Below are 54,996 nucleotides of genomic sequence, written 5' to 3' on the forward strand. Positions count from 1 at the left end.
ACCATATAGCATATTTTAGGCAACATCCTCACCATCTCTCTTCAAATAAACTACACTAGACCAAAGATTCTGAGCTTCAGTACCACTGACTGACAGTTGAGGCCGGATAATTATTTGGAAGGCTGTCGGATGAACTGCAGCACTTTTAGCAGCATCCTTGGCCTCTCCTTCCCCAGTTGTGACAAATAAAAATGTCTCCAGACATTAGCAAACGTTCACAGTCAGGCATAATCACTCCAGCTGAGTACAACTACATTGGATAAATGCAGCCAAACATCTCCAGTTAAGTAACTTCCACATTTTTATGTTCCATTTTCTATTTATCTGAAACCTAATTAAAATATAGGTTCCTCTCTGGGGAAAACAGTTGGTTACTATTACCATTACCCATCTACTTCACTAAATTTTGTACAAATAAGAAACTTAGTTGTTATGTACATCTACTACTGTGGAATAACATGGCAAAATACACTTAACAAAATAAAGGAATAGTTCACAGAACCAAATGCATAAAAGATTTAGCAGTTGAAATCAATCATCAGAAAGGAAATATTAAATACTTTGTGCAAGTAAAACTATGCTGTTAGCACTCACCTAATTCTGACTTTATCATTTTGATCAGGCTTTCCTTCCCTGAGACAGATTTTTTTTTCTTGTCCTTATAAAAGCAAGTTAAATTATTAATGCTAATGAAGGAAAGTGTAAACATGGTCAATAGCAGATAATCCAAATAGTTTGATCTGGGAGGACATATAGTTTTTATTTTTTTTGCAATCATCTGGATATGAATCCAGATGCTAAAATTAATTTAAAGTACCTGAATCTCTAGAAGATGGAGGTAAGAGAGACGAGTATAAAATTACTTGAAGAATTTGGGCCAAGGTTAAATACTCATTACGGACAACTTAATGTGGACTATAATTTTTTCCAAACATTTTTATGTGATGTAATTGTTTATATCCAGACACAATAACCAAATACAAAATAGAATGCAAGACTCAATTTATGGTTTGTAGTTTAAAAAGAATCTCTTTATTAAACCTGTTACAGTAGGATCCACGTTTTAAAATATAAATACAAAAAAGATCTAGGATTGTCACCAAAAATGTAATCAATGAGCGATGGTATTAGAAGTTATTTTCCTTTACATCTGCTTCTCTGAATTCTCTAATTTTTTTTTTAGAATGAATGTGCATTTTTTATTCAAGTCGCAAGCATATTTTTTGCACTTCCCTTTTCCAACAATTTTATCACAGTTTATCTCCTATCGACTAGGATTCTGCCCGTATTCTTGTTTCTTGGGTTTTATTTCAAACTGTCTTGAACTTTTCCTACACTAACTTTTGTTACCCAAGGCATTTCCTATTAACTAAAGTTAAAAGGTGACCTTTGAGAAACAATTTCAGATAGAAATTATGCATAAAAAGCCAGCTATCTTATAATTAGATCGAGTTAGAAAGTGAATACTCTATGCAACATAAGACAAACCATAGCTCTTACCCTTCTATTTCCTGGTTTAATGAGAACGTCAAATTCCTTTTTAAAAGAGTACACATATACATTTTCAACTTGGCATTCCATATTCAGTAAAAAACTGTTCAGATTTTAATTACTGTGGAATTTTGACAATTTTACCAATGGCGAAGCTGAATTTTACCTCACTGTTACCTGGCAAAAAGCAAATAACATTTTATGATTCCAAATGTTTAATCTGGTAAAAATGAGAATATACTTCAATCAAGAACTTACCATCCAAAAAAATAGTATTGTTATCCTGTCATATGAGTTTCTCATTACATTTTTGCAGTCCCTACATGTTTAGAACGTAGCATTCACATAATACTATAGTCCATGAAAAGTGTATATTCTTTTATTGTTTTTGTTCATACATGTCGTTTCAACTTTCAATAGTAAAATTCAATAAATTTGATTCCTTAATCATAAAAACTTGCTTTACACATTATTTACATGTTGCCAAAGTCTACAGCCATACAAAACATCACAAGGATTTGACTCTATGCATGGTACCATCACACAGAAAGAGGGAACTAATCAAGTAACATACATTCAAAGATTAAATTGTAGATGTGTACAGTGTATTTGGCACTGTTCATTAACATTATAACACATTCTTAAGACAGCCATTATTAAGCCTTAGTCACAATATACCAGAATTTGCTATTCACATCAAAACCAGCTTTCAAACTTTCTAACAGTAATCAGTGTTAAGAAACAAAACACAACCAGAATTTGGGAATGGAATTCAAACCCTCCAACCTCTTGCTAAGCTCCAAGCTGCCATCCATAAGGTAGGTTTAATTTGATAATTTTTCCATTGTGGGCAGTGTCAAGAAGAAACAATTTAAAGACAATATTCTTCAAAACACATCAAGACTAACAACACGTTTCTTTAAAGTTTTTATCAGTTCTTCTTGGGAGTGCAAAGGGACCGCTGATAATGCATAACTAGTAGCTGATTTGGGCAGGAATTACAGAATGACTGATGTCATTCAAATTGTGGAGACTGTACTAACAGTTAAACTCATGGGAAGGATCTGGAACGCCTATATCTGAAATCAGAATCCTCAGCAACTTGTTTTAAGGGTCTCTTCCTACTTAGGACTATAACAGACTCAGGTCACAGGTTACAGATTTACTGTAATGTGTAACACTACACTGCTGTGAAATATAAGGAGAAATAAAAATACAAAGACTCAACTATTAAACCTTTAGTGGCTTTGGCTATATCGCAGTGGATAATTTATTTGACTAACTTCATTTTAACAAATATTATTAAATCCCTTCACTTCAATCGGGCCCATTAAATTTAATTCATTAAAACCATATATATTCCAGAATGTTTAAAAAAGACACGTTTATAAAAGGCATAAATTCAGTCTTCAACTAAGGCCAAAAAGCCTCAATAGAACATGCCTGACAGTACAGGGGAACAGAAATAAAAAATTCTCTGGTAAAATTTAGAGATATGCTGTAGCATCACACAAAGCTTTTAGCAATAAATTAAGACTTAAAAAAAAAAGTCTCACAATGTACAAAAGAACTACAATGTGCAAAGTAATGTCACTGAACCAAAATTTAGTTTATAATCATTTTATTTCAAGTGTTTTTTAAAATCATAAATGGGGTTTTGGAATCCAAAGTCAAAACATTTATTCTTCATAGCCTCAGAATTTGGCAAGCAATTCCAGACCTTGCTTTCCAAATCCAGTCTTCTTTGCTATTTTTCAGACTCTGAGACCTAGTTTTTAAACTACTCCATTCTAAACATACAATTTTGGATAACTATTGTGCACTTGTTAATAAGATTCTTCTGAAAACAGCCCATCAAATATAAAGAATAATGGTTTCTGTCCGAGTATCAGCAGTGAGGGAAGAAAAACTAAACACCTATCAAAAAATCATTTCTTCATTTAAAAAGGAACAGAACCAGTGCTGTTCTCTGCCATGAAAGAGAACATGCAAAATTAAATTACTTTTGTAGACTTTGGTAATGTTTTATTACCTACACAGGCCTCAATCTTACTTAAAGATCATATTTTTACGCAAAGTCACCGTCAGGATTTATTAAGTAAAAATCCTGGGTACTGACATGGTCCTAAACGTGCTATTCCAAAAAGGAACAGGTTACTTTTGAGGAAAAGAGCTGCCTCGGTAATTTCCCTCAAATGCTTATTTAAATAAACACAGTTAATGGAAATTTTTTAAACCAGCTTTGGGTACTATCTAGCCCACTGCCCACCAAACAGAAAAGGAGATCAAAACTTTCTTTCCTTATTCAGGAAAGTTTCACCTTTACTTTTAAGATTACAACCTTTTCACCTTTTATGACTGCCTCATACAATATTTAAAAATTTTTTAATTCTGCATTTCAATGTTGTAAGAGATTTTTTTCAAGTGATCTTCACAACCCAGAACACAGACAACAGAGCGACATTTTCAAGTCACACTGACAATAACGAAGAGATGAAAATGGACGGATGTCTGAAAATAGGTATTCCCTCTGCTCCAAAGGTGAGCAAACTTTTAACATGTGAACAACACAGAACTCCATTCCTCTGGAGATGCCTCAAACTCAGAATGCTTCCATTTAATACGTCAATATACTATTCTTAAAAATTAAAGTTTGGTCACTTGGAAAGAATGAACAAAAGTTATTCCCCTCCCCCCCCCAAAACAACAACAAAACAGCTTTAACCACCCCTTTCTCTCCCCACAAAAAAGGGAAGTAGTTGGGGCTGAAGCCTGTAAATCTGAAATTTCAGCTCCTAAAACATCGCTGCTATTTGCTCAAAGGTGCAAGTCCACATATTTCCTCCTCCAATACTTCCCCCATTTATAAGTTTATTTCCACACACGCACACACACACACACACTCACACTCACACACACACTCACTCACTCACTCACATGTACTCTTACTCTCAAGTAAGACACTTTTTTGTGTTTGTTGATAAATTATGAGGATTATGAACTAGGTGTGTACAGGGTTTCATAGGTGCTTTGTAAACATCAGAGTCACTTGAGTCCTTTTCTCCAAAAGCCTGAAATCAAATTACACAACCAGGGATCACTATTTTCCCAGACGCTGTTCACAGGCTGCATATTGACAAAGGGCAGAGAAAAAGTCCTCATAACTGATGTTCAGGTGGGAAGGCAAAGAGCTGAAAAAAAAATAAAAGGAGAAAAAAAGCAATTAGATGATATGCTGTAATTTGGAGGCGGAACCAGACGGGTAATGACGAAAAAGATTAAGGACAGAAGAAAGTAAATTATAAGCCTAGAGTACGTCAAACTATTTCTACTAAATGATTGTTAAACTCACTGTGAAACAGTTCAAATAAAATATAATCCCTCCTTCCACAGGAAGAGAAAAGCAAATTGTAGAGAGATGGAGATCCAGAACGTTTTTTTATTTCCAAGTTTCTAATTTTTATTTTTGAGGCTCCATAACAATCTTGCACCACCAGGCATCTAAGATATAAATGTCATCTGATAGATCTCATCTCCCTCCTCTGAAAAACCTTGTGTCTAAACCATGAATTTCTATACTACTTTTAAAGAACACAAGGCAAGATTCTGCTGATAAAATTTATTTAAATTTATTAAAACTGGTAGGTGAGTCTACAAAAGATTAAAGCAAGAACGAAAGTGGCAAAGTACCATGAACGCTGCACTGGACTTCAGCCTTTCTGAAGGCAATCTACTTAGGATGATAAGACTTACCCTTTGCTCACACAGATCTATGGACCATTTGAACGAAAAATTTATACATTATGTTTTCTTTTATTTTTTTTTGAGATTTTAAAGGGATTTTTAAAAAGTATTTTAATTTTATTGGAGTATAGTTCATTTACAGTGTTGTGTTAGTTTCAGGTATATAGCAACGTGATTCAGTTAAACATATACATATAATCTTTTTTTGGTGTGTGTGTGTGTGTGTGTGTGTGTGTGTGTGTGTTATGCGGGCCTCTCACTGTTGTGGCCTCTCCCGTTGTGGAGCACAGGCTCCGGACGCGCAGGCTCAGCGGCCATGGCTCACGGGCCCAGCCGCTCTGCGGCATGTGGGATCTTCCCGGACCGGGGCACGAACCCGTGTCCCCTGCATCGGCAGGCGGACTCTCAACCACTGCGCCACCAGGGAAGCCCAGTCATTCTTTTTTAGATACTTTTCTCATATAGGTTATCACAGAATATCAGGTAGAGTCCCCTGTGCTATATATACAGTAGGTCCTTGTTGGTTTACATTATATTTCTAATTCTAAGGATAAAGTGAAAATTACTAAGAGACATAACTTACAATGAATTCATTGGAATGTTAGCCCATTTTCAATTCTGACACTTTTATACTTTGGAATATTCTTTTATCCTCCAAGATGAAGGCACAGTGTAGTGCTAGAGAGATTCAGAACCTATTAAAGCATAAGTCCAGATTAATGCAAAACTGGAGAGCTATTTATAAAAGATCTCACTCAAATTTACTTCAAGAACTCGGCTTCGCCAGAGTAAAGCCAGTGTTACTTGAACAGTTTACAGAAGTCAGGCTGAATGCTGGCAGAGCAACACAGCATCCCCCCATGATGATTACTGAAGCCATGTGGTGAGCAACCAATAAATGAACAACATTTATCTCCACAATTTTCCATTGCTCAAGGGGGCAACTACAATGTGAAGACAAGCACTTTTAAGACAAAGTGAATATACAGCCAGAGGGTTTCCCCTTAAGTATTTTAAAGACTTAAAATAATTTTCAATAATTAACATTTAAAAAAATCTCGAATTTATACAGCTTTACTTTGATGTTTTGGACATTTCAAACAGTATCAGAGCCAAAATCTAGTCAGATTACAAGACTCACATTAAGAATTCTACAGTCACATGAACATAAGAAAAGGACTAAACAAACCTACCATAATGAACTCCTGCCTGACCCTGTTGTTCTCCTTCAGCTATGTTTTCATTATCCTTCCTTTTCTTCCCTTGCCAGGTTTATTGAGATATAACTGACATATAATCTTTATCTTTCCTCTTACTGCTAAGAATTCTGAAATAAGCCTCCGGTTTCCCTCCATTTCCTTATCTCTTAATAATCTCTGCTATCAATCTTTTACCTTATTCACTCTACTGAAATGATATTCTCAAGGACAAATGTAACGACTTTCTTTTTGCTAAAAGCTTGCTTCCAATGTCTTCAAACTACCCACTTTCCTAGGTTGTCTTCATTTTACGCCCTTTATCAACAGCCTCATCTCCTATCACTCCTCAAGAAGCACTTAGTGTCACTACCCTTCAGTGACTCAGAAGCAGTCTTGTTATTTCCTGGTCTGTCCCATCAGGGCTCCAGTCTTCTTCTCTACATTGTGATCAAGACACTTTTCCTGTCATCACGGTGCTTACAGTCTAGTGGACGGTAGACAAATATAGAGCAAACCTCAAAGTAACATTATACAGCTATAAGAGACATATGTACAAAGATCTGTGGGAAAGCCTGTTAGGTGCCAGGATCTGACGCCCATGATCAGATTTAAGTCCTCAACTCTGGATTAAAATGCCCATTTTACAAATATAGAGAAGTTTCAATAGCTTTCCAAAGTCATGTTACCAAGCTGCATAGCCAAGATTCAAACCAAGATCTATGTTCTAAGACATACTCTTCCTACCAAACCACTCCCAACCTCACAAAATATCACTGCTACCTTTCTTAAAGCCCACCTGAAAGGCACCTGAAATGACTTGGAAAACCCCCTGGGATGGGGGGAGGAAGAGATAAGAGAAACACATATCACCATAAAGAAACCCAGAGTTTGGAGATTTGGGTTCTAATTCCACTTTATTACAAGCTTGAGTAGTGTCTCTTCCCCATTTTCCTGGCCTATGAAATGAGGAGGCAGTACCGGATGACCTACAGCCCTTTCTGACCCTAACATGCTACGTGTTCTTTTCATCTCCCTCCTGCCCCCAGCTTGAAGCATTTCATACAGGACCCCTTGGTACTGTTCTCTTCTATGAACACATTAGCGAAGTCCTCTGTTCTCACAGGTTCAACTACTTCTACTTCCTAGGTACTGACAACTCCCAAAGATTCATCCTTAGCCTTGACTTCTCATCCAAGCATCAATTCGACATCTTCATCTGCTCTCTTAAGTGTTTCCATCTAAACAGACTCTGGCCTCAAAATTTTCTTATTCCTGAATTCAACATCTTCCCTTCAAAATCAATGGTCCCTTGACTTTCCCATTTGTCTCAATAACACCATAATTCACCCAGTCACTTAGGCTTGAGAACTTAGGAATCATTTCATTTCTACTCCAGTTTTTACTGCAATTATTGATAGTAAAGTGCTAGGCCTGCAAGTATACTTGGTAATTAGTTCTCATGAGAAAGAAAATTTGTAGTATATTCCTCCTAAGACCCAGAATTTAAATATATTCTAAGGCTCCTAAGTCTCTCCTTTATTTTAAATCAGGGGTCTGCAATTACAGCCCAGGAGCCTGCCACCTGTTTTTTGTAAACAAGGTTTTATTAGAACACAGTCACACACATTTGTTGACATACTGTCCATGCTTGTTTAGCTATACTAGCAAGTGTTTAGTGGCAACAGAGAAGAGCAGTTCCAAGAGACTAAATAGCCCACAAGGCCTAAAATATTTACCCTCTGGCCCTTTATACAAAAAGTTTGCCAAATAAGCAGTTACATTCTCATCAGTGTATTCTCCCATAAATTATAGGCATGGCCTCATCACTTGTCTTTTTACCTCACCCTTGCCCAAACCCAATCCACTCTAATACATAGTTGCCCAACAAATCTTCCAGAATCACCATTCCCACATTACCCACAGGCTCATCAATTTCCTACTGCCTCTCTAAACAATTATACACATTCCTTATGCTGATATTTAAAGCATTCCCAATGTCAACACCCCCAAACAATTTGATTTCACCTTATACTGCTATCTAACACTAACTCTCTGCGCTGGTGTGGCCCGTTCCCTATTTCTTTCAAAGGCGATGTTCACGCCCTGCCCCTCCCCCCCAGCTTTTCTTTTTTTTTTTTCCTTGCTCACCCCCTACACGTCCCACCTTTTCTTTAATTACAAAAATTCTACCCATTTTATATACCCTGGATCAAGTCACGTTTTTTCTGCGGAATCAACAACTCTGGCCCACAGCTTTCTCTCACTCCTGATCTCCTACAATGATTAGTTTCAATACCAAACATTTGCACAACCACATGCTCTCTTGTGTCTGAGTCATTGATACAGGTTTTTATTTCCCACTGATACTGTCAAATACCTGAGGGAAAGGAGCCAGTATTATAATTCTTTGGGAATTCCCACCACATCTAGCACGGTGCTGGGTTCAAGAAACTCTTGCTGGATTGAACCCAAGTCAGTACACTTTTAATTACTTACACAATCTCAGTCAACCTGATGTGCCAGGGAAGAAAGCCTAGTGTGCTGTCCACAGGACCAAACTTCAATACTAAATCAGGATCAGGGAAACCATTTGAACCTTGGAAAGATAAAAAGACACATGAACTTAATACACACTGCTTACCAAAAAACGACCAACGGCAAAATCTGTTCATCAAACTGGTTTCTTATGCTTTACGTATCTGTTCTCTTCAGAAGCTTTATTTGTATGTTTCCATACCCCTATTCCATGGCCCAACATCTACTTTTATATCTATGTTATTTCCAAATGTGGAAGTTTTCTCTAAAGGCCATTTAACTGGATCGATTACCTGATAAGGAGAGGTAACACAACTCCCATCCTAAACCCTACAAGTAGCCCCCAAATCCCATCTATCTTTCAAGACTCAACTTAAGTGTTCTCTTCGCATCCTGGGACCCTCACTGCTTTAAGGACTTAATACTTATTCTGGCCACAGAACTAAATAACTTCAGAGATGAAAAGCAACTTAAAAAGTTATCTACTCTCCTTCCTTCCCCATGCTCTGATTTTACAGAGCAAGACCAACTCCAGAAAGACCAACTTCTAGCTATATAGTACAAATGTTCTCAGTATTCCCCAGAGCCCAAGCTCCCTGGGAGGGGAAAAGGAGACTGTACACCTGCATCAACCAAGTTCTGGCCATTTTTTGCTTCACAGACTGGTTTCCATATGAGATCTGGCTTGAGAGAAAAATGGGATAGAAATATTTCAACTGCTTAAAAATAAAGTAAAATAAATCTTAAAATAAAGAATCACTGGTATAACAGAAAAGATGCCTTAATCCAAGAGACCCAGGTTTCAACAGCTTCTAATAACCTCAGTTCAGCCACTAACTTTCTGGTCACACAGTCTCTCCAGGGCTTAGTTCCTCATTTGTTAAATAAGGAGACTGGATTAGACAGGTCCCTTCAGCAGTAATAAAGAATTATTTCCATAACAAAGTCTCTTTAAAAGTGTATGTTGGCAGAGTGAATAGACTAAGTAGAACACATATTCTTCTTCCTGCTAAAAAAGCAAATCCTCTTTAGTACACACACACAAAAAGAAAAGGCAAGAAGGTACTTCTGGCTAATAGTGGTGTGAAGAGGGTGACGAATCCTCTCCAAAAATAACATGTATTAAACTGGACAAAACCAGTCACTTAAGAGCACTGGATATTAACCAGAGCAGATGACTATTCTTTTAAAAAACAAAACACCAGCTAGAGCCTCAGGTAAGAACTGTAGGTCTTTTGGTCTTTCTGCCTGGGAATGCCCCCAACTCCCATGTCTCTATCTCCATCAACTGAAGGAAACAGTAGTTTTACCAGCAGGGGACTGACAGCAAAAGCTAGCAGATTTGCTGCTTGTAGCCAAAATATATGGACTCAATTTGGAGGTTGTGGGCAGGAGGGAGGGAGCAATGGTGAAAACCTATGGACTCAAAAGGAAAACCCACAGCTTTGTTACCCCGAGGTTGCAGCCCCCATTAGGACAAGCAGAACAATGGATAGAAATTTAACAGGGAGATGCTGGAAACACTGGTTCATTTAAGCTCTCCATATATCCAGGCTGACTAGGAAAATACCACATGCAAGGGAAGAAGGAGGGCAAGCAGGACAGGGTGGCAAGAAAGTCCAGTGAAAGGTAACAGCCAAGGAGACCTGAGAACTGACTTGAATGCACCCTCCAACATCACACAAAGATCTTGGAAGCCTTACAAATTTAAGGTGTTTGAGCACAACCAGTGTGCAAACCACTGTCTGACACATTAAACTATGCAGACACAGAATGCCAGACTAAAGAATAAAATTAAAAATAGAAAAACTGAGCAGAGACAGCAGTAGTCATCTGTATTTATAGACAATATGATCCTGTATTTAGAAAATTCTAAGACTCTACAAAAACAACTACTAGAACTACTAAGTGAAATTTCAGCAAAGCAGGATACAAAATCAGTATTAAAAAAAAACCAACCTGTATTTCCATATATTATCAACAAACAATCTGAAAATAAAGTTAAGAAAAAATCTCATTAACAGTAGCATCAAAAAGAATAAAAGTCTTAGGAATAAACTGAAAAAAGTAGAACTCTATACCCTGAAATTATAAAACATTGTTATGAGGAAAATTAGGACCCAAATAAATGGAGAGATATACTATGTTCATGGATCAGAAGATGAACATAGTGAAGATTGTGAAGATGGCAATTCTCCCCAAATTGAGCTACAGTTTCAACTCAATCCCTATTAAAACAGAGTTTGTTTTTTTAAATTGACAAACTCATCTTAAAACGTATATGAAGATGTAAAGGACCCTGAATACCTAAAACTTTGAAAAAGAAAATCAAAGTTGAAAGATTTACACTACTTGAATTTCAAAGTTTATTACGGTAGGCTATAGTAATCAAGACACTGCAGCATTTTAAGGACAGACATATAGACCAATGGAATAGAATAGAAAGTCCAGGAAAAAACTCACAGATTCATGAAAAACTGATTTTCAATGAAGGAGCCACAGTAATTAAAGGGGGAGAACACAGTCTTTTCAACAAGTGGTGGTGGATAAATAACTGGTATCCCTTACCTCACATCATTCACAAAAATTAAGTTAAAATGGATTAGACTTAAATATAATAGCTAAAGCTATAAAAATTCTAGAAGAAAACAAAGCAGTTGCTTCATATTGGCAATAAGAGTGGAGATTAACTGCAGTCACAAGGGAACTCTTGGGGGCGACAATATTCAGAGGGTTTGCTTCTGTCAGATTAATGAGTTAACTTAAGGATTATGTACATTTTCGTTTATCGTGGGTCTAAAACCCCTGCAGTCAATACATGGTCTCCAAAGGCTATTTGAAAGATTACCTTTGGTCCCTGCATCACTTTTAGGACATCCTCAAAACTACTCTCTGGTTGGGGACTTACAGGATCCAGGAAACAGTCAACACCCCAGTAACCTCTGCCTCGAGAACTCCTACAATGGTTTACTTGAAGCCTATTCATTCAGCCTCAATAGTTAGGCAATGACAGAGCAGAGAATAGGAAAGCAGGGTAAGAAGTGAATAGTCAATGAAAGTAGGGAGTTAGTGAGACCAAGAGCCCAGAGAGGGACTGTGCTCTGTAACGGACATGTCAAAGCAGAAGAAACAAAGAACTGAGGGTTAAATAAATGACTGAGAATTAGAAAATGGATGATTAATAAGTAAGGTAAATGGAGAACCTATGTGAATGAATAAAAAATATGTCTGAAATTGTATGGCTATAGAAGCTATCAACAGACATGAATTTGTTAGAAATATTGCCTTTCTTCAAAAGGATCAAGGATCATGCTAATAAGCAAAAAAGACCATAAAGTTAAGGCAAAAAGTTGCTAGGGAACTTTAGAGAGAATAAGCAAACTAAAGGCTTTTATAAACAATTGAAGAAAAACAGATAAAATATGTTACACTTGGTATAACGTGACAAATATAGTGGTAAAGTTGGTATAACATAAGAGAAGGAATACTATAAAAGGAGTCACGGATGATAGCAGTATAATATTCTTGGGATTGTTTCCTAAATAGCTATTAAGTTCAAACTTAATATTCAAGAGAGTTCAAACTAAAAAGAATGAGGAACACTGTATGTCAATTATATCTCAATAAAACTGGAAAAAAATAAATCAAAATAAATTTTAAAAGAGGGAGGCAGAAGCAGAAGACCTATTTTTAAGAATATTCATCACTTCCCCCCAAATCCTTTTAGATCAATCCTCTCCTTTACCAATAATTCCTCATGCAAGTCAGGGGAATACAATTTCATTATCTCAAAACTATTTTCACATGTGTGTCTCTAAACTTCAGAAACATAACAAGTATAATGACAACAACAATAAAATGGAACTTAGATAGTCTCCTTCATACTGTATCCTTGTGGGACAAAACTAAGAACAAACATATATGACTTACTAAGTAAACTGTCTAACATATCTACATCCAAATCTGTGCATTTCTTTTGCTGCTGAGCTACTAACTGGCAGAAGTCTTGAGCAGCTCTCACAATATCTGCTTTTCCATCTTCTGGGGACAGCACCTTCACTGCCGATTGGCAATTTAAAACTGGAGAAAAAAAAACAAGATATTTAAAAAAATACTCTCTTCCAGATATATTTCAAAATAACTTAAGGACTATGTACATTTTCGTTTATCATGGGTCTACAACCTATGATATTAAGAAATATTAAGTTCAGACTAAAATAAAAGTACCGTTCTTATAGTAAACAAGAATCTTTTAAGCCCTTCAATTTCAATATTAAAACATACCTGGCTACTCTCCTCTGAAAGAACCAATATATAACATTTGTGTATATATTTACATACAGCCTTCTTTTCAAAGTGCTCAGAATGACCTTGTATCTGTGAATAAACCCTCTAGAAAACAGAAATTTTAATTATAGGGTAACTTACAATTTCCTACTCAAAATGCCACCTACAATTCTAGTACAGTCAGCAATAACACAGAAGACAAAAATGAAGACTATAGGAAAAAAATGTGCTTCAATAGAATATGAATTGTCTGTAGCACACACATCCACCTTATCAAATTCTGATTCTGTGGAGCTGTTTTACAATTGATAGGATTCTAGGTAACTGACAGCAATGCCCAATTCTTTTTTTCTTTTTTAAATTAATTAATTAATTTATTTATTTTTGGCTGTGTTGGGTCTTCGTTGCTGTGCGTGGGCTTTCTCCAGTTGCGGCGAGCGGGGGCTACTCCTCATTGCACTAGGTGGGCTTCTCATTGCGGTGGCTTCTCTTGTTGTGGAGCATGGGCTCTAGCCGCAGGGGCTTCAGTAGCTGTAGCGCATGGGCTTAGCTGCTCCGCAGCACATGCGATCTTCCCGGACCAGGGCTCGAACCCGTGTCCCCCTGCGTTGGCAGGCAGATTCTTAACCACTGCACCACCAGTGAAGTCCCAATGCCCAATTCTTGTTTATGCAATTCTTTGCCTGGTAGAGGTTCAATTATGTTCATTCTAATCCCATTGAAAAACAAGTTTTGCCTCTATTCACATATTTATTTCAATATTTCTGATCTATAAATATCTCCATTCTTTGGATTCTCTTTGAATTGGCTGTAAAATCTACCTGGTTCCTGGTTGTTTGAGTTAAATAAAATCTTTAACATGTGTTTATTTTTTAATATCCATGAGTCATGATTTTATCTTTTTCTGAATATTATCTTTTAACCAGATGAAGAATGAAAAATCTAACTCTGATGATTAAAGATGGTGATAATAAAGACTAACAGGGCAAAATTAATAAGTAAATGAATGAGTAACAGAATCTGCCTTGAAACACAAAACATATCTGCATATGTTAGATATTCAATTTTACACTCACACTTACCTTGATCATCTTTGTCATTACTATTTGCAAACTCTGGTGAGTATTTGGAACAATCTAAGCCCAGGAGTTCCTGCTGTTGTTTTAAAATTTCATCCATCAATCTGGAATTATTTCTTTTGAAAATACCTTAAAAAGAAAAAAAAGGGAATCTCAACTAGGTTAATTTATCCTCTTCAGTGATTAACGGATGCTTGTTGTGAAAACAACACTGGATCCAGAACTGAACAATTTCCAAGTGAATCACTGATGACTAATCCTGAACTAGAATCTAAAAGGAAAACATGACAACAAAACTCTGTTATTACAAGAGTCTGGCTTTGGGCGAAAGTCAAAAAAAAGGACAGGGGTAACAACTCTGTGTCAATATGAATATGAGAGAAATTTAGACCTAGAAAGAAATTTTAAGAGACCATTTACTTGACACCTTTATTTACAGATTAAGAAACTGATGCCCAGGTCTCAGTAAGACCATTAAGAGACTTGTCAGAGAACTTATCAACTGCAGCAGTGATCCAAAGCTTCTATCTTCCTCTCTACCAGCCTAATGTAATTCCCCTACAGATTTACTCTGTGCACACAATACTATCACCTCAATTTGATTCATTTGTTTTTATGGTAAGAAGAAATAATATGAATTATGTAAAAAGTAGAGAATAGACAAAAGTACAGAAAGCAAAATTTAGTAAATTCAAACAAAGCATGAAAATATATTACATAAAATTGTTTCTGATCCTCCAACCATGCACAGAAAAATTGAAACTATAATTACTATCATATCACTGAGAAAGATGAAGGAACTATGTGACATATATTTAGTGTAAAACTAATACAGAGAGCTCTAATTAAAAACAATTTGGCTATTTTCAGAGAGGCCAGCTTTCTAGTGGCCATTGCCTTTTTGATCTTTAAAAGTGTTCCTTCTCTGTATTCTCAGTCCTGTCTTTAAAACAGTTCAAAGATTAACTGTGAGAGAGAACATAATAAGTATATATATAAAATAGCACAGAATCTGCTGAATACGCTGTATAGTGGCAACTTGGTTGAATATGTGTAATAGCAGTTCAAGGATGAAAGCAGTCTCCTTCGGTAGGGAAACACTTTGTAAACAAACAAGCAAGACTTCAGCTGAGCTGACCTCAGAAAGTTAAAGTGAAGAAAATGGAGAGGATAGTTAGATGGGGAAGATGCTTAAGAAAAAAAGCACTGAATGCTCAAAAGGCAGACAAATGCTGCTGGTACAAATGATTTGAGAAAAGGGGCAAGGGAATAGGCCTAATTTTTATTCATTTTGCCTACCCAATGGGTAACCACTCATTTCCTGTGGAAATGTGTGGAAATCTTTATCTTTAGTAAAACCAACCTGGTGACAGTTTGGTTTTTGGGGATAGAGAAAGCCTGGCAGCAGACTACTGCAATATTCCACACATAATTTGATAAAGCTGTGGAAAAGGATTCACTACAAAAGACGAGTTGAGAGAATAAAGAATATGACTTGATTAGAGGTGCACAGAGAAAATTCTGTGACTTTATTCCTGGATAACAGAAAATGATAACATTTTTAAAAAGAAGGGAAATTCTACAAAGAGAACTGGTTTGAAGGAAAAGACAAGTTTAGTTTTAGACAGGTGATGACAGAATATTTAAGTGGGGTTATTGTAAAAGTGATTAAGAGACATGAGGAAAGGGTGTTCAAAAGAGGTCATATAAGCACCACGTGGGTAGGGCTCTTACTGTTTTGCTTACAAACACAGGGCCCTGAGGCTAGCACAGGGCCAAGCACAGAACAGACACTCAACAAATAAATGTTGGTAGCAAGACCATGACAGGTCAGAGACCTGTTTCCTTCTCAAAATCCTATCCTCATCCCAGCTCGTGTGAGTATCTTCCCTTGGATCAACTCCCAATCTGCTCCTTGAATGGCCGCTTCTCACTCTGCACTGAATCCTTTTCCTCTTTCCCTCTAAATGGAGATTACTCCTCAGAGTTCCTACTTCAGCCCTCTTCGTGTCCATGTGCTCCTCCCTCTCTGGTTCTAGTCACTCACGGGACTTTAATACCACTCAGCGTCAGGACCAGGGTAATATGAATAAGACAAAACTGGGGGGACGGGGTGGAGGGTAGTTTACAAAAAAGCCCAGTAATTAAGATTAATAATAACTTGGTATAAAGTTATGTACATAACTGTCTTTAAAAATTAAAATTAATACAAAACATCCATGATGAACAAAATATTAAAATTTTAAGTAAAAACAGGATCAGCATTTTGTTCCTAACATTTTCAGTTCATTCAAACATCTAATCTTACCTTGAAGTTCTGTAAGCATCTGAAAATGAACAAATCTAAAACTTGGCAGCTTATCTTTTAAAGCTAGCTCTCAAACACTTATATTACATCAGGTTAAAAAAAAAAGAAAAAAGAAAAAGTACTGTAAGTGTGAAACTTATACGCACTTAGGGATAAGGCCTAAAAGAGAACAGGCAATATGAGAACAGTAAATATGTAAGGCTGATGGGACAATAGGTGATTTAAAATCATAACTGCTGTAAAGCTGTTTATATTTTTGTTTAAAAACAAAAAACTTGGGCTTCCCTGGTGGCGCAGTGGTTGAGAGTCCTCCTGCCGATGCAGGGGATACAGGTTCGTGCCCAGGTCCGGAAAGATCCCATATGCCGCAAAGCGGCTGGGCCCGTGAGCCATGGCCGCTGAGCCTGCGTGTCCGGAGCCTGTGCTCCGCAACGGGAGAGGCCACAACAGTGAGAGGCCCGCGTACCGCAAAAAAAAAAAACAAAAAAAAACTTAGCCCTTATTCTTGTTGTTCTATTTATAATAAAGACATCACTACCTGCTCAGTCAACCAGGCATCCTCCTTACTCTCTAGCATTATCACCACCACCCCCAATGCCCTATTAAGATGCTAAGCCCTTGACTCTTCTACAGCAATGTTTCCCTGTACCCATTTCCTTTTGTCCATTGTCCCCACTGTTTCAAGCAATAGTCTCCTTTGTAATATTAGAACCACCTTCCAATGGGCCTTCCTTCCCCTTCTAGCATGGATCACTAGACTAAGTACCAGATTGATCTTCCTAGGCTACATCTGTAATCCTCGCACATTCCAACTTTATTATCTTCAATGGCTCCCAAAATGCTTAATGTATCAAGAACAAACTGCTCAGATCAGCATTAACATTCCATCCTACGCTTCCATACTCGGTAGGTAGAAATAATGTATGTTTATAAAATAATTGAAGCTTCCAATTTCTCTACAGTACTCTACCCCCAGTATAAGGCAATTAGATTGCCTTATACTGCCCCCCCAAACACCTGGAGTGACTCCAACCTTCATCCTTTGTTACCTCCCCAGCCCCACACCTATAAAATTCTAATTCTTCACAGGCCAGCTGAAATGTCATTTACCCTCAAGAAAACTTTGAGTCCCCCAGCCAATTGAGCCAGGCTCAATTTCTCTTCTGACTTACCTCACTCCCTCCAAATACCCACATTTTGCTCAAACTCCTTAACAAACCAATATTCTACTTTTTATGAGTTACAGCTTAACTCTCCCCCACCCCACTGTACTGTAGTCTTACTTGTGCACTTGGGTCTTACCCATTTCTTTCCCCCTAAGGCACCTTCCACATAGCAGGAGTTCAACGTTTACTTAATAAACTGAATTATCAGTGCACAGAGTGCCACCTAACAACAACAAAACCTAAAAGGACATGTCACTGAATGGAATTTTTAAGAAATTTCCAGGAAACTCTCACAATAAAAGGAGACACTTCCTTATTGCATACAGGCAGAAATTCTGTTAAAAAGAAAAAATCTTAGAGGCACAAAGTACCTTCTATAAAGAAGACCTCCATGAAGTTATTTTAAACTGAACCTTTGTCTTGGCTGCTTTGGATGAAGACATGAAATTAAAAAGTATAGCTTCTGAGAAGTGCTAAATGCATAAATAAGAAAGATTGCCAGCAAAATAATTCCTGATACCTCACAGCTTGACCCCCATCCAGAAATCTGATTATACTCTATGGTACTTATCTTATTTCCCATAAGCAATATTCTCAGCTTATAATTTTCTTCGGGATTCAAAGTCTACACATACACACTTCACATCACAAGAAATGCAACAAGTTATAAGAATGCCTTTGACTGAGACAGGCAACTCCTCTGGCGATATCATAATAAATTGATATGTGGAAGAGTCTTTTTCTCATATCATAATTCATCTTGTTTGCCTTCACAGAATCTAAACTAAAGCCAAAATGATGTAATATCAATAAAAGTAAAGAAACTATAACAAAAGTCATTTCATGCAAAAGGAAGTTGAGACTGTATTCATTTAGAAATAACTAATCTAAGGGAAAAACATTAGCAAATACTCAAATTTTTCAGAAACCTGTATTTTACAGAGTTATATAATAATGAACTGCAAGAATTATTTTATCCCATCCTTTTACAGATGAGGAAATAGACCCAGAAAGGTCAAGCAATTGTCCTTGGTCAAGAGTCTAAGACTTTGGACTGAAATCCAGGTCTCCTGGCTTCTAATTATTCAGTTCAGTAACTATTTCTAATGCTGATAACCAATGCTAAATCCATCTTACTATTAAATTTTGAATTTCCCTCCCCCAAAAGTTAAACTTCATAAAATAAATAAAGCTGACCCCTTTACAAATGAGCAGAATGTTTTGAAAAAAACTAAGACTAGAGCTCTTTTTAAAAAGGCTTTTAAGAAGTCACAAGGTAACAGATATTTGAATTCTTTAAGAATGCCTTGGGAATATAAAATAAGTTTTTGCAATAATGACTTAAAGAATTTTACATTATGCTTGTTGCTCTACAACTATATCTCATGCACTCTCAATTTCCCACATGTAAGCTAACTGGAAACATATATAGAAAAGCTACATGAAAGAGCCGAAATTTTTAAAAACACACACATGCACACACCCAGAAAAACCTACAATTTCCATGAAAGCATAAAATATTATGTTAGGAAAGGTGGACCTAAGAAAGACAACAATGTTTTTGGTGTTTCTGATAAACACTAACTATACCAAATGTAGATTTCCTTTTATATCCTAAGAAATATCCTTTTCTAATTCTAGTATGATGTTCAAAGTTTAGACAATAAGGATATGTCCCCTAATCATCCTTCCTAATAAACTGAATGTCCCTTAATCTTACCATCATAATACAATTATTTCTGGTTTTAACATTTCCTAGCCTTTGTCCACATGCATGTGTAATCTTGGCATATATGACCATGCAATTTTGTATCCTGTTTTTTTCACTTGTATAACATGTATCCTTCTTTGGTGGTAGTCTCATGATTGTTTTAACAATTGCATTATTTAACAATAAAGGTCTGAATTCAGAAAACATTCCAAGTACAATGGGAGGCCGTTGGAAGGTTTTATTCAGAGTTTGAATAGTATTACCAAAAAAGATCACTTTGCTGGTGGGTGAAGAATGGATTATACAGGGGTCAGAACAGAACTGAAGATAAATTAAGAGGCTACTACAGCATTAATCCAGGTGAAAAATAATGAAAACTCAAACTTGGACGACTACAATGAAGAACCAAAACAAGTGGCAAATTTGGGATATATTCTAGAAGATCAAGATTAGAGGTAGAAAATGATGTAGAAGACTCACATCTAAATTTTTAGCTTGAGCAGTTGGTTGGAAGGTAGTAGTATTTTCTGAGATTGGAAAAAAGCTGAGCAAGGCAGGTTTAGGGGGGAAATTCAAGAGTACTGTTTTGGACATGTTAAGCATTTGAGATGCCTAAAGAAATCAAAGTGGAGATGTTAGGTAGGGTGAGATAAAGGAGCCTGGAATTATAGGAGATAAGGACTGGAGATTCAAACCTGAGTGTGAGCATTGGAACAGAGTCACACCATTCGTTTATGGCCACTTTCTGACTATATTGGCAAAGTTGAGTATTTGTGACAGGGACCATACAGCCCACTAAGTCTAAAATATTTACTAGCTGGCCCTTTAAGAAAAAGTTTTCTGACCCCTGATCTAGGAGATAGGGTGAACATCAGAAAGACAAGGGCACATATACAGCACAAAATTCTAGGACATCTCAACTTTTACAAGTGGAGAAAACAAGCCAGACATAAGGCTCAGAAGGAACAGTCAGCAAGACAGGAAGAAATCCAACCACACATGATGTCATGGAAGCCAGGAGAGAAAATATTTCAAAGAGAGTGGAATTAAGTATGTGCTATCCACCAATCAGGTTATATACTGTTCGGGATATAAAGACCTTATTGGAGTCTTTAATAGTTAAAATTACATTTTAGAATTACTTATAAGTTTCAACATTCAGTCTACCCTAACAATCAACTATGTACACATTAACTAGGTAATAACGCCATGATGTAATAGTTTTTTTGAATTAAGGGAACCAAGTAAGAGTTTAATTAAACAAGTATTCAATCAGCAAATCTTACCTGTATCCCTTAAATACTGCTGCTTCTAAAATTTACATGAACTGAATAATCAATTATAGAAAATGAGACTTTCAAAATACACGTTCAGTATTTCTTTTAGATCTGAAATTTGAACTTTTATGTGATTATTCCTTCCCTTCTAAAGAATCAGATTTTTAAAGAAATATCTAGCAAGTGTTTATAAGAACAAGGGAAAGGAAGGGAAGAAAAGCGAGATAAACATTGAAGCAATCTCTCTGGTTACAAAGCATCTCACCAGCTAAGGAACTAAAGTAATACTTTTTTGCAAATAAACGCCCATCCTTTGAAATAGTCTACCTTTCTTCTTTTAAACAAGACACCTAAGTAAGTTATCTGGTAGTTACCCTCATTTAATTCTCTAACAATCCAATTATAACACTATTAGAGTCAACCTTCAGAGAAAAAAACGTATACTTATGGAACAATAATTTAAAAAAAAATCTACCAATAAAATTTTACATGACTGAAGTAGTCATAACAAAATAAATCTTACAAGCCATTAAACAATTTTATTTCAAGAGAGAGCCCCAGGAGGGCTTCCCTGGTGATGCAGTGATTAAGAATCCACCTGCCAAAGGAAGGGACATGGGTTTGGGCCCTGGTCCGGGAAGATCCCACATGCCAAGGAGCAACTAAGCCCATGCACCACAACTACTGAGCCTGCGCTCTAGAGCCCATGAGCCACAGCTACTGAAGCCCGCCTGCCTAGAGCCTGTGCTCCGTAACAAGAGAAGCCACCGCAATGAGAAGCCCATGCACCGCAACAGAAGAGTAGCCCCGCCCCCGCTCACCGCAACTAGAGAAAGACCGCGCGCAACAACAAAGACCCAATGCAGCCAAAAATAAATTTAAAAAATACATAAATTTAAAAAGAGAGAGAGAGAGAGAGAGAGATACTTCATAGAACAACAATTATACTGGAATGAGCATGTTGTACCAAGAAAGATATGTGTGATGGTGGCACAGCATACGGGAACGAGCGCTGGCTAAATTTTAAGTCCCAGTTCTTTAGCAGGAGAGATGATTAAAATAAACTAGCCAAAAAAAATAAATAAATAAAAATAAAATAAACTAGCCAAGTGGGCTTTCTCAGCCTCTGACTGCACATTTTTAAAATGAGAATGTCTTCCCAGACTCTGCTCACCTGACAAGGAAACAGTTCAGTACAGAGCAGGAGCTCCATAAAATTAAATTTAGTTGATTAAAAAAGTCAAGTGTGTCCTACGACTCAAAGGATGAATGTTTATATTAGTAGTATGAAGAAAATTATATTTACCTTTAAATATCTTTAACAATTTCTACTACCTCTAGATAAGTACCCACTTTACCAAGACTTTAGGATGACACAACATAATCAGGAAGAGTACTAACATGACTGTCCTGTGGTTACATTCTCTTCTCAGTGGAAGTCAGTACAGCATAATGCTTAAGTACCAAAGCTTTGGAATAAAATCTGATTCAAATTCTAGATCTGCCCCTTCCTATATATGGGTTCTTGGTTTTCTAAGTCTCAGTGTCTTGACTGCTAAAAGTGCTAAGGATTTAATTCACTTCTTTGCATAGCATCTAGTGCATAGTAAAAGTGCAACAAAAAGTAATTATTACTATTAAGGAAAGGTTTATTTTCATACAGAAATCCAGTATGGTTAAATAGAAAGGTACTCAGAGAATGAGGTCAGTTCAAAAGCAGGACAGAGCTTTTCAAAGACAAAGCAAAACTGGGGATGGAACAGTCAAGAGAGGCTACTTAGCAGGTAATAGTGAGAATGATGTACAAGGATCTATTGATAGCTTTTGACAGGTAGCTAGCCCTTTGGTAGAAAAAGGGAAGAGGACATCCCAGGATGTTAAGATAAATGTGAAATTCTGTATATTTTTGAAATGTACTATACAAAGGTGAAGATTAGAAATAGAATGTTCCCTTACATGAGTTTCCACATGAGGGAAGACAAGTACTCTAGTTTGTATTGTCTATATATCAAATCTAATCACATTTATATTTAGACTTTCAACACTTCTGGCAACTCTGTATTTCAGCATAAGGAGAACAATACTTGATAAAATTATATTTCCCAACAGCATCTGTGTCAGTGTGCCAAATAAGTAAACTAGGGCAAACTATGTTCATTTCCCCCCACTACTTTAATTAAGGCTTCTGGGTACTGGTGTTGGGAAACAAATTACAACTCAGTTCACCATTCTTATCTACAAGAAATGCAGCCCCTTCTTCCAATTCAAGGAATATATACTGACCTACTCATTACATGCAAACACCAAGCTACAATCTGTAGGTGAAGCAACAATGAGAAGCACAGCTAGCATCTGCAAAGCTTACAATCTAGTAAGAAAGTTCAGGCACATATACATACGACTACTACTTCACAAAATGGAGAATGGAAGTACCTTTAAAGATGTACGATATTTAAGGAGATTCAAGGACAGAGCAAGATTAGGAATGGAATAGCCAAGAGAGACTACCTAAGAGGTGATAGTTTGGATAGACTTAAAAAGATCAATGATAGCCTTTTGACAGCTAGATAGCCATTTGCCAAGAAAAGGAGAAGAGGACACTCCAGAAGGAGGGAACATCAAGTAACCTAATTATGGATGCAGCAAAAGGCATATAAAATAGTGAGAAATATGTTGAGAAGGCTGGGAGTACACAGGGCAGATCTTTTTAATTCTTGTGTAAGAAATCTGAATCCAAAAACCATTTCCTATGATACCTAGTATAGATTTACAACTATGGAAATAACACTAAAAAGAGCAACACTAAAGATTTGTTTTGTTGCTGAATTCTCACATAGAAGGCAACGCCTTATTCTGGATCACTCCAATTTACAGTAATATTAAGTAATAATTAACTGCAGCACTATTTACAACAGCCAAGACATGGAAGCAACCTAAATGTCCATGGACAGAGGAATGGATAAAGAAGATATAGTACATATATACAATGGAATATTGCTCAGCTATTTAAAAAGAATGAAATAATGCCATTTGCAGCAACATGGATGGACCTAGAGATTGTCAAACTGAGTGAAGTCAGTCAGAGAAAAACAAATATCATATGATTGCTTATATGTGGAATCTACAAAAATGGTACAAATGAACTTATTTACAAAACAGAAATAAAGTCACAGATGTAGAAAACAAACTTATGGTTACTGGTGGGGGGAAGGGTGGGGGAGGGATAAATTAGGAGATTGGGATTGACATATACACACTACTACATATAAAATAAATAATAAGGACATATTGTATAGCACAGGGAACTCTACTCAGTACTCTGTAATGACTTATATGAGAAAAGAATCTGAAAAAGAGTGGATATATGTATAACAGATTCCCTTTGCTGTAGAGAAGAAACTAACACATTATAAATCAACTATACTCCAATAAAAATTAACTAAAAAATAAAATAAATAGAAATAAAAAAGTAATATTAAGTAATAATTAATATTGAGACCCACCCAAGATTATCTTCACTTATGAAAAGGAACATGAAGGATGAATGAATAATTTGATGTAATACAAGTAGTAGGGTATCCTTTCATTTGTGTTAGGGTCAAACTTCAATGTGCAAATGTATCATATAAGTAGCTTAATAAAAATAGAGATGCTCAGGTCCCACTCCCCTAATTTGGTCTGATCAATAACTGTGCTGAATCTGTATTTTTTATAAACACCCCCAATGACTCATTCACGGATGGTCCACAGACCACGTTTTGAAAACTACTGCCCTACAGCAAGGTTCTCAGCATGGCACCAATACAGCTGAGCAACATGAACAGGTTCCATCACTGAAGATAATAATGTATCTGTAGGTAACTTGGATCTAGGCGTACTTCAAGTGAACCCAAGCAAGCATAACACCCCTAAGGCTACAGTACCAAAAGCCCCAAACTCCAATTTTTGTACCAGCCCCATTATGGTCTTAAATTATAAAAATGTAGACAAAATAGCCAAATCTCCCTTCTAGAATTCTGAGCTCAAGAAATACCTGAGAAAACAACTCCAATTTCTGACAGATGAAATTATTACTTGCAGAAATTCTTGATGATAATCAGGAAAGAGTGCAGGTAGATGAAAATGAAAAGATCAGTCTGTTGGCAGAGTCAAACCAAGGTAAATATCAGTGGATTTTTTTTAGTCTAAGAATTAAATATAATCTAAATCCAACTATAATTAGAATGAACACTGATTTAAATACAAATTTGGGAGGTTAAGGGGTACAAGACAGAGGAAAATGGAAGGTGGTACAGTAGCTCGTCTCCAAGATGGCTGCCACCAGCCCCAGCCCCGACTCCTGCTGCACAAGCCATCTTCTCATCGAGAGGTAAAGTCTACCTCTCGATTTTCGTGATTTGGGGCAGACCTGTGACTTCTCAGATCAAGAGAATACACCAGAAGTAACACTGTATGATCTCCTAAGCTAGGTCATAAGAAGTCTTGCAGCTTTGGCCTTTGGCTAATTCTTTGGGAACGTCTATACAAGAAGTATGACTACCCCAAGGCCACTATTAAATGAGGAAACTTAAGCTAGCCATGTGAAGACAGATGACCAACCTGTCCTCATCTATTCCAGCCATCACAAACCAGGCACTAAATGTATGATAAGAAACCTTAATGTCCCAGCTACTACCTGACTGTAGCCTTATGAGTAGAACAACCCCAAGGAAGAACTGTCCACCTGAATGAACCGAGTCAACTCATAAATTGTTTTAAAACACTATGCTTTGGAGTAGACTACAAAGCTACAGATAACCAGAACAGGTGGCCAAGCCTTCATCCTACCTCATTTCTCAACCTTTCATTACATAAACTTACCTGTTATATTTACTGATCCCAACACACTGCTCGATGCTGTTGTTCAATCTACTCTAATGGGAATGCTGCCAATGGGGAATTCCCCATTCTCTCTCCTTCTCTCTGTCACACACAGGCACACACAAAGAACACTGTACTGATTATGTTAATCTAAATTCTACCTATTTTTGCAAGGCCCATCTCAGATGTCACCTCCTATGGACATATGGAGGTTACCTTGCTCCTCAGGGATTTTTCTCTTTTTTTCTCCTTAAAGTCTCTTCCATTCACTAGCATTTATATATTAGCTTGCATTAATTTTTAGTAACTATTCCTAACTTGAGTATAAACTCTTTGAGACAATTTCTTGTACTTCTTTGTATACCAGTAGGTACTCAATAAATAGACGTTTAAGAGTATGTCAATAGGATTTTTAAAATCAGTTAAATGTTTACATAGAAATAAGTTTAAGTGAAAGTTTGGGAAAACTGAATATAGCTTAAGTATTTACAGTTCCCCTGAAAAAGGAATAATTTTTCTCACATATCCACATGGCTTGATCGCTCACCTCTTTCAGGTCTACTCAAAAGTCACGGGGGCTTTCTTTGGCCACTGTATTTAAAACTGCACCCCCTACTCCACCACTGACTTTCAACATTCCTCTCCACGTCCCCTGCTTTATTTTTCCTCTTTGCTTTTATGATCTAATACATTTTACTCATTTATAATATTTGTCAGACTTCCACTAAAATGTAAGTTCTATGAGAGTAGGAATTTTTGTCTGTTTTTTTCACTGGGGCACTCTCATGCCTAGAACAGTATCTGGTACTTAACACACACACAATCTGTCACCTGTTAAATGAATGAATCAATCAGTCAAAACCAAGGATGAGTAAATTGAAAGCCTCTTACTTCAAACAATGAAATTAACCTTTATCCCTTATTGAAATTGCTTTTACAGTAGACATAAAATGCTCTTGAGTCCATGCACTGAAAATGCTCTGTAAAACTCCTTTTGCTTAGCTTGACTTCTTCCTTTTCACTACCAATCATTTTTCTTTTAGCGAATATGACACAGGCTATTTCTGAATCACATCAGCAACTTAAGAACAGGAATTGCCAGAACAAGGAAGTGTGGCAATATTATAATCTGCGTTCGTACGCAGCCACCAATTTAAACTATTCAGTTATTCATTTTCCTTCTCTACTAGAAGGTAAAGGTACTTGCTTTAAAAGAATCCCCTGGATATAAGTGACTTACTTAAAGTGAATTCACCACATTGTTCAACAGCTTTAATTAATTTCCATTTCTGCTTCACTTACTTTTTTCCCCCAACGTTTCTGTTGCATTGCTTAAGCAAAGAGTGCATCGCCTTATAACAGTCTTGTGATTTCTATTGTTCTGGCAAGCTCCGTAACATGTCAGCCCCTGAGTATATTAAACTTTACCTTTCAGGGTAAATTTTCATTTGATGATGACAGGCTATAAGTCACCATACTCCTTGCTGGCTGCAAGGAAGGCAATCAGTCAACCAAAGATTACTCTAATAGCCTGCAAGAGGGTTGCTGTCTGACCTCAACCTAACCTTTCTGACAAAATGTCACACTTAAACCTGCCTAACAAAGACTTAAAGATTAAAAATCAAGTTGTAGCTTCTGTGACCATACCAGTAATTTAAGGTACTGAACAGAGCCTAAAACACTAGTTTTCTTTCCTTCATACCAATACTCCTAAATCATTCTTACCTTTAAGGAAATACCATTGCTTTCAGGATTTGACTGAAACCCAAACATGACATTTAGAGCCTTCCCCAACGTGATCTCCTATTCATTCTTCAACATCCGGCTTAAACGCCATTTCCTCTGGAGGAACTTCTCAAGTTTCTCCAATGAGAATTTCTCTTCCCCCTTCTCACAGCAGTTACTAACTCCCAACATTTGTTGCTACCCATGCCACTCAGGTGAGTGTGTCTACCCTCCACCCCACAAGCCTGAGAATCAATGAAATTCAATGTAAAAATCCAAGGAATATGCCTAGCACTGTGCTTTAGGTTTGTAGCTACGCGAACCATGTTGAAGTCTTGTACCTACAAAAATTTCCTACAGTGAAAATTTCCTCAATCAAAACTTATGGGAGGACAAGTACTGTGTTGGCCCCTGAGGATCAAGGATCGCACAACATTCCAGACCTCCGAAGACAGACGGTGACCACTTTCCTTTCTGTCTATCCAGTCTCTCACGTACTCTTCATAAACCCACTTCAAATGCCACCTGTCCCCAACCACTTAGCTTATGCATAAATCCTCCACAGCCTGCTGTGACTTAAGAACAGTGCTTTGAGCCTCTCTGAAGAACCACTGCGGTGTAACAAAAAGGTAAATCTGTAGAAAAGCACAGACTGGCTAAAATTTCAATCCTCCGATTACTACCTCTCTAACTTTGGACAAATCAATGAATGTTGTTATCTCAGCTCCCTCATTTGTGAAACAAGGGTACAGAAACATCATCCACCTTAGTGGGACATTATAATGAATAAGAACTATTTTTAAATATGTAGAAGGCGACTGAACCGAATTCAGGAACTTAGTAGGTGTCCAATTAAGCCTATCTCCCTTCCTCGAAAGCGCCAGCACCATAATTTGCACTTAAGGACCTCTGGACGAGGTAACTAGCGGAGCCGGGATGGCTGTGCCGAGCGACGCGCCCCGGGTCCACCTGCCCGATGCGCGGTAGCCGCGGTCGGAGACGCCCCGGGCCCCCTACCCTCTCCCGGTCTCACCTTGGTGGTCGTAGACGCTAATGTAAGAAATGCCCACGGCCATACACCACACCACGAGGCTTGCGATGTCCGAGAAGCTGGGCTCCTGCTCCTCCTCGGTGATCACCAGGCCCATGTGCACAGGCAGCTTTTCCAGGGAACGGCCGTCCGCGCGCCAGCGTAGCCGCGGGTGGGCGGCGACCGGGGTCGGCCCCCCGCGCGGATGCCGGTGGTGACGGCGGTTCCTGCCGTTCCTGCCGACAGCCAGGAGCTTGGGGAGCGTGAAACCGAGCGGCGCTAGGACCGCGGCGGAGGCGGCCCGACAGCAGCGCCGCCAGATCCAGTTCCAGGTGCCGAACCGAACACGGAGCCAGGAGGTGAGCGTGCGGTGCAGGCAGAGCAGAGCGTGCAGCACCCGCCACACCAGCTCGTACAGCCCCGTCATACTCTCGTGGCGCCCGGGCGCCCTCCTCTCTCCTACACCCGCGGCGCGACCGCTTCTCATCCGGCCCTGCAGCCGGCGCGGGCCATCTCTCCGCGTTCTCCCGCCCCCCGCACCCGAACCCCTTTCTACTGCCAACACCTCACCGCGCCCCCGCCGCCATCTTCCTCTTGCCTCGGCAGCCCCGCCCCCGCTAGTACATGGACAGTTCTAATTGGTCGACGTGGAACTCTGACGCGGCCTCTGGGTCCGAGGATGTGGCCTAGCCCGGCGCGGGGAGGGACGGCGTGCGTCTGCGAACTAGTTGGGCCGGAGACCGAGCGCGCCCCCTGGTCGCGTGGAGGGCGAGGAGCAGACGCCGGCAACACCGGGAGCAGGACGTCAGTCAGGCGCGCGTCTTCTTGGTTAGAATGGGCGATTGCGGGGAACCCGCGTCCCTCGGATCCTGGGCATCTTAAACGGTCTGTCTCTTCTCACAGCCCCCCCAGAAACGGCTTCCAAAGAGCAAAAATGGCCCAAGTGGACTGGAAATTACAAATGCCAGAAGGAACCTAGGGGTAGAGAGTAGCCCTCAGCATGTGTTGATGCTGGAGGTCAACCAAGGGTCGCCAGAAGGAAGTGCCTTCAGAGGCGGAAGTGTGCCCCGTAGAGAGGTCTGTACTTCGGTCAAATCTTCTAGCCGAGGCTAATTCTTCCAAGAGTGGCAATGAGGATATTTAGTAATGTTCCTGAAACACAATGCTTTCTGCCCACGTCATTCGTCATTCCTCTCTAAGTCGGTATCCTTACGGGCTGTTCATTGCTTAGTTCGTAAAAGAGAGGCCACATCGCCTGGCGCTCCAGTCACTGCATTCTTCAATTCATTCATTCGCTCATTCAGCGATTATTAACTACCAGCACGACTGACCTCAGTGTCCACCTCTATTTGATGTAAACTGCCCATACTGCGGTATCATCCCCTTCACACAGCCAATCGGGACTACAAAGTGGTCCTCCTGGCCAGTTCTGTACTTCCCTGCAGTAGTTCTGTACCATCTTTGCCCCTTTTGCACAAGATCTTCCCTTCTCCTGAATTCCTGTTTCCCAACTAGGTATTGCCCAAATTCCGACCCATTTCTCAAGGTTCATCCTAAATTTCACCTCCTCAATATAACTTCCCTGATTCCCTAACCTGAAGTTCTCACTCCCTCCTTGTAAATCCATGGCTCCTCATAAATTTCATGGCTCTATTTATAGTACTTCTCACCTTCCTAAATATGTGGGTCTGTATATATAATATTATTACGTGTTATATATTATACATTTTATTATATATGCATAACCTATATATGAAATCAAACAGTTGCATTTTTTTGTGATACCTACCTAATCCTTGTTTTTTTAGGCCCCCCTCTCCACTGGGAAACATCTGTTAACACCTTGGCTCCATGCCTTAATGTTTCAATCATTGTCACTTTTTCAACTAGTCTCCTTTTCATTTCTAAGACTCACTTCACTTTAATTTAAAACTTGAATCTCATGTTCGTCTCAAAAATTTCCTCCCTTTGGCAGCTCAGCCCGAGGAAGTGAGGGCTGGGCAACAGGGACCCGCTTCACACTCTTTGACCTCCCTCGGTCTCCTCTGCACCTACTCCTCTGGTGATGGGCAGAGAAGAGGGGGCGGGGAAAGGCCATGACCAGGAAAGCCTGTAGTCTTCTTCCTCACTGGCCATTGCTGTTGCTTATGGGACTCCAGGATGCCCTGCTAAGGAAGCTCCCCGGGCACCAGCATCCCTTTGAAATTTGGCTACATATTCCACAGGGCACCCCTACACCCCCAGGTGACACCCTGCCACATTTCTCTGCTATCCTCACCTTTTTGTCCCACTGTTTGCCTCTTCTGCCACGATTAGAGGCATCAATCTCATCTCCCCATGGCCAACTCAGGTGTGAAGGCACATGCAGACTGCAAATTTTCTACTTCTTTGAATTGAAAACTTAAGCAAACCATCTCCATCTGACAGACTCTAGCACCACCCCCAGTATGCAGATCCTGGCATCTCTCCTGTTGTTTGTTTGTTTGTTTCCTCCTAGAAAGCCAGAGTTAGGTTAGCAGGTCTCCTAGCTTAAGGGATGTTCAGCTTCCTAAGAGGAGGTGGGAAAAGATGGGGGCCCATTTCTCTCCTTTGACACCTTTCAGTGGGCTAAGAATGAAGGTGCCCTGTGGTTACTCCCATTTCAGGCTGCACCTCTGTGCTTAGAAGGAGATAGATTCATTGCCTTTTGTTTTCAGCCACAATTCTGGGACAACAGGAAAACTGCACTGCATGTCCTATTATATATAGAGAGATATATATGTACATTCAATCCGAAGAATTTTATGAATGTCTTCCTTTTCTAAATGATTTCTTATTTGTCATTCTCCCCCCCCAAAAGGGGTAATTGTGGCACTTTCAGGAACTTTAAGGGTTCAGAATACAAATTTTGGACTTAAGCATATCTAAACTCCTCAAATTCTACCATGTACAGAAAAATGCAGAAAGAGTTGCACAGCCTCAGAAAGATGTTACATCCCAAGCATTATGGGAACAGTATTTGATTTCTTTTCAGTTTACAAAAATATTTTAACTTAATCTCACAACTAAACATATGATCTGTCTAGGCCAGGTAGAACCATCTCAATTTTACAGAAAACTATTAGAGATGGACAATTCAGGATAATGTGTAAGAGGCTGAGCTCTAAGGAAGATCCTTTCGGCTGGCTCATCCACTTACTCCCTTCCCTGTATCCTTATCTGTAGTGTGGCAATGGCACCATGAAGGTGATGCTATTCCAGTCCTCATTTGATTGTTGTAAGAATTAGTGCAATAGTGTATGTGAAGTGTTTAGCATAATGTCTGCTCAGTAGTAAGAGCTCAGTAATTTAATCTACTGCAGAAAAAAAAATAAGACAAAATTTCAGTATTTTTTTTTTTTAGAAAGGACATTATCATTTACTACAGTTTTCATTATTGGCAGCTGTAACCTTGTGGTTGAGCTAATACAAATAGCCCCTAAAATGGATCATTTTCTCATTAAAAGGTAAAAGCCTCTTTAAGTAAAAAATACCTAGGCCTGGTCCAGGTTCAACTGCTGGATCTTGAAGCATAAAGAATGACAATATTAAAAAAAAAAAATGTTGGCTCAGGGACCTCTCTGGTGGCGCAGTGGCTGAGAGTCCGCCTGCCGATGCAGGGGACACGGGTTCGTGCCCCGGTCCGGGAAGATCCCACATGCCGCGGAGCGCCTGGGCCCGTGAGCCGTGGCCGCTGAGCCTGCGCGTCCGGAGTCTGTGCTCCGCAACGGGAGAAGCCACAACAGTGAGAGGCCCACGTACCGCAAAAAACAAAAACAAACAAAAAAAAAAAGTTGGCTCAAAGGGTAAACTTTGATTTCCATCAAGCCACATTGCAAGACTAGAACTAATCCTAAGAATTTAAAGAGTATCTTAAAATATATTTTTGTCAAATATGTAAGCTCCAAAAATGAGACCCTGCACTTTTAAAAAATATTTGTAATGATATCTTTGCAAATGAAAGTTTAAAACCTTCAAAAAAATACTTGGAAACACAGCATGCTGAATTTGTCAATAAGGTTCTTAAAATTAAACAAAGAAAAGAAAAAGACATACAGTTATCAGAACAGTTTCTTGGTCATTCAAGAGAAAACTAATATCACCACATTTGGTGGCATATCATTTATAGAGCAAAAGATAAAATGATCTATACAGCTACTGGAAAGTTTTTCTTCAAGCAGTTATGGATCTAGTACATAGGATTTATATGATAAATTAAAAATTAAACCTGTTCAATTGCAGAACATTTAGAAGCAATGCTGAATACTCAGCTAAAACATGTTATGGAGAGTGTAAACCAGCATGGCAGGGTGGATTTTGCAAGCTGTAGAACACTTCAGATATAAGAATGTGGCAATGCATTTTTATAAAAGATGGGTTGTGTTGTCTAAATTTAATCCCACAGCTAACTAGATTAGATATATGTAGTTAGTTTGAAAAAAGTGCACTTTAAGTATATAATAAACTGAAAACAATGTAAGGAAATTGCAGGTGATGAAGAAGCAAATATGGCTGGGAAATGTAGTAGAGTTTGTGTGCTTTAACTTTTATGTGAACAATGTCAAATATGTTAAAGTATGCTGAACTTCCATGTGTCATCACTCAGCTTAAACAGTGACTGATTCATGAACAAACCTATATCCCTATTCACTTCCCCCAAATACAGAGCTAAATCCCTCATAATATATATATATATATATATATATTTTTTTTTTTTTTTTTTTTTGCGGTACGCGGGCGTCTCACTGTTGTGGCCTCTCCCATTGCAGAGCACAGGCTCCGGACGCGCAGGCTCAGCGGCCATGGCTCATGGGCCCAGTCGCTCCGCGGCATGTGGGATCTTCCCGGACCGGGGCATGAACCCGCGTCCCCTGCATCGGCAGGTGGACTCTCAACCACTGCGCCACCAGGGAAGCCCCCTCATAATATTTTTAAACAAATTCTACACATCATAAAATTTCATCATACCTCAAATGATGAGCTCTTTTTTAATATATAACCACAGTACATTATCATACCTAAAAAGTTAGCAATATTTCCTGAATGTCATTAAATATCAAATCAGTGTTCCAATTTTCAGTTGTTTATATAATCCTAAAGTTTTTAAAATTTTTATATTTTGCAGTTTGAATCAGGATCCATGTGAGAGCCACACTTTGCAACTGATTGATATACCTCTTAGGTCTCTTTCAATCTATTCATCTCACCTCCTTCTCTTTGTTTTCCTTTCCAAGTTATATATGAAGAAACCAGATTGTCCTGTGGAGTTTCCCACTGTCTGTATTTTGGTGTAGTTTTGTACCTTCCTCCATCCTTTGTAGGATATTAAAAATTTAGACCAAGGGTCAACAGACCATGGGCACAGACCAAATCTGTCCCATTCCCTGTTTATGTATTTTTTAAAAATAGACTTTATTTTTTAGAACAGTTTTAGGTTCACAGCAAAATAGAACAGAGAGTACCAAGGGGTCCCATTACACTTCAATGTGTTTGAAATTGTCTGCATAAAAGGTAAAAACACCCCAACAAACTCCATTCCTTCTGGCATTCCAGATATATAATATTTCATTATCCTTCAGTTACAAATATTTTATTTCCAATATGATGTTTCTGAATATGCGTTTTTCAGAAATGCATTGCTTAATGTCCAGCCGTTTGGGAGATTTTTCTTTGTTATCAATTTCTAGCTTAATTGCAGTGTCCAGAAAACAGATATGAACGATTTCCATTATTTGACATATTTTATGCCCCAACATGTAGTCAATCTTGGTAAATGTGTCACCTGCATGTGAGAAGCACATGGAATGTACAATTTGACCTGACAGCTCTCTTGTCCTTCCCCAGCTCCCTTGCTATGTCCCCTCACAGGCCTTGACCTAATGCATCTCCTGCATGGCTACTCCAGTCAGTGCATCTGCTTTTAGAGGACCCGGACTAACACAAACCCACTTACCCCCTACTGCCTTTTATGCAATTGTTGCAAGGTACTTACTTGCACATATGTTTTAAATCCCACAGGACATTATTGTATTTTGTCTTTATATCTAGGCTATTTTTAGAGCAGTTTTAGGTTCACAGCGAAATTGGGAGGAAGGTACAAAGATTTCCCATCTACCTCCTGCATCCCACATGCGTAGCCTCCTCCGTTATAACACCCCACGAGACTGGTACATTTGTTACAATTGATGAACGTACGTTATCATCCAAGGATTTTAGTCTACATTACAGTTCATTCTTCGTATTGTATGTTCTATGGGTTTGGGCAGATGAATAACGACCTTTACCCATCATTATGGTATCATACAGAGTATTTTCACTGCCCTAAAGCTCCTCTGTGCTTCACCTGTATATCCTTCCCACCCTCCCCCCACTCCCAATTCCTCACAATCGCAGATCTTATTACTGTCTCTATAGTTTTGTTTTTTCCAGAATTGCTGTATAGTTAGAATCATACAGTATGCAGCCTTTTCAGATTGGCTTATTTCACTTAGCAATATGCATTTAAGGTTCCTCCATGTTTTTCATGGCTTGATAGCTCATTTCTTTTTAGTGCTAACATTTCATTGTCTAGATGTACCGCAATTTATCTGTTCATCTACTGAAAGACATCTTGTTTGCTTCAGGTTTGGGCAATTATGAATAGAGCTGCCATAAAAGCCTGTGTGCAAGTTTCTGTGTGGACATAGTTTTCAGTTCCTTTGGGTAAATACCAAGGAGCACAATTACTGGATCGTGTGGTAAGAGTATGTTTAGCTTTGTAAGAAGCTACCAAACTGTCTTTCAAAGTGGCTGTACCATGTGCATTCCCGCCATTAAGACCGAACGTTCCTGCTGCTCCAATTCCTTTTTTTCTTTTTTCATTAACGTATAGTGGATTTACAATGTTGTGTTAGTTTCTGGTGTACAGCAATGTGATTCAATTTGACATATATATGTGTATATGTATATATATTCTTTTTCATATTCTTTTCTTTTGGTTTATTACAGGATACTGAATAGAGTTCCCTGTGCTATACGGTAGGAACTTGTTTATCTATTTTATACATAGTAGTTTGTATCTGATAATCCCAAACTCCTAATTTATCCCTCTCCCACCCACTTTCCCCTTTGGTAACCATAAATTTGTTTTCTATGTCTGTGAGTCTGTTTCTGTTTCATAAATAAGTTCATTTGTATCATATTTTAGGCTCCACATATAAGTGATATCATATGGTATTTGTCTTTCTCTGACTGACTTACTTCACTTAGTATGATAAACTCTAAGTCCATCCATGTTGCTGCAAATGGCATTATTTCATTCTTTTTTATAGCTGAGTAGTATTCCATTGTGTATATGTACCACATCTTCTTTATCCATCTGTCAATGGACATTTAGGTTGTTTTCACATCCTGTTGTTCCACATTGTTTCTAGCATTTGGTGTTGTCAGTGTTCCAGATTTTGGCCATTCTAATAGGTGTGTAGTGGCATCTCATTGCTTTAGTTTGCATTTCCCTGATGCTACATGATGCATCTTTTCATATGTTTATTTGCCATCTGTATATCTTACTTAGTAAGGTGTCTGTTAAGGTCTTTGCCCCATTTTAAAATCAGGCTGTTCATTTTCTTGTTGTTGAGTGTTAAGTGTTATTTGTATGTTTTGAATAACAGTCCTTTAGCCGATGAGTCTTTTGTAAACATTTTCCACCAGTCTGTGGCTTGTCTCCTCATTCTCTTGACACTATCTTTTGCAGAGCAGAAGTTTTTAATATTGTGAAGTCCAGCTTACAAATTATTTCTCTTATGGATCACATGTTCATGTTGTATCTAAAAAGTAATTGCGGTCTTCCCTGGTGGCGCAGTGGTTGGGAGTCTGCCTGCCGATGCAGGGGACGCGGGTTCGTGCCCCGGTCCGGGAGGATCCCGCATGCCGCAGAGCGGCTGGGTCCATGGGCCATGGCCGCTGGGCCTGAGCATCTGGAGCCATTGCTCTGCAGCGGGGGAGGCTGCGGCAGTGAGAGGCTGGCGTACCGCAAAAAAAAAAAAGTAATTGCCATACCCAAGGCCAACTATGTGTTCTCCTATGTGTTATTCATAGCTTTATGTTTTACATTTAGGTTTGTGATATTCTTTGAGTTAATTTTTGCAAAGGGTGTGAAGTCTGTTTCTGTATTCAAATTTTGCATGTGGATGTCCTATTGTTTCAGCACCATTTGATAAAAAGACTATCTTTTCTTCACTGTATTGCCTTTCCTCTTGTGTCAGAGATCAGTCGACTATATGGATTTATTTCTGGGTTCTCTATCTTGTTCTATTGATCTGTCTATTCTTTCGTGACTACCACACTGTCATGATTAGTGTGCCTTTATAGTAAGCTGTAAAGTTGGGCAGTGTCAGTCCTTCAATTTTGTTCTTCTCCTTTAATATTTAGGTGGTTATTCTGGGTCTTTTGCCTCTCTATATAAACCTTAGAATTATCAAATACATATTTGGATGTATTTTTTGATATCCAAAAATTGACTTGCTGGGATTTTGATTGGGATTGCATTGAATCTATGGGTCAAGTTGTGAAGAAAAACACCTTAACAGTATTGAGTCTTCCTATACATGAACATGGAATATATCTCTCCATTTATTTAGTTCCTCTTTGATTTCTTTCATCAGTGTTTTGTAGTTTTACTCATAGAGATCTTATATATATTTTGTTAGATTTATACCTAAGTATTTCATTTTTGGGGTGCTAGAGTGGGCTAGAGTTGGGTACAGTCATCCCTCGGTATCCAATTCGTTCCAGGACCCCCGAGGATACCAAAGTCCTCAGATGCTCAATACCTTATGTAAAATGGTATAGGATTTATATATAACCTAAGCACATTCTCCCATATACTTTGTCATCTCTAGATTATTATAATACCTAATACAATGTAAATGTTATGTAAATAGTTGTAAATACAATGTAAATGCAATGTAAATAGTTGTAAATACAATGTAAATGCAATGTAAATAGTTGTAAATACAATGTAAATGTTATGTAAATAGTTGTAAATACAATGTAAATGCAATGTAAATAGTTGTAAATACAATGTAAATGCAATGTAAATAGTTGTAAATACAATGTAAATGCAATGTAAATAGTTGTAAATACAATGTAAATGCAATGTAAATAGTTGTAAATACAATGTAAATGCTATGTAAATAGTTGTAAATACAATGTAAATGCAATGTAAATAGTTGTAAATACAATGTAAATGCAATGTAAATAGTTGTAAATACAATGTAAATGCAATGTAAATAGTTGTAAATACAATGTAAATGCAATGTAAATAGTTGTAAATACAATGTAAATGTTATGTAAATAGTTGTAAATACAATGTAAATGCAATGTAAATAGTTGCTGGAGTGCAGCAAAGGGTCAAGGTTTGCTTTTTTGAACTTTCTGGATTTTTTTTTTTTCGAATATTTTCTATCCGCAGTTGGTTGAATCCATGGATGTGGAACCAGTAAATGCAGAGGGCCAATTGTATTTCCCTTCCCCCACATGAAAGGCTAGAGTGGGCTGGAGTTGGGTATTTGTCTTCCCCGAGGTCGGTTAGGCTCTGATAAAACCCCAACAGTTTAGGCTCTGGTAAAATAGTTTCTCTTGAGAGCCCGTCTTGTTAAGAAGAACAGAATGCTCTTGGCTATTTCAGAATGGTCCCTTTCCCCCTCCTATTGCCAGAAGCACGAGGGAATTTTTTCTCCAGTGTTCAGTCGAGCACCTGGTTGAGTTCCTGGAGGTAAAACTCACAAAAGGGGGGAGGCTCCTGATATCTGGGGCCCCCAGAGTTTTTAATTCTCAGACCTGTCCACTCTGAGCCTCCAGCAATTCATCAATTATAGTTCAGGTTTTCCTACCACAGCACTGGCTCCCATAGAGGTTTCTGCTCCAATAAGTTGTAATGCTCTGTATTCCCCTGTCTGTCTCTCCAATTTGGAGAGCAGCAGTTTGACCTCTGACCTCACTTCCCTTACGGATCTAAGAAGAGTTGTTGATTTTTCAGTTTGTCTAGCTTTCCCTTGTTGTTACAACAGATTAACAACTTCCAAACTCCTTACATGCTGGATCATAAACTGGAAGTCTACCACCATTTTTTTTTTTTTCTTTCTGGCTGTGTTGGGTCTTCGTTTCTGTGCAAGGGCTTTCTCCAGTTGCGGCGAGTGGGGGCCACTCTTCATCGCGGTGCGCGGGCCTCTCACTGTCGCGGCCTCTCCCGTTGCGGAGCACAGGCTCCAGACGTGCAGGCTCAGTAGTTGTGGCTCACTGGCCTAGTTGCTCCGCGGCATGTGGGATCTTCCCAGACCAGGGCTCAAACCCGTGTCCCCTGCATTGGCAGGCAGATTCTCAACCACTGTGCCACCAGGGAAGCCCTACCACCATTTTTTTTTAAGTTTTATTGGAAGATAGCCATGTCCATTCATTTATGAATTGTCTCTGGCAGAGTTGAGCGGTTGCAACAGAGACCACAAGGCCCACAAAGTCTAAAATATATACTATCTGGTCATTTACATAAAAAGTTGGCCAACACCTGACTTAAATTACAAAATCCCTTAAGTAAAAGGAGCCTTATTCAGATTGGTTTATAGAGGCTAAAAAGTGCTTACATAAATCTGATATTGCCAGAATTCCCAGAAAATAAAGAAACTGAACTATGTACTAGCTTTTTAAGGAAAAAAAAAGTCACTTTCTCACAGAAACTGCTAGGTCGTAATCATTTTTATACAAGAATCCAAAATCCTTGGAGGAATTATCCTTGTTTGACAGTTTGGATTTTTTTTCTTTTTAAATCTGTAAATTTATTTCCTGGATTTGTCTTCTCATAAAGAGACTAGTTAATCTGAACTTCCCAAACTTCTTATACTAGGTTATCGATCAGATAAGTTTACTCCCACATAATGTTAAAATTAGGAAAAATGTAAAATTACATGTTCAACAATTTAGAACTATAGTCATCCCTCACTCTCCAAGGGCGATTGGTACCAGGACCCACCAAGGAAACCAAAATCCAACAATGCTCAAGTCCCATCACTGGCTTTCTGTTTCCACAGTTCCACATCGGTGGATTCAACCAACTACCAATCATGTAGCACTGCATTATCTACTGAGAAAATCCTCATGTAAGCGGGAGCCCCTCTGTTCAAGGATCAACCGTATATAAATTCTGATGAATTTTTAATGTCAGTGTTAATTATGATCTGTAGTGTGTCATTTTAAATAGAATCTCCAAGATCTTGAGTTAACTTTAACTGTTGGAAATAATATTAAATCAGGTTAATTGATTAATTTCTAGGAGTTCCATAGATAACTTCTAAGTAACATAGAAAACTGAAACATAGGTCACTATGTTTCATAGTGATAGGTATATCTATACCACAGAGATAATACATGTCTTATATATATACACTATATATATGCATATATATAATATATTACATAAACACACACATATATAAATACTCTAAAATATATTTTAGTGTGTGTATATATACATACATGTTTATACTTTATACATAAAAGATTGGCTGATTTGACTAAAGGTTAACATTTTCTGTAAGGCAAAAGACATCATAAACCAAGCTGAAAGAAGAATGATGGTCTGGGAGAAAATATGAGTAATATAGCTGACAAAATAGAGATAATATCCCTGCTATACAAAGCAACCCTGCACACTGATTTTTAGATAAAAAAAAGAACTGAATTTTTAAAAATGAGCAAAGTATATGAACAGGTCATAAACAGAAGAGGAAACGTAAAGGCAAACAAATATATAAAAAACATGCTCAACCTCACTAGTAGTCAGGAAAGTGAAAATCAAAACGATGAGATACAGTTTTTTCACCAGTCAGATGGGCAAAATGTAAAGACTGAGGCTAAATGCTGTTGCTTGTTTAGAAACAAGTATCTATAAACATTGCTGATAAGCTTATACAACATTCGAAGGAAGTAATCTTTGTAAAATAATCTGTTGGTATCAGTTATAATTAAAAATACACATAGCCTGTCTTACACTCAAAAGTCTGTACCTCCCACTCTCCCACCCCTATTCTGCCCTCGCCCCCACTCCCACTGGTAACCACGAGTTTGCTTTCTATTTCTGAGTCTGCTTCTTTTTTGTTATAGTCACTAGTTTGTTGTATTTTTTAGATTCCACGTATAAGTGATATCATACAGTATTTATCTTTCTCTGTCTGACTTATTACACTGTAATGCCCTCCAAGTCCACCCATGTTGCGGCAAATGGCAAAATTTTGAACTTCTTTATGGCTGAGCAGTAAGATAAGTTCAAGGATGTATTGTACCACTCGGGGAATATAGCCAATATTTTTTAATACCTGTAAATGGAAAGTAACCTTAAAATTTTTTTTTAATTATAAAAAATACACATAGTCTGTAACACAGGGATCTTATTTAGGAATTCCATTCCATTTCCAAATGAATAATTATCATGAGCTACTTTTCATATGATACATGGACTATATTTTGTCTATTTAGACAGTATTATTTTCAGTGGCACTTGTGATTTCTTTAAAAAGAAAAAAGTGGTTGATAAGTTCTAAAGCAGAAATGAGTACTATGAGCCTGAGTAACAATGATCCAACGCTGGTCGGGGAGCTTGTGAGGTTTGTGTTGTGGGGAGAGAAGTGGGGGAAGGAAGGACTATATTAAGTACTTTCTGGAAACTAAGATAGATTGGGATCACTCTAAAGGCAATTGTCACTTACTGTCTTGAACGTTGAATAATGGCTATTAAATCAAACCCTTTATACTGGATTCCTAAAAACAGTGTTTCGTGAAAGCTTACAGAGAATATTAGAAACAATATTTTGCCTTAGAGAAAAAAAAGATAGGGGAATCCATCATAACAGTTATTCCCTGTCAAAACCAGATACTATCCAGAATACAGGCAAACCTAGGGCTCAGAGCTAGTGGTAGTAATGTTTCTCAATCAAAATGTTAAGATGAGCCATTATTATTACTGGAATGACAGCAGTTCCACGAAGTTTATTCTCATAAAACTGTGCTTTTGGACACTTTCACCATTCCCTGAGGTTTCAGACTGATAATCTGGCAAAAAATCCAATTTTTAGCATTCACTGCACAATTATATGATGATACGAAAACATCAAGTTTCTGGCTGACTTGTAAAGATAGTAATTATTTCATTTGGGTACATATTTGTTTAAGCAAATTTAGCTAAGAGCAAAATATCTAATTAACCAAGTGATGAATGACATAACTGAAGCATGACCCCTGGCAAACTAGAACTTAACAAAAATCATTATTATTATTCAGTTTCTCAGGGCTGGTGAATTCTATATAACCTATGTATAAAAGGCATGAAACAGTTAATGTCAACAGACCCCCCCCATCCAACCTTCACCCCTTACACACACACACACACACACACACACACACACACATATATGAATGCCTGTTTTAGAAAAAGGAGAATTTTGGGCTATAGCCTCAATACCAGAGCATTTTTTGATGATGGGATCTAGTAAAAAAAAAAAAAACAAACACTATAGGGGAAAAAAAAAAAGGACTCCTTCAGAGGAAGGAGGATTTTCCCAGCATCAGCCTTGAAGACATAGTTCCCATCTAAAACCAGGATATCCATGAACCTTCTCCCTCTGAAGTGAGGGAGGCATTCACAGGTGCAACCAAGCAGAGATTTTTGAGAAGACTTGTGAACCCCGTTGCCAAGGCATTAGCAGAAATCCTACATATCAAAAGAAGACAAGTTTACACTTTCCTGCTGTTGCATGTATGGCATAAAAGAAATTTATAAAGTCTGTAAGGAAAAACTCTTTAAAGTTTATAAATTCTAAGCAATTCTGAGTAGAAACTAAAAATGCTCCTGAATGAAAATATCAGCTCTGATAAAAGCAATTTATTCGGGGAAAAAAAAAAAAAGAACATGGCTATACAGCAATCTTTAAGTAAATAAGTAAGTCATTAAAATTGGGGGAAAAAAAGCGCAGTATATTTGCGTGTGACCATGTGAACGTGTGCCAGAAAGGAGCACCAGTGCCTTCTTTTCAGATTTACTCAGTTCAGTTATTCCTTCTGGGGTTCCAAACTGTGATTAAGTTCTTGCCGCCTTCCCCAAGAGCTGAGCAGAAGACTGGTCTTTTATCTGAGAACAATCAAGCCCTTACCAGGTGCAATTTAAAGTCTTCAACCAGGATTTTTATTACCAAGGGAGCAGCCAGTAGGAAGTGTGTGACCAGGCAGTGAGTGGCTCGGTTCTGACGCTTGGCAGGACAAAACAGGCATGATTTGAATTGTTGGGAGGACCCAGTGAGGGAAGAGAAGGGCTTCAGTATGGACACACGCTGGCCACTGCATAACCCTAGCAGGTGCCATTTACAGATGCCACCATATGATTGGCACCTGGGGTATAGAGCAAGGTCTCCATTTGGAGAGAGAGGCAGGTTTGCAAATTATTGAGTAGTTAGGAAAATGACTTTCTTCCATATAGGTTTAATTCAAAAGAATGAACTCTGGGAGGTAGTATGTAATACCCATTTTACAGATGAAGAGAAACAGAGGCACTGGAAGGTAACAGAAGGAAAACTGGTATCTGACAGTTTATCTACCCTTTTCTTTACCTACCAAGTAACCCTTTTCTCAGGCATTAAGTGTACCCTTGTGCCCAGGTGACTGCCCCTTCTCCAACTCCAGTGACACTCAACCTACACCCACCTTCCAGGATTGTGAATCAGTATCTCATATTCCATACTTTATTCTCCCTTCCAAATTTCACTTGTCCTGTATCTGGTCTCTAGCTGTTTTCCAGGATTATTAGCTAATTATCTGATTTTTTTTTTTTTTTTTTTTTTTGCCGTACGCGGGCCTCTCACTGTTGTGGCCTCTCCCGTTGCAGAGCACAGGCTCCGGATGCGCAGGCTCAGCGACCATGGCTCACGGGCCCAGCCGCTCTGCGGCATGTGGGATATTCCTGGACCGGGGCACGAACCCATGTCCCCTGTATCGGCAGGCGGACTCTCAACCACTGCGCCACCAGGGAAGCCCGCTAATTATCTGATTTTTAAAAATCTCTTCATAAGTGTCAAAATATAATAATTGGGCCTTAAAATTTCCTTATCCCTTTCTTTGTCCTTTCCACCTTTTATCTTTTTCTTTTTTGTAAATTCATCAAAAAACTTAAATCAAGAGCCAGAAATTGAGATAAATAGGTAGAGAAAGAAAGAAAGGGAAAGAAAGAAAGATGGAGGGAGGCAAGGAAGGAAGGAAGAAAGAGAAAGAAAGAAAGGAAAGAAAGAGAGAGAGGGAGGGAGGGAGGGGAGAGAGAGAGAGAAAGGAAGGAAGGAAGGAAGGAAGGGATGGAGGGAGGGAGGGAGGGAGGAAGGAAGGAAGGAAGGAAGGAATGAAGGAAGGAAGGAAGGAAAGAAACTGTTATGGACTGAATTGTGACCACCAAGATTCCTTCATATGTTAAGCCTTAACCTCCAATGTGATTGTATTTGGAGATAAGACCACTAGGGAGGTAATGAATGTTAAGTGAGGTCAAAAAGGTGGGGCCCTAATTTAACAGGACTGTGTCATAAGAAGAAGAGACACCAGAGATATCTCCTCTTTCCATGTGTGTGCACACAGACGAGAGGCCATGTGTGGACACGGTGAGAAGCCAGTTCTCTGCAAATCAGGAAGAGAGGCCTCACCAAAATCCAGCCCTTACAGCATCTTGACCTTGGGCTTCTAGCTTCCAGAACTAATTTTCTGTTGTTTAAGTCATCCAGCCTGTGGCATTTCGTTATGGCTGCCCAAGCAGGTGAATACAAATACTTTATTGAACCTATTACCATTCTAGACATTGTTCGTGAGTAGAATGTGCTAAGGGAATCTTACATAGCTTTGAATGCTATAGTAGAAAGAGTACTGGACCAAAATAAAAAATTGATTGACCCAGGTGCAATCAGTTCTGGTTCTGCCACTTCCTATATGTGTGAACCTGACAGTCACTTCACCCCTATAAGCCTGAGCTCCCTCACCTGTAAAAGACTAAATTCTGTCTCAAGGCACTCACAGCTTGAGAATTCTGATTATAAATATCCAGGCAATGTCAGTGGGTGTAAATGATTAGGCATCATTAATCTTTGTTAGAGAGAACTGTGGTCTAACACATTAGAAGAATTGAAGCCCCACACGATAGCAAGGAAAATCATGAGTTCCCTTATTTCTGCGCATCTGTGCATATATACTTGGGATACCCGTCAATGTGCCAAGAAGTACTAGAAACCGCAATATTAACAGGCTTTTCTCCAAGGAATATCAATGTTATAAAGATTTGGGGAGAAGAAAATGTGGACATAAAGCAAGTAATGTAAAATTTGCACAAAAGTTTAAGCTAAAACATGGCACTCTGGAGAAAGTTTTAGCTTCTGATGGGCATCTTTGCTCATCCACTCAGATCTATACTGTTTCTTTCTCTGCCATTGGGGGTATTTTGATGAAAAGCCTTGTAAAATACTACAGCTGATAAGTCTTACCAATTAGAACAGCAACTGATTTGGATGGGGTTTTAGATTTATTTGCAAGTAGATCATTTTCACAAGTAGATTGATAGAGAGGAAAAAAAAATTATTCTACAGTTACACCACTATCCCCAATCAGGCAATTCTCAAAAGCATGCAGTATGCTAACACATATATATGGAATTTAAGAAAAAAAAAGAATGTCATGAAGAACCTAGGGGTAAGACAGGAATAAAGACACAGACCTACTAGAGAATGGACTTGAGGATATGGGGAAGGGGAAGGGTAAGCTGTGACAAAGCGAGAGAGAGGCATGGACATGTATACACTACCAAACGTAAGGTAGATAGCTAGTGGGAAGCAGCCACATAGCACAGGGAGATCAGCTCGGTGCTTTGTGACCGCCTGGAGGGGTGGGATAGCGAGGGTGGGAGGGAGGGAGACGCAAGAGGGAAGAGATATGGGGATATATGTATATGTATAACTGATTCACTTTGTTATAAAGCAGAAACTAACACACCATTGTAAAGCAATTATACTCCAATAAAGATGTAAAAAAAAAAAAAGAAAAGAAAGGCACTGCAGGGATTGTGGTCCTCGGAGAAAACTGAATGTAACCAAAGCACAGCTCTTTTCAGGAAGGCTATTTTAGGGACATCTGTGGTAATTACAGTGCCAGTATACATTTCCCCTACTGGTTTCCCTTTGGTCTTGGTGAGACTGTCAAAGAGTAGCCTTGGTTACTGTCCCTTAGCCAAAGGCAAACATGTGACTCAAGCCGGATTAGCCTCTCCCTCTGGGGATGTGACTCTTCAGAAGAGGGAAGCTAACACTGCTAATAGTGGGAACACTTCATTCTGCAGAGAACCCTGAAGAAGCTTAGGGACTCTTCATTACTTCTTCTGCCTGGGGCCCAGGAGCAGATCTGATCCCTGTCCTTTCCAGATTCTCCAGATTTTCCTTTGATTCTGTGAGCTATTCCCAACCTTTCCAATAAATTCTTTCTTGCTTAAGTTGGAGTCAGTTTTTATTACTTATAAACAAAAGCCTGTAGTGTAGGTCTATAGGTACCAGCTTCATACACAAAATCATCACTTTTTATTTGATAAAATGAACTACTCTATTTGCAGGAAGTTAGTTAGATAGAGATTTTATTGGGCATTACTATTTGTCTAGGTTTCAGTATAAAATACAAACAAACTACTTTTAACATGGAAGGAATCTTACATCTTCTGACCATTCATTTCTACTTCCCTCCCCCCACCTCAACTTGTCTTAACCCTCACTTCATTCTTAAAAAGAAAGAGAAAAACTTATAAAAAGAATCTTGTATATCTAAATTTATTATATATTTCTGCTTAAGATATTGACCATTAAAAAAGTTTTTTTCTAGGCTTCCCTGGTGGCGCAGTGGTTGAGAGTCCGCCTGCCGATGCAGGGGACACGGGTTCGTGCCGGTCCGGGAAGATCCCACATGCCACGGAGCGGCTGGGCCCGAGAGCCATGGCCGCTGAGCCTGCGCGTCCGGAGCCTGTGCTCCGCAACAGGAGAGGCCATAACAGTGAGAGGCCCACGTACCACAAAAAAACCCCAAAAAAACAAAAAACAAAAAAAAAACCACAACATTTTTTCTGGAGCACAGAGGATTTTTAGGGCAGTGAAACTACTCTGTGTGATATTATAGTGGTAAATACATGTCATTATATATTTGTCCAAACCCAGAGTATGTACAACACCAAGAGTAAACCCTAATGTAAACTATGGACTTTAGGTGATTATGACCTGTCAATAGAGATCCATCAGCTGTAACAAATGTTCCATTCTGGTGGGACATGTTGTAATGGGGGAGGCTATGTTTGTGTAGGGGTAGGAGGTATATAGGAAATCTCTGTACCTTCCTCTCAATTCTGCTATGAACCTAAAACTGCTCTAAAAATGAAGTCTATTTTAAAAAAAGAAACAAAACCTTTTTCTAAACTATAAACTAAGCTCATCCTTAATCTACCTCATAATCATAATAATCATCATCCACATTGATTCTGATGCTGGAGTGCTCTTCAGGCTTTGGTTTCTTTTTGGTCTCTTTGCTTTTCTCGGTCAGATGCAAGTGATGCTCACATTGCCTCATTATCTTCTTGGAAGACATCCAGCTCTCCCCTTGTCGTTCAGCTGGTGCTGCACATTGTCCTCCCCTCACATCTGTGCCCTTGGCCTTCAGGACCTCCCTGGCTCTCAGGAGACTGCAGGTGCAATTCCACGGATTTCCATCCAGATACAGGTGCCTGAGGCGAGGCAACACCTCCAAGGCTTTGAGGTCTAAGGCAGAGATCTTGTTGTTCCTAAGGTTTAGAACCTGAAGCTGCTTCAGATCCTTGAGCTCCCTCTCAGCAATATCCTGGATGGCATTGCCTTTTAGGTCCAGCCTTGCTAAGGTTGCCGGGAGCCTGCAAAAGCATGGAAACAGGATGTGAAAGGAGGCTGTGACCATCATTCCATAACTGTCTAGGCAACTCAGATTGAGCAACACCCACCTTTTCTGTACCATTCTGTTTCCTCTGAAGCTAGAAAACAAGGTTTATTTTGTAAAGTTAATTAAAAGTGCAAACCTCAGTCTTATCTATAGGTCTTTAACACTTTCTCATAGGTCTTATTTTCTAGCCCTCTGGTTTTTCTGGTTCCTAGCCATAAACTCTTTAATTTTTCATTTCAAATTGGATCATGTAACAAATTGATAAGGAAAATAGTAAGTTTCCAACTTTTTAGTTGGCAGATGCCATGAATCAATAATTTATAGGAAAGGTAAAAATATTGAATAAAAATATGAAAAGCATTGTTCTTCATGAATATAAAAGATGCAGTGTTAGAAATTAGAGCATCATTTTGAATTTAAATTTTAAAATTCATTTCTGATGAGGGTGTAGTGAGGTAAGAACTTAAACTCTGCTAGTGGGAGTATAAACTGGTACCATTTTGGAAACAATTTGGTAACACGTATCGAATTTAAATAACGTCATGCCTTTCAGCGTAGGAGATAATAGGAGAAGTGAATAGAGATTTATTTAAAAATATGTTTGTCATACATTTGATTATATTTATAACAGCAAAAAAATGATAAAGGGCTAATGTCCACTAATATGGAAATTAAGAGATAATGGACTATTATGTGATCATAAAAATCATATTTTCAAATAATTTTTAAAATACCAGTTCTATAAAAAAGCTTTTCTGACTATGGCTTAAAAATCCAGAAGCTGGGGCTTCCCTGGTGGTGCAGTGGTTGAGAGTCCACCTGCCGATGCAGGGGACACGGGTTCGTGCCCTGGTCCAGGAAGATCCCACATGCCGTGGAGTGGCTGGGCCCGTGAGCCATGGCTGCTGAGCCTGCACGTCCGGAGCCTGTGCTCCGCAACAGGAGAGGCCACAACAGTGAGAGGCCCGCATACCGCAAAAAAAAAAAAAAAAAAAAAAAAAAAAAAAAAAAAATCCAGAAGCTATAAAAGATCAATAAATCAACTACATTAAAAATCATAGAAAAAGAAATTGTATATGGCAAAAGACATATGCAAAATCAAAAGACAAACTGGGGGAAATATCTGCACTTTATATCCCAGACAAAGAGCCAATCTCCCTAATATGTAAAGGACTATTACAAGTTGAGAAGAAAAGGTTTTAAAATAAGTCTGAAAGTGGGCAAAAAGTATGAATGGAAATCCACATAAAAGCAAAGCCTTAAAAATGGGCAGAAGACCTAAATAGACATTTCTCCACAGAAGATATACAGATTGCCAACAAACACATGAAAGGATGCTCAACATCACTAATCATCAGAGAAATGCAAATCAAAACCACAATGAGGTATCACCTCACACCGGTCAGAATGGCCATCATCAAAAAAATCTAGAAACAATAAATGCTGGAGAGGGTGTGGAGAAAAGGGAACACTCTTGCACTGCTGGTGGGAGTGTGAATTGGTACAGCCACTGTGGAGAACTGTATGGAGGTTCATTAAAAAACTACAAATAGAACTACCATATGACCCAGAAATCCCACTACTGGGCATATACCCTGAGAAAACCAGAAATCAAAAAGAGTCATGTACCATAATGTTCATTGCAGCTCTATTTACAATAGCCCGGAGATGGAAACAACCTAAGTGTCCATCTTCGGATGAATGGATAAAGAAGATGTGGCATGTATATACAATGGAATATTACTCAGCCATAAAAATAAACGAAATTGAGCTATTTGTAATGAGGTGGATGGACCTAGAGTCTGTCATACAGAGTGAAGTAAGTCAGAAAGAGAAAGACAAATACTGTATGCTAACACATATATATGGAATCTAAGAAAAAAAAATGTCATGAAGAACCTAGGGGTAAGACAGGAATAAAGACACAGACCTACTAGAGAATGGACTTGAGGATATGGGGAGGCGGAAGGGTAAGCTGTGACAAAGCGAGAGAGAGGCATGGACATACATACACTACCAAACATAAGGTATCTAGCTAGTGGGAAGCAGCCGCATAGCGCAGGGAGATCAGCTCGTGCTTTATGATCGCCTGGAGGGGTGGGATAGGGAGGGTGGGAGGGAGGGAGACGCAAGAGGGAAGAGATATGGGAACATATGTATATATATAACTGATTCATTTTGTTGTAAAGCAGAAAATAACACACCATTGTAAAGCAATTATACTCCAATAAAGATGTTAAAAAAATAAATAAAATAAAAAATAAAAGGAACTTATATTCTCAGAAAAAAAAGCAAAGCCTTTAAGTCTTCAGCCATACTCAGAATAGAGAAATGAAGAATAAAAACACACAGAGATTCCATTTCTCACGAATCAGATTGGTAAAAAGTCTTAATCCTTAGCAATACATTCTGTGGGCAAAGCCATGAAGAAGCAGACAATCTCATACATAGCTTGGTGGGAGCTGAAAATGGCATGGCTCCTGTGGAGAATTTAGCAAAGCCTAACAAAATAATGTGCATTTACCCTTTGACCCGGCAATTTCATTTCTAGGTAAAATCTCTGAAGATGTGATATTTTATATCCACAAACATATCCATATTTTATATCCACAAACATAAAACAGCACATGTGTATTTCTTATGGTATTATTTATAATAGCAAAAGACTGTAAACAACCCAGTACAAGAGTAAAGAACTACTATGCAGCCTTGAAAAAGAAAGAGGCTGGTCTCTATGAATTACCCATAAAATGATTTCTAGAAAGTATTGTTAAAGGGAAGAAAAACAAGAAGTGGAATAGTGTATGTAATATCTTAGTTTTTGTGTAAGAGGGAAATAAGAATACATGTACACAGTTTGCTTGTTTTTGAAAAAAAAGAAAAAAGATAAACCAGAAGTGAATTAAAATAGTTACTTATAGGGAGTGTTTGGTTCCATATGGTTTTAACTTTTGAATCACGTTAACGTTTTATGTAAAACAAATAAAAACAAAACCAAGCCCTAAAATTGAACACAAGCCAAAACAAACAAATCTAATTAACTAATCAACTGTTTATGTTGGTAATGTAACCATATAAAATAAAGAAAAAGTACTCTGAATAGCATTAGTAGAGATAGCTAAGCCTTAGACTCTAAAGACAAAAGGATCTGCAAAGAAATTCCTCGCAGTATATTTATTGTTAATATTACTCTTAGTAATACAATTTCAAAACTTTTTAATGAATACTGTAAGATAAGGAAAATAAGTAAATATAGTAATCTTATTAGGAACCAAGATTTTCATTGTAAGAGAAAAAGATACAAATATAAAATAAGAGAAGAAAAAACTCTCTCTAATGGTAATATGAATTGGAAATACCAATGTGAATTTATGATTTAAAAAAATATATATCTTCTACCTCTGTATACTGAAAGGACCTAAAAGCAATATTATACACGAGTAGCAATGTGATCCCAATAGCATAAGCTCACTGAACACACAGATCTTAGTTTCAGAATTCCAGTCGCTACTTAAAAGAAGCAAGGCTTCAATAAACAACAAGGTCCTATTGTTTAGCACAGGGAACAATAATCAATATCCTGTGATAAACTATAATGGAAAAAATATGGAAAGGAATATATATATGTATAACTGAATCACTTTGCAGGACAGCAGAAATTAACACAACATTGTAAATCAACTATACTTTGATAAAATTAAAAAAAAAAAAAGAAGCAAGACTTCTTGGAAAAATGGCTAATTCCACGTCTGGGGCAAGGTAAGCTGGAATGTCTGAACTGGAATGCAATGAAGTGTTCAAAGATTAGTGGAACACCTATCATGATGGTTGCTATCAAAAATCCAGAAAATAACAAGTGTTAACAAGAATGTGGAGAAATTGGAAACTTTGTGCCCTGTTGATGGGAGTGTAAAATGGTACAGTCAATATGGAACACAGTATGGGTGGTTCCCCCCAAAATTAAAACTATACTTGCATATGATCCAGCAATTGCACTTCTGCGTATATACTCAAAAGAATTGAAAGCAAGGTCTCAAAGAGATATTTATACACCCATGTTATACTCCCATATTGAATTCACAGTAGTTAAAATGTGGAAGCAATCCAAGTGTCCACTGATGGATGAATGAATAAGCAAAATACAAAATACAAGTACATACAATGGAATATTATTCAGCCTTGAAAGGAAGGAAATTCTGACGCATGCTACAACATGAATAAGGATATTATGTTAAGTGAAAAAAGCCTGTCACAAAAAGATAACTACTGTATGATTCCACTTACATAAGATATCTAGAGTAGTCAGATTCATAGAAACAGGAAGTAGAACGGTGGTTGTCAGAGGGTGAGGGGAGGAGGGAAATGAGGAGTTGTTTAATGGGTGCAGAGTTTTGGTTTTGCAAGATGAAAAAGTTCTGGAGACTGGTTGCACAACAATGTGAAGATACTTAACAATATTGAATTGTACATGTAAAAATTAATAATTGTACACATAAATTTTATGTTATGTGTATTTTACCACAAGTTTATAAAAAGAGAGGTAATGGAATCATGTCTCATGAACATAGGAACCAGCTTGGAGGGGCTCCCACTAGCCAAATTTGGGGAAATTTGAGCACCAAAAGAGACTAGCAACTATAAATGATCATAACACACTGAATGAATTAAGATCCCTGGGTCCATAGTGATACTTGGAAAAAATAGAAAAGGGAAAATGGAGAGAAAAACCACACTATAATGTTAAATGGAAAAAATAGAAAAAAAAGTGACTGATCTCAAATACATAAAAACAAATTATCGCTAGGCATAGGTTCTGGTTGAACAGTTATGGGTGACTTTTTTATTTTTCAGCACGCTAAATTTTCAACTTGAACAGGTATTTCTTTATAATCAGGAAAAAAAAATTTTAACCGTGGATACCAGTTTGAAAAATGTCATGCTAACACCTGTTGATAAAAAATAAATAATAATCACAATTGTGAACTGAAAATCTTTCTGCTAGTCAACTTTATATTAAGTGCTATTCTCTTTGTGAAGTACAAGAAGTGAGAAAGCTTTATAGGAAAAATGTCCCTTGAAATACCATCTGAATGCTATCTTCATACAGTGTGAACATATTAGATGTACATTTGATTCTTTTTAGTATTTAGTGAATTTTTTTGTGGTGGTCCCCGTCATATGATTGCTATGTCAAAGAGAAAAAAGCAAATGAATTTAAACATATTTTATGACAATATTACCTTTTGTTTGTTATAGTATTATTCTCATATGAATTTCATTCTGAAACGTTAATCTTTTAGGTTATTGGCACTTAGCCTAAATTTTGCCTTTTTTTTTTCTTTGATACTTACATTTTATATTTATATATATTTACGTTCATGTAATTTTTTTTTTTTTTTTTTTTGTGGTACGCGGGCCTCTCACTGTTGTGGCCTCTCCCGTTGCGGAGCACAGGCTCCGGACACACAGGCTCAGCGGCCATGGCTCACGGACCTAGCTGCTCCGCGTCATGTGGGATCTTCCCGGACCGGGGCACGAACCTGTGTCCCCTGCATCGGCAGGTGGACTCTCAACCACTGCGCCACCAGGGAAGCCCTACGTTCATGTATTTTATATTTGTATTCCTCTCCTAAACCATATAATACATATACATACATAAGTACTTGTGCTTTTGAGTATTTTAAAGTCTTATTTGTTTAAAGTGCTTTCTTTTTCATTGGAATTAAATTTACCTAACAAAGCAGATTAATTTACCAGGGAAAATCACTCCACACATTTTAACAGTTTGATAAAAGCTTCTGCAAAGACATTTCTCTCAGTTGGTTTACTGTGAATACCACTAACAATTTTCAAATTGGTATCCACAGTTTAAATTGAATTTGAAGTTAATCCCTAAGACAATGTAATTTTGTGCACACACCAGCTTATACAAGGTACATCTCTAAAAGTTATACAGAAAATCTCTTGTGCATAGCTTTTTTTTTTTTTTTTCAAGGAAAAATGGCCTGTTAATAGGTGGTGAGGCAGTAAGCGAGACTCTGTAACTATTGAGAGTACAGGGAGCACAGGGAGCACGGCTGAGGAAAGATACGGCAGAGTAAACCAGAGAGTCAAGTCTACTTATTAAGACTCGAGTTCTAACTTTGGCTATTCTATTCACCAGCATGTGACTTTAGGTAAGTTATTTAGCTCTTTAAAGCTTCTGATTTTCCACTATATAGATGAAAGTGCTCAGTACACAGAAGTTACATAAAAATGTTAGTAACGAAAATGAGCAAGCCAAGCTTTCTTTTAAACAAATACATTTATTCAGTTCTGGGCTGGGCAGCCAAAAACTGTACCTGGTCTTAGGAGTACCTTTTTTTTTCTTTCATGTTTCTATGGATAACCAAAATGGCACTGTAAGAGAAGTCACTAATTTCCTCCTTCTGTGACCTTTGGGTAGTCATTTATTGCTTTGATATAATTTATCTTTATAAGTCTGATTTATACAAAAAGGTAGCCCTGATTTTAAGACAAACATATGTCTAGAAATGCTGTTTCTTCTTTTGGCAGTGTCGCTTTTCAGAGTAAAAAAGGGCGCATCCCCATTATGTCTGTAGATGGCACTTGAGTAAGAGAAAATGCTGACTGGCTTCATCAGGTTGTAGAAAGCTATCCTGGATTTGAATTATCCAGACTGTGAATAAAGAAGGGGTGATGTAATTTACATTTGCTCCCGGAGCTGCAGCTTGGTGAAATGAGAAGCCGCAAGAAGCAAGACCCCAGGTCTTGGGTAGACTAAATTCTAAGTAGTGGAGTGTATTGTTGATAGCAGAGTAAACCTCAAGAGGGTGAGGGTGCAGTGCCTAAAATTCCCAGGCCCTGGAGTTAGACTACTGTATTTAACCCTGACTCCAAACTTTATTGACCATATGACTTCCAGCAAGTTTCTTGATACCTCTTAACCTTAATTTCTAATCTGTAAAATAATAGGTAAAACAGTGTACCTACCTTCACAGGATTGTCGTAAGGGAGTAACAGAATAACATGTATATTCATTCCCTGCTGAGCTTAGTAAGCACTTAGTAAGTGTTAGGTATTGTTTCTATCTCAGTTAGCATATTTAGGCAAATGGGGTAGATATTTTAATTCATGTGTGCCTAAAACCATATACCATTATTTTCCTGATGAAATGTAGATTGCAGCATGGTAGACAGAGGAAGGGATTTGTGGAAACAGTTTGTGATAGGATACACGACGGGCGACTAACAGGTTAGGTTAGGTTAGGTTAGCAACTAGCACAGATAGGTTGCCTGTGTTTACAGTTCATTTATAGAACACTGAATTTTAAAGTGTAGTTTTGTGTATGAATAAGAAGCATTCAAATAAAAAGAGTGTAACGTTTAAAGCTCATAAATAAAAGTCGCAAAATTCAAATATAAGGAATAGATTGTATTGTGTTTTAATTCTTTATGGGAGGAAAACCACGGGAAAAATTTTTGGGGTCCTTCCCACTTTCCAATTTAAAGAAAAGTTGGGGAATGGTGGTTTTGGAAGTGGTGGTCCTGATGGGGAATTTAAAAATCACTCTCTAGGG

General features: G+C 38.1%; 2 protein-coding genes across 2 annotated transcripts in view; both read right to left on the bottom strand.

Moving 5' to 3' along the window:
• Nucleotides 1–1,848: 1,848 nt before the first annotated feature.
• NUS1 (NUS1 dehydrodolichyl diphosphate synthase subunit) lies at nucleotides 1,849–28,958 on the bottom strand. The gene is made up of 5 exons (XM_065889054.1): nucleotides 28,416–28,958; nucleotides 14,339–14,464; nucleotides 12,900–13,049; nucleotides 8,931–9,030; nucleotides 1,849–4,682 (listed from the first exon to the last, which is right to left on the bottom strand). The coding sequence occupies exons 1-5, from the start codon at nucleotides 28,897–28,899 to the stop codon at nucleotides 4,592–4,594; spliced, it is 951 nt and encodes a 316-aa protein (XP_065745126.1). The 5' UTR covers nucleotides 28,900–28,958; the 3' UTR covers nucleotides 1,849–4,591.
• A 17,985-nt stretch (nucleotides 28,959–46,943) lies between these two features.
• LOC136132343 (nephrocan-like) overlaps nucleotides 46,944–54,996 on the bottom strand; it is an 18,345-nt gene continuing 10,292 nt past the window's right edge. Inside the window, exon 3 of the mRNA XM_065889234.1 lies at nucleotides 46,944–47,391. Coding sequence (XP_065745306.1) covers nucleotides 46,944–47,391 — 448 coding nt within the window. The remainder of the gene's footprint in view (nucleotides 47,392–54,996) is intronic.

Source organism: Phocoena phocoena, chromosome 12 (genome assembly GCF_963924675.1).
Source record: "Phocoena phocoena chromosome 12, mPhoPho1.1, whole genome shotgun sequence".
NCBI classification, from domain to species: Eukaryota; Metazoa; Chordata; class Mammalia; order Artiodactyla; family Phocoenidae; genus Phocoena; species Phocoena phocoena.

What these genes read in the sequence shown, in the direction of transcription:
- NUS1 (XM_065889054.1), bottom strand. Translation starts at nt 28,899, where the DNA reads ATGAGAAGCGGTCGCGCCGCGGGTGTAGGAGAGAGGAGGGCGCCCGGG. An exon ending in TATGTTAGACAGTTTACTTA is followed by an intron (nt 9,031 to 12,899) that starts GTAAGTCATATA and finishes TATCTTTCCAAG; the next exon opens with GTTCAAATGGTTTCCCTGAT. An exon ending in ATCAGGTTGACTGAGATTGT is followed by an intron (nt 4,683 to 8,930) that starts GTAAGTAATTAA and finishes TTTTTTTTTCAG; the next exon opens with CTCTTTGCCTTCCCACCTGA.